Source organism: Falco cherrug, chromosome Z, assembly GCF_023634085.1.
Source record: "Falco cherrug isolate bFalChe1 chromosome Z, bFalChe1.pri, whole genome shotgun sequence".
Lineage (NCBI taxonomy): Eukaryota > Metazoa > Chordata > Aves > Falconiformes > Falconidae > Falco > Falco cherrug.
This window is the reverse complement of record NC_073720.1, coordinates 83,937,582-84,002,281: the sequence shown is the minus strand read 5'-3', so window position 1 is coordinate 84,002,281 and position 64,700 is coordinate 83,937,582. Positions and strand designations below refer to the sequence as shown.

The 64,700-nt window shown below is 42.6% G+C and overlaps 1 protein-coding gene across 2 annotated transcripts; it reads left to right on the top strand.

Annotated features, from left to right (window-relative positions):
• Nucleotides 1-3,963: 3,963 nt before the first annotated feature.
• On the top strand, nucleotides 3,964-20,742 carry LOC102046852 (V-type proton ATPase subunit S1-like protein). 2 transcript variants are annotated; one of them, XM_027813088.2, is made up of 8 exons: nucleotides 3,964-4,359; nucleotides 4,445-4,521; nucleotides 10,881-10,921; nucleotides 11,744-11,805; nucleotides 13,612-13,853; nucleotides 17,864-17,914; nucleotides 18,620-18,863; nucleotides 20,070-20,742. In XM_027813088.2, exons 2-8 carry the CDS (start codon nucleotides 4,511-4,513, stop codon nucleotides 20,370-20,372), a joined length of 954 nt encoding a protein of 317 aa, XP_027668889.1. In that variant the 5' UTR covers nucleotides 3,964-4,359; nucleotides 4,445-4,510; the 3' UTR covers nucleotides 20,373-20,742. The 2 variants fall into 2 exon arrangements, with proteins under 2 accessions (XP_027668889.1, XP_014139915.3); XM_014284440.3 differs by lacking the exons at nucleotides 3,964-4,359; nucleotides 4,445-4,521 and adding an exon at nucleotides 4,534-4,818.
• Nucleotides 20,743-64,700: the final 43,958 nt, after the last annotated feature.

The following is a 64,700-nucleotide window of genomic DNA, read 5'->3' as shown; positions in this document are numbered from 1 at the left end:
CAAGCAAAACAGCTGTCATCTTGGGGTGTCCATCAATGTGTATGCAATCATCTCGTGTCACAGGGGGTCTGCTGGACTGTGGTGACACATTTGAGGATGTGTGGGATGCCAGAAATACTGACAGGCTAGCCTGTCAGCTTGATTGTTTGCTTCAGAAACCTCAGAAAACTGTGAATCCTTGAGCTGAATATAATTGCCAGCTGCTTTTTTAACTACCTTTTCTGCAAGGTAGATCCAAAAAAAAGAGAAGTGTTTAAAGTACAGTAAGATCTGTGCCTCCTCCCTGGTGATGAAAATGTCTGAACTGCCACTGTACTAAGTAAAAAACTAAGTGATAGCCGCTTTATCATCAAAGGATGAATCTTGCATTAATCACGTGCAAAAACTTATTGCCAGAGGGTGGGGGAAAGATGATAAATAGCATTCTAGTCCTCTTGTTTGGAATATTGGCCACTTTCAGACTACCGTAGCTCATCTTGTAGGACATGAACAGAACTGTTGACTTCCCATTGACTTTGCCCTGCAGGAGGTTCACTGGGTGCCTTTGTGGAGCTGAATGTAACCTCCTGTGTTCGACAAAACAGTGTGGGGGCTTTGCTTATGATCCTCTCTTCACCCTTTTTCCACTGTGTATGTATGTAGTTGAAGCATGTGGCCGAGCAAGCTTTGTTTAGCTGATTGCAGTGAAAAACAGGGAAATGTACAACAGCGATTCATCAATGGAGTCACAAAAGCACATCTAATCAATCCCTTGTCAGGACTACTGCATGTAAGGCTCCATTCAAGTTTTTGTTTTGAACTTAGTAATGTGGAGGTGGTTTTGTCATCATTCTTCGCCAGAATGAACTAAGTGCTTAGGGTGATTCTTTGCTTTCAACACATCTAATTTCTTTTTAGATACTGTGTGAGTCTGCTTATGCTTGAACCTCTTAAAAAGCAACGTATTTGAGAACAAATACGTATCTCAACATACTTAAGAACTGTATATTGCATAGAGAATATTTAATACTATTATTGCTGTTATTAGTATTACTATTATTAGCAAGTGTCTGTCACAAACAAGTGGTTTATGTTAAGTCATCTAAAGAATTGCCATCAAAGGTATGAGTGAAACAGTTCTTGTAGGAATTTGTGGGAGTGTGACTTCACAGAGTTTGGTAGTAAGGTTCACTCTGTCATCTATTACACAAATAAATCAAATCACACAAAGAAGAATCAAAATTAAAATTAAGTTGGAATGATTTACATAGCAACTAAAAACTCAGAAGGGTAAGGGAGACCGTCCTGCTGAGTCACGAGGTTCAGAGTGGACTCTCTTGCTTTCTAAACTCTTAATAGAGTTTAGGTGCAGCTAGATCCGATCCTAGTCTCAGAGATAAGTCAATGCTTTATGTCTCAAGGATCTCTTAAGGTTTTTTTGGAGTTTAGAGGTAGTTCGTAGGATTTTAGCAGCGCTTAATCATTGACTCATTTATCATTTACAAAGTGCATCAAATGGGTTTAATTTAAATTATAAAAGCAGCTTACCTGTGGATGCAAAAAAGATGATACATATACTTAATATGAGGTACCTAAATCAATTCACACAACACACACACAGAGACACAAAGGAACAGATGTTCAGAGACACATGTACAAAGCTATACCTGTTAAAAATTCCCCTTGAGAGCAGTGAAATACTCACGTCAAATGCCTTTGCATTTCTCAACAGACAAAGGGTGGAGCCTCATGAAGCGGGAAGATCAGCCCAGGCACCATCATCAGCTTTTGGGCTTGGTCACCTTAATATTGCAGACTTGGGAGTTCACAAGTTCTGAGAGATGTCCCACACAGAAGGAGATGCTGGCTGCAGCTTGCTGCAGTCCAGGACAGCTCAAAGTGCCTCACTTAGGACTGCTTTTTATGGGGTTGGGGATGATTGGCTTTCATTATCAGTAATGTTCTGTCCTGGCTGCAATCTGAGTTGGTAATTAATGCATTTTAAAAAAAAATTCCATTGATGGTGGTATCATGCCACTTGGAGTCGTAATCAAGACTGTTCCCAGGCTTGTTATAGGATGTTATGGTCCAGATAAGGAATGTTCCAAGGCTAGCAGGTGGTGTTGGTGTTGAGATAAGGGATGTTTCTGGTACAGCCAGTGCAGTTTGCCAACTCAGCCATGCAAGAGCTGCTGGTACGGTCAAGGGACACTTAACTGCCTAACTCATTACACGGAGTCCAAGGCCCAACAGGGATTCCTGTGATTATAGAGCTCAGGGGAGGGGGTGAGGTGCACCACCATGGTGTCAAGAGGTAAGGGAAGATTTTTCTTCATGCTCTTTACTTCTAGCATTATTTCAGATGATGACTGCTGGTGAGTGAATTGCTATCAGCACCCATAGGACTAGTGTATAGTGAGAAGGTCAGTACACTGGTTTAACGTCTGTTTACAGTTTGATGTTACATGTTTTCTTGGTTTTCTGCCTTTGTTTCTGAGCAAATTGACATGTACTTTTCCCCTCTTTGACTATCTGAAACAGTGGTCTAAGAAGGCAGGTTCCCTCTAGAAATTGATAGCACCGTGGAAACACACAGGCTGGAAGTACAAATAAAGATACATTCTGTTGTCACACAATGGACTACAAGACATTATCTTGGATTAAGCGGGTACTGACTTTAGCTGTTGCCTGCCACGTGTTGTTTACACTACTTTCTCTCACTTTCTCTGCCCTCAAAGGACACATTATTTGTTCATTTGTGCCATACTGGTTTGTATTTCAACGTTTTTATTTCTTAGCTTTTGCTCCCATGCTGTTGAATAACACTTAGAAAATAGCAGTGTGTGAATGAAATCTCAAGGCATCATCAAAAAGCCTCTCTGTGCCTTTTCCTCCCCACTTATTTAGGAGGGCCTATGGGTCAGGAGTACTGAAATGTTTAACAGGATAGTGACATTAGTGGCTTCACAGTTTTTAGAAGAGTGTGTGACGGTTCTGCCTGTTCCCAGGGCCGCTTAAAATTTTCAGCTGAGCCACATCTCTGTACTGGTGTAATTATTCTAAATTTAGCATCATACATTTCTGGTGCATCACGTAAAATTTAGACATTATTTTCAACTGGTACTTGTTTATCACTGCGTTCCCTTATCTCATTTTTCAAGCTGGGATTCTCACTTAAGTATCTGGACTCCTCCTTAAATTGGAAAGAAGCAGTACTACTGAGGACAAGCTGTTGATAGATTTCTAAGTAGCGAATACTCTGTGTACCACTGGAGGAGAAATTAATTAAGATGGTAAATCCTTTTTAGTAATTACAATGCTAAAGCCCCTATCTTTATCTTATATCTGGAATGCAACAGACAGGAGATCTTAATCAGTGAAGTAGGGCTTACCATGTGGTCACATCAGCAGATAGCTGACATTAGCTGCTGAGTGAGAAAGCAGCGGTTGTGTGTGAAGTATGTATGTACATAGACAGATATATACATACATGAATACATATAGCTGTTAGCAGGAGCAGGTTGTGACTATGTCCTGTCTGATATTTAAGTGGAGAAGGGTGCAGTGTGACAAAATGTCAGGTAAGCAGTGGTCCGAGCTTCCTTTTGAGAGTGAGCTGCCCATGCTGAAGGCGGGTACTAAGAACCGTTTCTGCCTGGACCCCAGAGTTCCCACAGATCCCACATATCCATGACCGTGTTCGTGAAGGTGGCCAGACTGCACATCAGCATGCTGCAGAGCGCTGTCATTGCACCCAGTCCACAAGTAAGAAACCTGATTTCAGCTTACCTGGTCCTGTGTAGACACTTTGAATGCAAGTGAGCAATGTGTGGAGAATGCACGTGGGTCATAGGGTTTGAGATGTCAGCTCAGGTGTCTTGCCGTCTTCTTTGCCATGACGAGCACAGCTGATGTATATTTTCAGAAGGCCGTTGAAGACAGAGGGTCTGCAGAAGAGGCACTGGTGCCTGCGACCCATGTATCTTTTGAGAACGACCCATCCCAGAACCAGCCTGCTGTATTCACAGTGTTGTATATGCACCTTGATGTCTTGGTCTGACAGTCCGGAAACAGAAGCACTGTAATTCTGTGGGCATTCAACAACTGTGTTCTGTCTTAGAGTTATTTGTTAGTATAAAAATGATTGAACCAGAAAGCTGGACATGCACAAACTGAATTAGGGCTGAAGAAAGGAAACTGCTTCCAAATATTTGACTTCTAAGCTTGCTATGTCTGCTTTCACATTTGTAGAATGGGGATAATACTAGTACTCTGAAGGTATTGTAAGACTTCAAAATACATGTAATTCCTTGTTTGGTTATCGTACTGAAGGAGAAATTTCAGAACTGTTTGGAAACAGCACCTTCAGCTTTCTTTAAGGTTAGTTGGGTACAGGTAAGAAGGGCTCTTTGGTGTGATTTCAGAGGCTGGAGAGACCGTCTGATTTTATTTCTCTTTTCCTTAGCAAACTGCTCACATCCTGATACTATTTCCCCAGAATGTGTAATCTTTGATTCACAAGGAAGCTGGAATGTGGCAACGGTAGGTGGCTGCTGTCAGAACAGATCTGAGCAGATGAAGGATTCCTCCTCTGGGTGCCAGTGCAGTGATGGAGTGGTGGATCCCACCCACGATTGGCTGGACCTGCTGCCCATCACAGTGCCAGGCAGAGTGCAGGCAGCTGGCTGCCCGCTGGACCAGAGGAGCAGATGTGCTGGGTGTGGAGGGACTGGCTGTCTTCTCAATGGAAAGAAACGCTGCCGTTAGATTATTACTGTTTTTTTTGTATGTGGGATTTACAGTGTCTGTGGAGCAAATGATTGCGACAGCGGATGGCAGGTCAGTAATCGAGTGTGTATCAACAAACTGGTGGAATTGAGTGCATCTTTTAAATGTTGTAATTGGTCATTTTTGCTGTGTGGAAGCAGATTTCATTGCAGTTTAAAATGTCAGGACGTGGTTTTAATTTTCTTTTTAGGTTTGGAAATGCTTGGGTCCAATATAGAAATGAATTATTTTGAAGTGTACAGTGCATTAAAAATGTAACTTTAAAACAATTTTATAAACAATACTAGAAATGGTATTAAAATAAGTATTTTCTGGGCATCTGTCATATGTAATTACATTTTAATGACTCTCAGACTGTCTTTCCCTGGTCTGTGTGGGAACAGATTTCTAAATAGGGTAATAGCAAGGGTGTGAAAACTGCTCCAAGAAGCATAGGTGTTAAAATATTCTACTTGTGTAGAATGGATATTTGAAGCATGAATTCAATATTGCTAAGAAGTATTAAACTTAGAAGATTACTGGACATTTGGATTTATCATTGTTCATAGTGCTATTTCATTCTCTAATGACATATAAATAGGAAGCCCAAATCACAGCAGGGGGAGGAGGGGACTTTCTAGAGCCAAGCATTACAAAAGTGAAAACAGCCTAAACTGTATTACTTGAATCATGCCCCAAAGTCACTAATAACAAACAGATCAAATATGCTGATGAAGGTCACAACTGGCAATAAAATCTGTGCATTTAAGGCAAGAAGGACATGTGGTGATTTGTTTAAGCTTGTATTAAGAGATCTGGTAGTCAGTTACCGATAAATACTACAATACGTTTTCATTTAAATAGCTTACTTGCTCTTCTCCTCTGCCAGTTTTTGGGTTTGCCAGTGTCTTCTTAGTAAAATTGCACTTTTTTGCAATCAGATCAAAATCTGAGAGAGAGCAAGCAGTGGAGCATTACAGGAACTTTAGTACAATAAATATTAACAAATGTATTTGTGATCCTGACGCCAATGAATTGAATGGATGTTTCGTCTTTGCATTCAGTGGACGTGGGATCATACCTGCACAGTGTTAATCTGCTAGAAGTTCTATGAGCTGGTTTTTTTTTTTTTTTTATATATATATTAAAAAGGAAAGCTTGAGTATCTTGTTGTTCTGATCCAGTTCTTACTGAACTTCCACTGAAGTGCGAATCAAACCCCCGTACTCAATGCATTGTAAAATAATTGCATAAATCTGTCTCTGTGCCAAATCACATGTAAGGCTACCAAAACATAACACGGAAGACTTAAAATTTAAAAATATAAGAGTCATGGGCTTGTAGATGTATCTTAATGATAGAACTTAAAATTTAACATTTAAACATTTAAAATTTAGTAAGATTTTTTTGTTAGGGTGTTTCTTAGAAGGAACTAGCTTTTGCCCTGAATCTGGACTACCAGGCTTACACGTTTATAATTTTAATAACTTCTTTGAAATTACTTATGACCAATGTCCCTAGGACTACAACCAGTTCATTGCTACCAGGTGCTCAGCAAGCATTCATCCACCACCTTTAATCATAGCTTATTTTTTTAGTGTGGTTGAAGGTACACATGTTATTTTCCAATTATTTCCAAATATTTGGAAATCCAGTGCTTCATAAATTAACTGAAACTAGTTCAGCAGCCAATGAGGGAGTCTGCAGCTGGGCAACATTAGTATTAGAGGGATAATTCTGAAGTAGTCGCCATACTGCAGTAGAGTACATTTTGCCATCTGATGCGCTTAGTCAGAGCAGCAATATGAAGAATAAAAGACAGTTTTACCTTTTTCTTTTTTCCCTTTAACCTGATGGAGTGGAAACTGTTTATGGGCTCCTCGCTCAGTCACTGTTGAGTGCCAGGCTTATTCATGCAGCTTGTTTGTGTGTACAAAAGACTGCTCATGTGAATGTCTTCAAACTGCAGTCTATATAAACTTTTCCAGACAAATAAGCCAGACTTGGTTATCTTATGTAGATGGATAATGTCATCTGATAAGAGGGAATTTACACTTCTTTATACTTATAATCTTATTTAATTGGGTCTTACATAGTGATCAGTCATCCCAGTGCTTTGTATTAGGGCTAATCCAATTTCATGTGAGTTCCTGACGTACTTGGTATGGTAAATTTGACATACAACTTACATGTCTGGGTGTATCTGAGCTGGTTATTTATGAATTGGTAAGGAAAAATACTAGTTATCAAAAGATATACTACATGTGCAAGTGAATTTGAAGTTTTAGGGTAGAGTGGCTGAAAAAAAAATAATTTAAAAGGCTAGTCTCTAATTAAGTGTGCTAAAATGATTTGTTGTCACTGAGTTGCAGGTCTAGCCACTGTTTGCTGATAGTCTTTCAGGCAGTGGAGAAGAAAGCTCTAGTGCTAGCTAGTGTCCTGTTTCTGACATGTAATTAACATCTTTATAGACAAAAGGGAATATATATTTGTAATGTGGTGGTGTTGTCCCATTTTTCCTTTCAATGCTTTTGTTCTATGAAACGTAGTCCAGCTGAGGGCAAAAGGGCTTCACTGCCAGGGACCACCTGTGAATTCCCCAGCTTGCCTCTTATCGGAAAGGTTGCTGATTTGACAGCAGGATGGCTACTGAAGGCCACCCATTCCTGTCACAGATCACACACCTTTGTGACACCTCTCAGGGTTATGGGTGTCAAAGGCAGCTGAAAGACCCAACGACATCAACATCAGCTTGTCCTTGCTCAGAAGCAGGAGGCCAGCCTTCCTTTACACCACTGATAGAATTTGCCATCGTGATCTGGCTTTAGTGAGACAAAGCGAAGACTGCAAGCCTTGCCGTAACGGATTTCCCTCATCTTTCTCTCTTGGGGCTGTATACCTTCTGCAGGAGGAAAGGAAGCAACCAGCATTGCTAATAAACAGATAACGAACAGGAGTGCCTAGGTGGAGTTTATTCCCTTGCATGCCTCCACCTGCCTCCCGAGGGTACCTGCCGTGTGGCTAGTCATACTTGTTGTACTTGTGGTACTTAGCAGTTGTTCCCAGGTCACTCTCTCCACTGCATTCATCATGAAAGCATGACTATTTTATTAGCTGTGCACTCATTTATATTTGAGTATCTTCATCCTGAAAGCAGAAACTTGACATTTCTTCTGGAGTGGCATGGCTGCGCGTTGCTATGGCAGAGGAGTCAAACTGCATTGTCGTGAGCTCCCACCCTGTGCCGGCAGGCTCTGTGAAGGTCGGTTATAACTGTTCCCAGGGTGTAACCCTACAGGGGTGTTTGCAATGAGCTATGCCTCATATATTCATTGTACACTCTTCTCAAGACTTGATGTTGCCTATCAGTTAGCATTCCTTAAGGTGATGTAATTGACCATGATATTAGCCTTATCCCAGGTGGGAAACTAAGTGATGATTATTTTTTTTTAAACTGATAATCATGAAAAAAAAATAACCCTTTCTTTTCCCAGACCGGCATAAAAACCTTTCAAGTCCAGTGAGGAGATGAAATGTATTACACAGTTTTACATCAGTCTGGTGTCTTCTTAATGTTTTAGTCTGCACACTACAGCATGGTGATTTCCAAGCTGGAGTAGTGGGCTGTAAGCTTTTAATTATGTATATAGGGAGGAGCTAAACATATAACTAAGTGTAAGTAAATAGATATATAGGTACAACTAAATATGACTAAAGTTAGTTCAACTAAATGATTTACATGAGTTTGCTTTTGGTGTGCCTTATTATTGTAGCTATTATCATGGAAAAATACCCCAAAATTGCCTTTTCTAGCCAATCTGTCATGCAGGAACACTAGAAAAGAAAAATAAGGCTGCATCAAATCACAAAAATATTGTTCCTAATAGTTACACAACGTAAGAGAGAATTTTGTCTGAGCAAGAAAACAAGGTTTGGTCCATTTTAGCCATGTCTTTTGTTACCTATCTATCAAAAGCTGGTTTTTTCCATCCATCTCAAGGCTGCTTACTGTAGGTGCGAGACCTTTGAACAGCTCGGTGACCTCAGCCCAGCACAAACCTTGGCACCCAAACCCCCAAAACCCACTTGCTGCTGTCCTAAACCTTGGCCAGTGTGAGAAAGTGGGACCCAGCCTGCAAGTGTACAGCCTCTTTGAAGTCACTGGGATTTAACAGCTGCAGCTGAGGAGAAAATCAGTCTCACTATATGTGAATAAAACTACCAGATTGATTTTGAACAGTGTCATCTACATTAAACTTTTTTGAACCTAAGATTGTCTTAAGGTTCTTTCAGCTCGGATCACAGTCACTGCTGCGGTGCTGCAGACCCTAACTGTCTTTCTGGTTGCTGAAGGGACTGAGCAGCTTTCCTGATGGTCTGGAGCAAAGTTGCTCATCAGACCTGGTGTCTGGTGGCAAAGTGACAAGCTGGTATATGGACTCTGCTTCACTTTTGTCTGTTTTGCCTTCTGGGTTTGAGGCATTTGCAAGGGGACAGAAGAGATTATTTGTGGCAGCCGAGAGTATGCCTGCAAAAGGACATTCTCACTGATCAGAAGAGCCTGCTGCTGTCCTAAACCTTGAGCATAAACAAGACATTGCACATGAAATCTGGGCTTTGCTGAAGCGATAACGTTGCCATGGGTTTCAGGCAAGCTGCATTCAGTGTGATCAAACTCCCTGACTGCCACATCCACAAGGGCATGGCAGCAAGCAGGGCAGGCTGTAAACCATCCCTCGATTCTTCTTTGATGGCGTTACGTTGTTTAGACTCATATTTATCTGCCATTAAGGATACTGTGATGGAAAGTAGGTTGGGATCACTCCTGCAGTACATGCTAGTGGGTAACACAGATCCCCCTACCCAGGGCGTCCACTGGAGACTGGGTTCACCCAACAGCTGGAGAGCTCCCCAGTGAGGTCAAGGCTTGACTCCGCAATTGAAATGCCAAATACCAAATCTACACACAAACAGTGAAAACTGCTTTTATTCCTAGTCCTTACATGCTGTTCTTTGTGTAATCTTTTCAAGTATTTTGCTTCTGTGATGGGTGGGAAAGGCAGAAAGAAACAAGGCAAGAGAAGAAAATGGAAGTGTATTTCCATGTGAAGTGGCGGTGAGGGAGGTCTGGCCCCACCATCATTTAAGGCCTGGAAGGCAGTGCGCGGGCAGAAGTAGGGCAGGCTGTGCAGTGTCTCTGTGGAACGATACTCAGCTCTGAGTGCGGGAGTGCTGGCGTGTTCACTCGCTAGGGAACACTGGTGGCAGACTTTAAGATGTGGGTATGTGTCATCAGGTGAATCCACTGTAGGGGGCTGCAGGTCCCAAAGAAGCTGCTGTGGTGTGGAGGGGGCAGAAAGGAGTTCCTGTGACTCAAGGAGTGGAGTCTGGTCCTAAGGGAGAGACTGGTTTCTTGGACTTTGGTCATGTAGGTCTTTTGGGGATGTTTGTGAATCTACTGGCTTGATTCTCTGGTTCAGGAAAGCAGATCATACTTAAAACACCTGAAGACTTATCCCTAAATTATACCAAAGAAGAAAATCAAAGGCTGAAAATATCATGAGCCTGGATGTTGTCACCTGAGATGTGCTTTGCTTGCACCCTACCTTGCAGCTGACTTCCATGGGGTTTGGGATTGCTTGGAATCACTGAGGAGCTCTCTTTAGGTGGCTATAAATCTGGGCATAATGCGTGCTAGCCCAGTGCATTTGGCCTGTCCTGGAGAAATTCAGCATGTTGCTTCTGATTATTTCTGGGCGCTGAGGATGGTGCAGTGCTATCCTTGTCTTCCCCTGCTTGTGGGCTGGAACTGGTTCAGTCTGTAATCCAAAACTGTTGTCCCATGGAAAGGGACAAGAGGGGTAATGAAGCCTTTAGTAAATATGGTAAGGATATGGGAATGCCTGGCAGGGCTGATCCACCTGAGGGATCTCTGAAAATGTATGCATTGTTGCCCTGGGTACACTAGCTTTGGGATTAATTTGCCCTGTTCCTGTGACATTAACTAGCCAAGGATATGAGTTACGTTTTGAATGTTTTATTGAATGAACAGGAACAGGAGCTCTCCCCAGTCAACTTGTTGCAGACTTTAAATCCAGATGCTGTACAGTAAATATTTTTCTCCTCTCTTCTAGTTCACATGCATTCTCAGATCAAGATTCTCTGCAAAGAAATGGTAAGGCTTTCTGTGAGCTGAATGCCTGAATACCGGTTCTCTTAGAGCAGCCATAAAAGATCTTCATTCCCAGATGTTGCTTCTGCTGGCATTAGCGACTTCTGTTAAATGTTTTGTTAAAGCATATCTCTCTTTAAAAGACACCATTTAAAGGGCTTGTCTGGTTAAAATAATGATTTACCAACTGACTGAGATGCAGTGAGAATGTGGAAGAAAGAAGTGTTTTGTCTTTTTTGTGTTTTCGTTGTGGTTTTTTTTTTAAACTAAATGAAAACAGAGTTGTATGTTTGAAGGATGGAGCTGTGAGAGTGTCCATGAAATGATCTGTGAAAAGTCACTCTCCTGGCAAGCAGTCAGACAGTCAGGTTATTTGTCACAGCTTCCCATTGCTCACCAATGCAGAGAAAGAAATTCCCACCCATAGTTAACATGTTTTCGCCATGCACTTGTACACACACCCTTTGACAATAGAGTTTGCTGTATGAAGAAAGAAGAAGCTTTTGTTAAGTGTGTTCGGGATGAATAAAGGCTGAATCTTGTAATTTTGGGGCATTAGGAGTTCTTCCCAGTAAGAGTGGCAAGATGTTCAATGGAAAGAAGCGGAACCTTGTTGTATGAGTAAGGTAAAGTAAACCAGAAAATACATGTATTGAAAGCAGTATTTGCACCAAGCCAAATTACTTTCCAAAAAAAATATCAGGTATTCTGAAATACAAATTTTATGCAGGGTTAGTTGTTGTTTGCATAGGAACGTGCAAGAGCATGCTTTTATAAATGATTGGATGTTTTCTTTGTAGGCTAACAACACACTTTCTTCTGCAGGTCGACGTTATGATGGTGGTGTGAAGCCAAAATTTAATGTAAATCAAGTAGCAATTACGCAGGTAATGTTTGAAGGACTGGATCTGTAAAGATTTTTCATAGCACATCTAGATCTCTTCATTTACATTATTGAATTAAATAATACATTGTTTACAAGAAATAGCCAACAAAACTGTCTAAATCATTGTGGTATGATACTGATCCACTACGTGCTGTACAAGATACCTTCTGCTTTTCTGAGAAGTGAGGTGAGGCTTCAGTTGCCATCGCTGGTGCTGACAGGCAGTGAGTTGGGGCACAGGGTCTTACTGAAAGAACCAAATCCTATCATCCGTATTCTGTACAGTGTAATTTGACTGCTGCGGCCAGTATTTTGCTTGTATCATTTGGTACTAAAAGAATAGCCGAAGCAAAACTGCAAGACTGGTTAAATTTAGTGGGAGTTTTCCTGAGGTCAGTCATTAGGTCTTGTAAAAAAGTGAGCATAAAAGGCTTCTGTACCAAAACCCCTGCAAATGATGCAATCTAATGTAAATCATCTGTTGATTAAATATCTCTCATCTGTGCTTCTGGGAAGACAGCCTTAGAATTTATGCAGGTGACAGTCATAGTCAGTGTTTCTCGCTGGCTGTTGCATCACGTTTTCTGACCACGTTCTTACCTTACTTTCAGCTTGTTGCTGTGAGTACTTTAATCCTAAAGCAGTCTTGGGCCATACGTAAGGTCAAGTATCAAAAGGGGTGTTTCAGGGTCTGAGCTGGGAGACGTGATTTGCTAATCTGAAGAGCAAAAAAAAAAAAAAAAAAAAAAATATCTCTCTTTAAGCCAAGACAAAGCTTTGGAGCTTAACTGCATCCCTTCTGGAACCTGGTAAGATGCTGTTTGTGACTGGGACTCACTTCTCTTGTTTGTACAGGATTTGAGCTTGCTTAATCATATGACATCTAAAACAGCCATGCAGACATTGTGTACATTATCATAGTCATACCTGTAGATGGAAAAGAGCTGGTGTCTGGAAATTTTAGTCTGAAACATGGAAATGACAGCTAAATTTTGAGGTCCTTTCTGAGCTCTGACTCACTGTCTCAAATTATTTTGCCCAACTGCCCAATTGCCCTCCTTTTGCTATGAAATTTAGCTTAGAAGGGATAGCATTTTTCTGATGTCTACAGATGACATGAAGCTGCAGTCCCCAGGTTTTCATCTTGCCAATGACTCATTTTGTAAAGGCAGGGGTCCATACTTGAGCCATCCTGTTCCGCAGCAAGCATTTTTCTGCTTTTAAAGCCATCAGGAGCCAAACTGTCTGCAGGTAGATGTAGACTTGGACATTTTTTTCACCTGGACAGCTACCTAGTGTGCTTTCAGCATGGTGGGCTGTGTCCTTGGCCCAGGCTGAGCCCTCTTTAGTGTGTTGAAGTAATTCGTGCAAGTGTCCTAGATAGTCTTCTGCTGTGATCAGCACCTTGTGATTCTGACTTTGCTTTAATGTTTTGTTGGCAGCTCTGCAGTGTGCTGGGGTGAGACCGGGAGCATGCTAAGAATGCAGTTTGACCCAGTGCTACAACCCTAGTAGAATAAATATAACTTATATTGGCACTCTGGCCAGCTGTGCTGGAGCTAGAGGTCTGTGTGGTGCCATTCCCGTGATGGGAAGGGGTTAGTCAGAGATTTCTCTGCTTCAGAAATCTTCAGAAATCTGATTCAGAATCAGAAGTACTGAAATCAGTCTGGATTTCAGTACTGCTGTGGCTGAGAACTGGCTCCACAGATGCTCTCAAAGTGCTGGCCTAATTTATTCTGGTAGGATGGAGAGTCACTCCTGAAATACACATCTTCTGATGCCGTTTTTTTGTGTGGTCCATCAGGTTGTCAGCTACAACTTGAGCAGGAAAGGACAGTGGGAAAGAGCATCCTGGAGGCCATTCACCCACAGCCACTACAGCCCTCTCAATGTTACAGTGAATGGCATCCCCTGCATTCTCTTCTGGGCCAAGAGGATCATGATTAAGTTTGAAAACCACACACAGCTGGATTTGACGGAGAAGACGTTTGGTGTCCATGCAACAGTGGATGTTGGAGATTCAAACTGCAGCGAAGACAGTGCAATGTAAGGTGGCATTCTACTCTGCCAAAGGACAGATAACAAGTCTAGTAAATACATACTGAAGGAAACCAGACCTTGTGTATCATCATGTGGTGTAGAGCTCCAGGGGCAGGCTCCTTCCTAGAATGTCCTGGCATTGCAGGCAGCAGGGCAGCATGCGTTATATGCTTTCAGACCAGTCTTTCACAGGGCACGTAGATATACCTAGCTGTCTTCATCTCTTGCAGTGGCGCAGTTAATCCCTGTGGCCAGCCAGTTTTGCTCTTGGTGCCTATGAGGCTGAAGCTGTCGATCTCTTTAGTCTCCAGCTGTTTTACGTAGCTGCTGGGGAGACTGGATAGAGGATCTTACACTGAGTATGGAGTCTTAGGGGCTGGCTGTGCATGGCTACTTATCCCTTCACAGGATGTGTGGCAGCAGTAACATAAACCATTGCTACAAGATGCTGATGTGTGTTTAGGAGCAGTTTGGTAGCCCCAAGTACCAGGATGCGATAAGTGAGTTACAGAAGCCAGAGAGTGAATTCACTGTAGGTTTGCATGTGATCTGAAGAGTCTCCAAAACCCTGATCTCTACGTCCCAGTCTGCCGTGAATTTCTTCAGCATGAACAGTATTTAGCAGGTTTGCTTTTGCTAAACCTGAGTGAGAGCTATGTATTAACCTAACTGAACCCAAAGGCCTCCAGTCCCATGGCTATACTAGAAAGGCATGTAGATTTTTTTTAATTTCCTTTGTCATGTACCTGACTAATTCTCTCCCTCCATGTGGTATGCTGACTGGCTTCATGTTTAATACCAGGTCATTGATTCCATTCTGGTAGGCAAGAGTCTAGAAGTTAGGAAGTGGATACTTAACTGGGCATGTGCTGAATGTGAGCGTTGAGTGATAAATGGTGTTTGAATCTGTGATGACACAAACCAATAAAAATAACATGACCAAACCCTGCAGTTTCATGTAGCTCCTATACAACATTTCACCTGTACATCTAAAGACATTTTCACAGAAAGTAGGTGTTACTTCTTTCTGATTATACACCTGTGAAGAATAACCCAAGGTGCACAGAAATTCTAGTGAGGTTACAAGAAAACTAAAAGTGTAATTGGAAAAGAAGCCAGATTTTCTGCCTGTGGTACCATAGTGTTCATCAAGGTAGTCTGAATTTTACATCATCAACACGTGAACTAATCTGGCACTATGTTTTGACAGGCAGAGGTAGAGAACGGAATAATATTATTTTAAAAATAAAAAGTAATAACTTAACCAGGATTCATTCTTCTCTTCTGGTCTGCAATTCAGAAATAGTTTAGTCTTATTAGTAACGAGTGTAACCTCACAGAAAATATACTGATGCAAAAGTAAGGATTTCAAAGCAAGAAGTATAGTTTTATAGTTGTTCATAAGGCTTGAAAAATCAGGAGTGCAGTGGCAGAGCTCCTGTTTAGAGACTTAGATTTCAGCAGGCTACTCTGTCTACTTACCTGTCACAGGTACCTCGTACTCTGGTTACAGTAGTGGATGCTTCAGTCTGTAAATACTGAGTTCTAAGAGATTAAGAATTGTCCTAGTTCTGGCTGGAACGGAGGTATTTCTCTTGTGTTTTGTGTCTGTGACTAAAACTATTCATAACACACCAGTGCTTTGGCTCTTGCTGAGCCAGTGTCCAGGCTTTCTCTGCTTGTTGTGCTGCCCCACCAGTGAGTAGGCTGAGGTTGGCAAGAGGCTGGGAGTGGACAATGCCTGGACAGCTGTCCCATGTTGACCAGAGTTATATTCCCTACCATATAACTATCATGCTCAGCAATAAAAACTGGGGTAGAGGGAGCAGGGGATAGCGGTTGTGTTTTCTAGGGTAGCCATTGCTCAGAGATTCGCTGGGCATCAGTCTGCTTGTGGGAGACAGTCAGCGATTGCCTTTGCAAAACTGTGGTCATTTCCCCCCCTGTTTCCTTCGCTTACTAAACTCTTATCTTGACCCATGAATTCCCTCCTTTGCTCTTCCTTTTATTCCCCCTGTCCTGCTGTGGAGCGGGGTGCAAGCAGAGCGAGTGAGTGTCTGCATGGGTCTTAGCTGCTGGCTGGAGTCAGTCCACCACAGGGATGCATATTCTGCTTGATGCATTATGTTGAAAGATATTTGGGGATTTATAGAATACATTATTCATTAAAAAAGGAAGAGTCAGGAACCAGAACTACTCTACAGCATACCCTTGACATGCCTTTTCTCAGTGTTTCACCAAGTTTAATTTCAAGCTCTGTACTGTCCAGAGCCATCTTACCTGCCATGTCTTTTGATCTTTCTCTTTGTTTCTCTCATAGTTTTCTGATTAGCCTTGAGCTAGGGGTGTGCTGCTAAAGGCAGGCAGGACCTTGTTGCTTAGTTTGAAGCTGAGGCTGGCATGTTTTTCTAGTCAAGAGACATACTGTGACTACTGAGCATTTTGTCCTCTTTTCTGTGGAGAGAGAGAGGAAAATGCTACCCATCCCCAATGGTTTTGCTTTCTTGCACGTTCTATACTTTGCTTATTTGGGGTACATTAAGAAATACTACTCCCACTGACTCCTGCCCTTTGAATGTGCTCCAGAATCCTAATCAAGAAAGGGCTTCCTTATTCTGAGCTCTCTCTAGGAGGGGTTTGTCAGGACATTTGACAGTTTGCACGAACAGATCTGTGGCATCTCTGCTAGTTTCCATTTATCAAGTGATTAAAAACTGTATGTTTCAAGTATCCATTCATTCGTTGCCACTGATGACATCAAAGTACTGGTTGAGGTCCCTATATGTAGAAATCATGCTCTGTGGTTAGGAAAATAGATAATCTGGGCTCATGAGTCAAGATTAGACTCAGGTGTAATTATCAAATAAGAGTCTTGAGTAGATTTTTAGTCAACCTGCATTTGACTGTAGCAGAGAAGAAAAGGAAACACTGTCTTGAACGTTACCTGTAGTCTCATGTTTAAGGGCTGACCTAAGTTATACCAGTTGATGGCTGAGTGCTCACAGGATGTATTGCTCTGTTTTTCTCACCCCAGAAAAGTCCTTTAAGCTTCTCCCTTCTCCAGCTTTCTTTGACTCTGTTGTGGCTTTATGCCAGCTTTCAGGGTGGTTTACACTGCCTGATCAACGCAAAGTAGCTGGAGTCAGGAAAAAATATTTGACACCGAGCACATATGCATTTGCTATACAAATATAATAATCCAACCGGCAGGTTTTTTTATGCACCAACTTCTGGATCAGGCCACTGAGTTGAATGCCGTATTTGCCTGTGTCCAGTCCTCAGCTGTCTGTGATATCCCTTTGTAGCAAAGCAAGGGGTAGTCTAGATTCAATGTCCTGGTTTATTGTACCAGTGTTAGTCAAGGTCAAGAAGTCCAGATCTTCTCTGAAATCATAGGGCTAGCTGTTTTTTTAAAAAAATATTCTTCAGCTTCAAGTTTGGAAGTCTTTCCAATGCTGCATGTTTTCACTATGTTTTATCTCTACTTAGTCTGAAAAGGTTATGTCAACAACGAGAATCTATTATGCAGGTTTTAAGAGGCAAAACATTACTGTTAAGCTAAAAAAACATGCCATTTAATCATGCAGTGCTACAATGCATTAATTCCAGAGATGGTAGAAGTGTGGTATTTAAAAAGACAGGAATAATGTGGCTGTTTACACTTTCTAATGACATAGAGGTGATGCATGACAGAATTGTCATGGCATGAGAAGAACACCGATCAAATGGACCTAATTGTCAGCTGACGTTGAAAGAAGTGAAACTGAATTGTGTGGAAAGTTAAACACGCAGTTCTGTTCTTTCTGGACGGTCTAGGCCTCACTCAAATTAACAGGTGAACTACTGGATTTCACTGGAGGAAGTTTTAATCCTTTCAGTTTTTTTCTCACTGACTTTGAAGGTATACTGAGCAAAAGGTTTCATGTATAACTGTGCTTGATCTTTTGTGATGCTTTTTTCTCTTAAGATTTGTGAAGTTTTTTATCTAGCCTGATGTTACTTGGTTTTTGGCCTAGGCTTTCTCTGAAGTTTGGTGACATTGGCAATCTAAAGGGACTTGTTATTAGGTAAGTTTATATGATAATGTAAATATTTGATAATCACATGTTAATATGCATTGTTATGCAGTTGCTTGTGGAATTTGTTTTAGGAGAATTTGTCTAAACGGAAATAATGTGATAAAAGCTGTTGATTATATAATAGGCACACCTGCATTTAATAGGTTTAACATTTGCCTGCCTTGTTTTATTAAGGCATTTCTTCTATGTTGACTTTTCTGTTAATGAGAAAAGTTTGGGTCATCTCTTTTAAATAGATTCTTCCCGTGTCTGAAATTTTTGCTAAACTTTGCTAATTAGCTACATCTTTGTCTGGAAATTTTGCCACAAGAACTGATAGTGTGGGCTGCTCAGGCATCAGACTATGACCTACTTTATGTTTGTTTCTTGTCAACAGAACAAAACAACATTTCTTGAAAAATAATTTTCTGTATCTTTTATGGAAGTGCAATACCAATGTTGCATACAGATTTTTCGAAGTCATTTAGTAAAAACCCCTCAGTGTGTGGGATGGCAGCAAACTCCTTCAGCTGCAGCAGTGAAGAACCTCAGATCACTTTCCAGACTCAGTAGAAGTGGCTAGAGCTCCCACTGGTATAAATGGGTGAAACTCTGGTAATACCAGTGTGTCTTCTAAGATTGTTCAACATTTGAATTTAATAGTTGTAACTCTTAGGTAGACTTACTCACCTTTCTTCCCATACGTATTTTCAGATTCTTGTTAACAGCCAGCTATTACCAGCTGTCTGTTCAGAACTGGTTTAGTTTACACAGACTGCAGCTTCTTTACAACCACTCCATACAGGCAACGTTCAATGCAACCAGAATATATGCACCAGCAAGTTACTCCTACCACTGTGAACACGTGAGCAGCTTGCAGAGATACGATGCACTGCTTGTACCCAGCTCTGCAAATGATCTTTCAAAGCTTTGGGAAGTCACTTTTATTGATTTCCAGGTAATGTGATGGAATTAAGCCAAATGGATTCCATAGGTAGACTGATGGGAAATTTTGCACTTCACTGCCAAGAAAGTATATGACCTTCCATGTACAGTTTACAGGATGTCCATGGAAACTTGAAATAGAAATGAAGACTTAAATTATTATGCTCACCTTCCTGTCCAAGGAAATGAAGGGCTATATACATTTTCTGTAGTCTCTTGTGTGGGTTTCCCATTAGTGTGCGGAATGAATTTAAATGTTAGTGTTAACATCTCTCTGAGCTGGGCTCTTCAACCTGGCATCAACAACATCAGTCACCAAGTATGGGATTCATCTCACTTAACTTTTGATGCCTAGTAATTTTAACCTTGTGCCCTGATTATAGTCACCCCAGCCTGCCTCTAAAGCCAGTGGATAATTCCTGTGACTCATCTTCAGTCCTTATTTTAGGATGAGATTAATCATCTTCTGAAAGTGCCTATTTTTCTGCATTTGACAATAAGGGAGCCTAAGATGACTGGATGAGGATGTCTTGGTTTTAGATACCTAAGTCATAGGGCCTGAAGAGCTGAAAAGGGGGACTGAGGGGGAGAGCTGATCCCCTTTTCTCACCACGTGATAGATGCCCACAGGCTGCTTTAGTGGAGCGGACAGTCAATTCCCCGAATGCTAGTGTGGTAAACCATGTTAGAATCAAAGGCACAGGTAAAACTTACTGGTAGTTTGGTAGTTTTGGCCATAGCTGAATGCAACTTCATGTAGTTTAGCCATATACCGTGCACATGGATCAGGTGAGAAAAACTGAATATTAGCATAGGCAATTGAGTGTATTTCTTTGTTTGTCATGTTGAAGTTTATGCATTGTGAAACAGAGGCTGTCAACAAACAGTACTGGAAACGTACTGTTAACCTGAAAGGTACCACGATTACGATTAAGTGTTACTGGGGTCTGATGAGTAGTCATAGAAGATTTTGTTTGAAACACAACTGCAAATCCCTTGGGCAGCAGAGTGAAGTGGATTAGAATAACTGGTGGTCTCTAGAAGACTGACATGGGTAAACTCTGAGCATTAACTCCAGCTAGCACTGATAGGTACAATTTTGCAGTATGCAGGTATTAAATGAAAAATTCTGCCTGCCACCAGGAGCAAATTCATGAAGCTGTATGTAACTGAGACACAAGTACTTTATTTAATACAAGCCCTTTTGTTCTCTTTGTAGATTCAAGGTTTTAACATTCAAGAAGGACATTTTGCCTATGCAAAAGACTGTGCATCCATTTTCTCTCCAGCGATACTTATGGGACTGGTTATGTCACTGATTCTGCTGTTGGTTCTTGCCTACGCTCTTCATATGTTGATCCACCTGAAATCTCTTGACAGGCACTATGAATGCAAAGCTTCGCCTGCCTATTTTACGCAGATGAAAGACAATGACATGGGAGATGAGAAAGAGCCACTGAGAAGCAGTGGAAACGAGTCCTATGAACTTAGAAACCAACAGTTCAGTAAAATCTATATTTAGCAGTATGCATCTGTCTCAGTGAAACAAGTGGTATTTTCTTCCTCTGGCACTGTTGTATGTAGGTTGTGCAGGATTTTCACCAACTGATGAAAGGAAAAGTAGGTAACAGACTGTTTAACCAGTTACTGTCTGTTATTTACTGATAACCTCAAAGATGACTTGGGAAACAAGATGAGAGGAAAAAAAATGCCATTGTAAGAGATTTCATGTTGTGGGAGTTTATTCCTGTAGTACAAAACCAAGATGCATGTATTTTCATCCAGTTTATCAAGTCTTGAAGAGAGAATCAGTAATGGACACTTTGAAATTAAATACAGATAGAAAAAGTTGTAAAATAAAATATCTCTTTGCTTATTCTTTCAGAAGGCAAGATTTTCCCTGCTTTTGTATTTACTTCATCCGCCCTGCGCTGTCTCCTGACAAAATAGCATCCATTCCTTTCTCAGTGTATGTCTTCCTTTTATTTTCCAAATTACATCCACTCCTCTTTGTCTTCATAAACTCCTTTTCTTCCTTTGGAGACTTCAGAACCGTATAAGCTGGTATTATCTACTACACTGATGAAATAGTGATGGCTCCAGCACAGCAGCATCTTGGTTCTTTTCTCTGTCTAAGCTGGAGGCTTACTGTAAGGATCTAGTGGGAGAACGGTAGACATCTGGTCAAAGGCTTACCCTTAGTTCCCCGGATCAACTCCCCGCCAGAAGATGGATTATGAGCATTATACCCTGTAATTCTAGGTTAATTTCTTTTCTATCAAATCCCATCAGTCTCCTTTGGGAATTTTACCTGAATGGAGATAGCCAGTGCTATAACTGAAAATATAAACAAACAAAGTGGTGGAGGTTCCCTAGCAGTGAAGAGGATACCGTGATACAGTTTTCTCTCCTCCTCCTGAGTGTTTAATATATGGTCTTCCCACTCATCCTTTCTTCTGTTAGAGTCAGGATTTGGCAACTCCAAATTAGCCTGTAATTTGGCCCTGACTTCTAGCAAGGAAGAATGCAGCAATGTACTAATTGTACTGCTTTTAGGTCACAAGTAATACAAAACCTAGCATGTTAGAAAATGTTCTGCAAAACCAGATTCAGTAAACAAATGCCCTTTTTATTTTAGATAATAGATCTAATTAGTTGGTTTTGGTCTCTGTAAACTATACTGCAGTGATCTCTAAACACCTTGAGAGACATCCAAGAGTCTCCTGTTTATTAGCACAGATGACACACAGACTAGATGTGGAGTCCAAAGCAGTTAGCTGATTTAGGAAGGCACTTCAGAGGAAAAGAAAAAAAATCTTTGAAGTATAACCAGACATGAGACAAGCTTCTGGGGACTTGGCAAGGCTGTCTGTGGGCAGTTACTGCCAAGCCTCAGCTGTTTTATAAAGGCAGCAAACAAAACCATGAATCTCTGAGAACCTGAATGAGGTTAAAATGAGAAGGTGCAAATAAAACCCACACTTTTCTATGTGGAGTGGCAAAACACTCGTGGGATTGGTCTCTGCTTACACACAGCAATGACAGGATACAGGCTGATAGTGTTAGAAGGATGCCAGTGCTAAATCAGTGATGTTCCTCAGAGTCTGGAGAACAGTGCTGTTGGGCCTGGGGTTTGCTTGCCTGTCAGGCAGTGAAAATCTGACACTAATCAGTGGTAGTCTGACTGTCAAAATTAATGTCATTCACTGATGTAAAATACCCACGCTGCAGAGCTGTGCAGGGTGGCTTTGGGCAGGGCAGTGTTCTGTAAACCTCGTGTTCTCTGAGACACAAGTGTGCTAGCTCCTCCCACAGAGCTCATTTAACCTTCTGGTTAGCATCTGATTATGCTGTCAGTATTATTCGTACTGTCACTTTATTGCATGTTTGAAACAGGCAATGTTGCTGTAAGAGGTTCCTATGAGACTGATAAATCAGGAATAGAACAAAGGAGCTTCCCTCTAATCACGTCCCTCATCCTCATGTCCTTCTAAACCTCCTTCCCTAGCTATTTTCCAGCCCACCTATGTTCTCTTCATCTTATCCTAGTTTTGAGGGTGAGGTGATACCTGCTGGCTTTCTGCTTGAGAGCAGCACTGCAAATCTCCAACATGTGTCAGTGCAGAATGAAAGGATGAGTGGTGTCCTTTCAGCAGGAATGCACTTGAACAGGAGAAATTAACTTATGCCCACTATTTACACCAGAAAAGGAGAATGCAGATAAACATTTAAAAAAGTGTTGAGAAAAAGAAAATAAATTTTATCAGCTTTTTCTAAACCACGACAGAACTGGTATTACGCGCAGGATCTCTTGGGTGGAGAAGTACAGTGAGTAGTTACCTCCTCTCTGCTGGGACTTTTTATGTTGCAGTCCTGTCTGGCAGTGGCAGGCGATTCTGCTCTGCCAGGTATGCTCAGTGTCATCACATCTCTACACAGGTGCCTGCAAGAGTTAGAAAGGATAAATATACTTACTAATTGAGTTAGACAGGAAATACAACATTCAGCCATAGGTCTGGAATTATGACCCATATATGTGTAAAGAGTTAATGATGCTTTAGTAGAAAAAGCACCAGAAGAAAAAATCATTATTATTGCAGTTTCTGTCTCCTCGTGCCACATATAAAAACAAGCACCGATGGTTGGAAAAGGTAAAATGTGGATATTTGCATTCCTGGTAAGCTGCGTTTTCTGTGAGCCAATCGATTCTTGTTAAGGGCACATTTTGAAACAACAGATGCGTTCCATTCCTCTGGCCCTGAAACAAGAAAATTCAAGTTAAAATTATTTGCTTGCTCCATAAATAAGCTAGATTATCAGTAACAGAATCATTAATAAAATACAAGCTTTTTTACATGGTCCATATTCTGCATAATTTCATTGCTGCATGAGATCACAGCAGCCTTTTCAACATATATACATTCATACAAACAGAAGCCTTATAGCATCTTTTCAAAACTGATTCACTTTCAAATTCAGGGCCCCATCTCCTCTCACTCAAACAGGATAAATTTCACAGACTATGCAGCTCTCACTGTGTGATGATAACACTGAATTGAACAAATAAATGCATGTTTCTCATACATTTCAGCTGCTGTACTTAAAATTTTAGATAATTGCCCCTCACCCCGATGTTATGCAACGTCTGCAGAAGACTCTGTTTCCAGGCAGTACATAAAAGTAGTGTTGTTAAAACTAAAGTGGTGGCAAGACTGCAGGCATAGTATTATTTACAAATGCACAAGGAATAGCCAAAGCCAAGGTCGCTGTGAAGAAAGAGAGAAAAACCATGAGTCTGCTAGCTGGTAAGTAACGCTGAATTCCACCAAGCCAGAAGAAAGAGATTTATTTTTTCCCTTCAGGTTTTTAAAACAGTGGTGTTGCCCTCCCCTCCTTTAAACATTGATTCTTGCTGTAGCAGCAACTGATTCTGTCAGGTTTGTTTGGTTGGTTGGTTTTGGTTTTTTTAATGGAGGTTTTCCAAAAGGCTGGATGCAACCTTCAGTTTCAGAACTGTCCCCAGCAGCACAGAAAGAAGGCGTGTTTGGGAAAACGGTAGCCTAGTACACAAGGGGAAAAATAACCACTTCAATCCTGAAAAGCTGAATCTAACCATGACTATCAAAGAACCTTAGCCTTCACTGCTGTTGCTTCTTTCTTAGATGCACAGAAAACGAGAGTTGGTGGAAGAACAATTCCCATGGGAGGATCTTTTCTCAGCATCATCCTAAAAAGATCTTCCAATACGCAACACCAGGGCTTTGGGCTAACGGTCAGGTTACCGTTACTGGTAGTCTGTCACATGTCTTCTTTTAGTAACTCATATAGTAGCAAATCAGTCTTCAGTTCTCTCTATGACTTCCATAGTTCAACTTACCCTCTGGTGACTGCATTTTTCAGGGTGAGTCTGTTCTTCACGATTACTTGAAGAGCTGTTAAGGCTTTCTCCGTTTCCAGAAGCCTTGTGACCTGGCATTTAACTCATGTATGGTAGATCTCAAACCTAAATCAGTGGTTCCTAGCTCACCCCTTAATTTATTTGCTGTAACATTACAGGCCATATCTGATGTTACAGAACAAATATTTGGAACTACCTTCAGAGCTGCACAAACTCTGTTAACAGCCAGTCATTTGAGTCATATTCACTGTAAGAAACTTCTCATTTGAATTCAAAATTAGCCCCAGCTGAAGAAGCACATCAAGAGCTACAACTTGTGTGTAGCCACCCTGGTTGAGATGCCATGCTGTGTGGTCTTCTAAGCATGGTTTGCTTGCAGTAATAGAGTCAAGAGAAGTGAACACAGACTGAACAGCCAGTTTGGGATTCATCATGAAGTCAGCAGGTGCGCTATCCAAGAGGACTGTGTTCTGGTTCCCTGGACCACTGCTGCTCTCTGTCTGTCTGTGCAGGTAAAGCCTCATCGTGGAGCCATTCTGAAATTAGCACGAAGCATTTTATTAAGGAAGAATTTGCATCGCCTGAAGGAGATTAAACCCGCCTCAGTAACCCACCTAAGGGATGTCAAACTTTACAGAACAGTACATGCTGCCAATAATTCCAACAAATGTGATTTTTTGTGTGTGTAGCATTTCCAGGGGTAATACAGATGTATTTGGAGCTGTTTCTGAACAGGAAAGCATCAGTAGAGAGACATGAGAGCAGCTATGCCAGTATTCAGCTTTTCTGGAAAGACAGCTGTCAACACAGATTCAGGGTCTGCTGAAAAGTGTTTTTCATGACAATTGGTTCTTGGCCTTCATGGGAACTTAAAATGAAAGCTAAGAAGTGATGTCCCCCTGGCAGAATTTTAGATACAGGATTAACCTCGGAGGAACACTCCGTTAATATCAAGCCATTCATGAGACAGGAAACCAGAAGAAAGTGCTAAACCTTGTGTACACATTTTTGCACTTTCATCCCTTCAGCTCATAGCTCATAATTTATTGGAAAATGTAACTTGTTTCTTCCAAGTCAGTGGTGTAAATTTGCTTGTGAGTCATTTTACTCTTGAAGCCTAATAACAAGATTCAGTTCCTGCAAATTTCAGAACAAGCCTTCCTGAACATTCTGCACCTGCCTGATTCTGAATGCTTTTTCTGTATAAGTTTTATAATTTCAGTATATCAGCATGCCTGTTGCTAGCTACTTAAAGTTTTGAATCAGTTATTGCAAATAATTTCCCAGCCTGTTTGTAGGGAAACACTGCTGCTTGGGAACATAAAGGAATATTGATTTAGGATGGAAACGCACACTGACTTCTGAATGCAGCTTTATTCTCTACTCATTTCTCTGCTTTATAACCCTCTCCTCTTACATATGACAGATTTTTTTTCATCTTAATACCATGATTGGCTGATCCATTTTCTGAACTCAGTTATCAGCGTTCATAATCAAAGTGCATTATTCTATTTATTTCATTAAATCCTGCTGGATGAGGCAGAGCCAGAGTTTTCTGTCTTGCAGTCAGAGAGCACCCTTGGAGCTGTAAGCTCTGCCATTTCTCCAGGCTGGGAGAAAGACAACCAGGCTGTGAGCAAGCACCATCCACTTGCCTGAGGTGTCCCCAGCAATGGGGCTCTGCTGCCTCCGGCTCTACACCCCAGTGTGATGAGTGAACTGACGGGTGATGAAACCACCTCTAGCAACTGCTCTGAGGCAAACTCCTGCACTTCCAGCATGTAGGCGCCCTTTTGTAAAAGTAAGTTTTCCAAATAAAGGATTTTTTTTTTTTTTCGGTGCATCCTAGTAAGCTTTTTTGCATGTACAGAGCGCTTTATTGACACCAGCTACTTGGACCATTGCAGCCTTTCACCTTCCTCTCCTGGGGAAGGGCAGTCTCCTGCCTTCAGCTTGGAGGTTAGGTGGATTGATCAGGGCCGCAGGAAGAGCAGCAACACCTTTTTTTTGGTCCCATGCTGTCTCATAGGCTACTGAGTTGCCTCTCAGACATCCAAGAGCCAAGCTGGCTGGGCAGAGAGGCAGCAAGTTTAGCTGCAGGTCTCCAGAAGGAATCTGAATGGGCCATCACTGTGAGCTGGATGCTTTCCTTTCTTCCGCATGCCTGCAAGTACCATCACATGGTCAAGCATCCTCTTGAGAAAAACAATTTTTTTGCCATTCCTGCATGTCTGCAGTAGAAGGCATTTATTATCTGTCTTCTCTGAATGAAGAAATGAGTAAGTTTTCCAACATGATTTCTCATTGTTTTCTTCCAGCTAAAGCCGGTCTTCCCAGTGAAAAGGGCACAGAAAAGGGCCCACAATGAAGGTGCCCAGCTCCACCTTAGCAGGAGCAGCACCGCTGCAAATGCTTTTATTTAAAAAGCATCTTCAGGAGCATGATGGTTTAGAGACATTCAGTCCCCAGTAGATGAGGCAGGGGCAGCTTTCTCTGCCTTAGGTGCAAGCGGCACGGAACAGCTGGATTTTTGTCAGGCTCTGAAGGGATGCTCTGGGTGTCTGCAGTGTGGTTTGGAGGTGATCCGGGTTGCCCGGAGGAGGTGTAGTGTGATGGGCCATGAGAGGACAGTGGGATGGGGATGAGAGGTGGGAACTTGGGGTAGGATGAGGGACTGTGGGGATGATCAGTGAGTGCATCAGCCATTTCTGCTGCTTTGCAAGAGCTTGCCTCTCTGTTTTGCAGGGCAGGGCATGCTGCCTACTTGCTCCAGTCAGTGGCTCTCCACAGTCTGAAACTCACCAAGCACTGAAGTTGCAGCGTTTTTTTCTTATCAACAATGAGCAGGTTTTTCACACCCAGTTGCAGTTTTCCGTCACAAGATATTAATCAAGCCTCTTCAAGTAAACCGAAAAGCTTTGTTCCAGTTGCAACTGTAAATTCAAAAATATGAAGCCTAGGGGAAAGGGATGATTCTAGCCTCAGTCCTTGAGAATCCCACATTCAACCAGTCTAAACCCACAGCCTGTGAAATGAGGTGTGGAGTCATTACAAACCCTGCCCCTAATCAGCAAGCTGTGGAGCAGAGGTTCATTGCTCTAAGTCTGAGCACTAAACAAAAATAGCTGTTGTCCAAGGGCCCAAATCCCTGCTGGCAAAGTGCTGTCTTTGTGAAATATGGGAACAATGTGCTGTCCTTGTATTTTACCTTGCATGGAAGCATTCCTCCAGCAGTAGAGCTGCTTTTCAGAGTAAAGAAACTGATATTAAAGAAGACAAACATTGAGGCCCAAGGGAGCAGATGGAAGAAAAAGTGGAGATGATGGAGAAGCTGAATTCAAAACCACCGTGCAGTTATCCTCCAATGTAGTCATGTGTTGCTTTGCAGTTATCCCTAAAAATGCCTTGTGCTGGTTAGGTTTGTCATGTAGAGAATGGTATGTCCCTGGAAAAATCCTTTCAGGTCTTTCTTTCCTTTTTCGGTATTCATGGAAATCCTTAAAGCTCTTGCCAAACAAGCATACCCCTCAGTATTAATGTTCTTCCATTTCAAATGTGCTTCTGTTTCGTTTGGCTTGAGGTGACTTGGCTCTGTGCACAACACAAGAAAGAATTTTAAATCTAGCTGTTCATCTTGTGGATCCCTTTTGTTATTGTGGCTGTTGCCTGTAGTATCAGCTGGGAATTTTTAAGGGTTGAAGTGGTTTATATAAACACTTACAGTAAAAATAATTCTCTGCCAAAATTCCTTGAGAACTTTTTCCCTGGGATATGCCATGCATCCTCGTAAATTTTGCAAGAACTCCATGCTGAAAATGAAAAAGATACAAAATTAGATGTATAATCTTCATGTGGCATTGAGAAGATTAATGGACCATAAGGGAAGTGATGGCATAAACCTTTCTGAAGGCAGATCTTGTATGATATTAAAGTGATTAGGAAAAATTCAGTTCCCCTGAAAATCTGCTTAGTGATTTACATAAAACCGTTGTAGGGATTTGTGTGGAAGTGGCTGGAGCATCATATTCAGTGTCCGAATACGTATCTGGCTAGGTTTCTGCGGCTAACCGCTAGAGAGATGTTTCTATGCATAGAGTTATATAGATTATAATGCACTTCTCCATTGTTTGCTGTGCAAAGGGGTGACTTTGTGCTGTGGGGGATGGCAGGAGCAGGGCTGTGCCACCTTGGTGGCTGGGTTGGCCTGGTCAGAGCAGGGCAGCCTCCCGGTGAGCGCATCCCACCACTGCAGCTCCCCAGCCAGAGAGGTTCAGTGCAGATGGAGAAACAGAAACAGGGTAATTCCCCCGTGGTTTTCTTCTTGGGTGTGCAGGCCAAGCCACAGTCACCCTGTCACAGGGCATTGGTCGTTTTATCAACACATTACAGAAACACATATGACCTCTAGTTAAGGGACTTTGTTTTCCAGCCACTGCAAGAGCCCATCCAGACACATGAACTGCACCTGAACACAAGCTGTAGGAGAGATATAAAAGCATGTACAGGAGTGAACTGCTGACACCAGCCTGGGTCTTGCAAGCCATTCCAGGCACTGGCGGTCTGTCATCTCCAGAAACCCCACTAAAATCAGAACGTTACAGTTCCACGATGCTGCAAGTCATTTGTGCAAACAGAATGACAACAAACCAGAGAATACTGCTGGGCCACCAGCTTCAGTGGTACCTGAGGGCTCGGCAGGAACCCTCACGTTACGTGCAAGGTGTGCAGGATCTGGGCTTGGTCCTGGGGTCTCACTGTTTTTTCTTTTCTGCTTCCAGATTCAGAAGGGATTGTTGCAATTATTAGTGAATGTTTTGTGGTCCATTAGGAGGCCTAATGTCCCAGTTGTTTGGAACAATAAAATGTCATTGCTTCCAGGACAGACTACAACTAGCAGCTGGGAATTTCAAAGGGAACACAGGTAATGTTTCTCAGCTGCGTTACGGAGAATGAAAATCCTCGCGTACTGCTGTTGGAGAAGTGTCGTCCAGCTGTGCCTGGTGTGTGGCGTCATGGGGCAGGAGAGCATCTACAGTGCCGAAGGACAGGTGGCATTACACCACCGAGACCAGTGTCTATGTCCAAGGACCCCTCCTACCTAATTGTGCCAATCTCATTGCATAATCTCGTATCTCCCCCCCAGCAGGAGACTTGAGACCTCTTACAGGCTCCTGCCACGTGGAACCAGGTGCCACCTCCACTAACAGCAAATGGTAAGGGCTCTGTGTGGAGACCCAGCTGAGTTTTTTAGCCTGACGTGAGCCAGGACAAGCAAAGTGCCATTGCCAAGGCACAGCAAGGACGACTCCCTAAGGGTCAGGGAAGTGTCCCACAGCCCCGAGCGTGGTAAGCAGGGACCATGGAGCTGGGCTGGGCTGAAGTGGGACCCTGGGACATGAGTGTGGCAGCGTGTGTCCCCCTCCATCCTGACCTGACAATGAACAACTGTGTCCGGCTCAAAGTGGAGCTGGGAGTGTGACGAACAGCGTGCTTATCTCACAGGACAGATGGTGGATGGTGTCTGACAAGCAAACCAACTGAGTGCTGCCTGGGGTGAGGCGGGGACCTCTCAGCCCGGTGTTGCTTCAGTGATGGTCAGGTAAGACCCCGCAGATCTGTAACTGTAAATCTGTGTCTGTACCAAATGCTCCGGCTCTGCACCGTCGGACCTGACTGACCTTCCCGAACTGACACCTTGTTAAGGGCCATTCTCCACACAATAATAGGCTTAGTCCCACCTCACCAGGAGTATAAAATCTGGCATTTTGGAATCCAACTATGGGACAGGTCAACAAGCCTGGACTGTCCTCCACCCAAGCAGGGATGCCTCTTGGGCAAGATCTGCACCTCTGGTGGTGTTGGATGTTACCCAGGACAATATTACTAACAAAAGCTCTGTACGCTGAACTCACACTTGGTTTTTGCAGTAAGTGTATTTATCAATCACAACTCCAAAGTTATTATATCTGTTGCCTTAATAAATAATATGTTTTTTCAAGTTTGCGAAACTGTTTCAGTGAAAGTCCTTAACGGGGCTGTGACAGGCAAATGTTGACTCTGATGAGTCGCTGTACATATAATCCCTTAGAATTAAACCCACTGACCAAGCCTGAGACTAGGATTGGATCTAGTGGCAGCTAGACTCCTCTCTGAGAAGGAGTTCAGAAAGCGAGGGGGTCCTCTCCGAACCTCATGACTCCATGGGAGGGCTGTCCTGGAGCCCCCTACCCCTGCTGCTCATCAGACTCAATGAGTGTGTGTGTGTGGGGGGGGGGGGGGGGGCTGGGGGGGGGGCTGGGCAGGGGCAGGAGAGCGTGTTAACGCTCTCAAGGGCTCTGACAGATCCCTCTTATATCTCATGTTGTTTTCTGAAGAGTTCACTTTCTTCCTACCCTTCTCCCTGGAGGAAGCAACATCTTCAGTTCCCCATCCTTTATAAATGCACACAAAGATTGGGGCTAATTGATACTGGAGTCTGATTAGCCCTTTTTGATCTCCCTAAAATTCTCATGATGCGAGGCACCTTCACTGCTTCAGCTAAGTATTGGGGATTCTGGAGTTTTCTTTAGGTCATACAATTTATCAGACATCCTTGGATTTCCAATAAATTAAATAAAAATTCATGAGACATCACTGAATTGCTAGACTAGCCCTAGCTTTGTAGGACCCGCTTTGTAAAAGCAATTATAGAACAATCTGAAATTAATTCTTGTAGTTGAAGCTCAAATAAATTTTGTTGCTGTTGACCCTCTACATCCAATGCCCTGCAAAAGTGGCCTCCCTCTCTTGTATTAAAATTCTACAAACAAAACAGCTTCTTTAGGTCAATTGGTTTGCATACATACATTAACAAAAAAATCTTCACTGTTGGGCAGGAAAAATTCAGCTGAAAAATCAATCCCAAATTCAAGGAATTCAAGGCATTAGTACCAAATTAATGTTTTTTATGGACTGCTTCTCTGACATGGGTTTATCTAAACTTCATCTAGATTTATTTCTCTGTTCTTAGCTAGGGGCATTTTTTGTTCTTCTGAACCAGCTTGCCATACACCATCTATTACCAGCAAAACTTGCATAAATTCATAGAATTGAGACTTACAGAGCATCTGAGGTTACAAATCAACAGGATAATTCCAAAAGATTTAATGTACACAGGGCGACGACCTTTCAAGAGCAGCAACACTCCACTCCATGCAGCCCATGAGATGTTCTGGTGCTTTCAAAACCCTCTCAGTTGTGAAGCCCACCCCGGTGCTCGGTGGCTGTGCAAGGGACTGAGGTGCGTTCTTGGTGGTGCACTGTGAAGAACAATAGCACCACCATTACCATTACAACCACAGTGATTTTCTAGACAGCATTTCTTCTCAATAACCTGAGAAAATACCCCTTGTGAAACCACTAATCTAGTGGAGCCAACAACTAGGCAAACTCCCAGCTGCTGTATGATGCTTGCCTGGGAGGGTGTGATGTTGGTGAATGTCCTTTAATTACGGTTAAAGACAATTATGTTGTCTCCTTGACTGGCACATGTAGATTAAGAGAAGTGTTGGATAGCTGGCAAATTCTTAGCACCTGTCACAGCTTCTTTGGTCTTTAGGAAAGCTCAGTTTCAAGTATCAGGGAAATGCAGAATGATGTTGCTGAAGCTGTAGTATTAATAGGCTCCTCACTCTTTGTGCTCGTATGCAGGAACAAATTAAAATAGATGCACTAGACAAGAAGAAATTTCGCTGGAACTATTAATCTAGATAAGAGATGTTCCTTACATAAGTTTAAAGTGCAATGTTCTTCCATAGTAAAGTCTGGGAAGAGTTTGTAAAATCCTTCAGTTTTATGTTGTAGCAGTCTCTAGAGTCCACAGTGCCCCTATTTGCTTAAACTTGTCTTGTAATCAGTTTGGTCACTGAGGGAGGGAAATTGCCACTTCAGACAAAAATTTCTAGGGCTTCTCCTCACAGTGCTGTGCTTAATATATATCTTTTTTAATGGCTCAACATAATCCAGTCAAAGCTTATTTTCTATCATGTACTTAAAATCTTATTTCCTCAACTGATAGGTACATAAAAGTTTTATGCATGTTTCACAGAACAGCAGAAGTCATAAAAAAGTTCTGCTAGGTGCTAATTTTGTCTTCCAAGTCACTTATTCTAATAAATTTTCTTTTTGATATTTGACAAGTGGACCTTAGCAGAAAACTATCTTGTCTGGGGTCAGCGTATAATCATGCCAAAACTGTGATGAATGATACTTAAAATTGACAGGTATGTTTTTACCTCCTCATTCTGGAGATAGGTAATTATTTACACATTTGCTATATCCAAATTCAGTAGGCATTATATAATATGAAAAGGATCCTAAAAACATAAAAAGGATGAAAAAATAACGTGGGTTTTTTTGTCTGTTTGGTTTTTGTTTGTTTGTTTGTTTGTTTTTTTCCCCTCCCCCCCTTTCAGGCACTTTGCCTCATTCTAATGGGTATTTCTTAGCAACACTGGCGGCGTCATCATGTCACTTGGGTGAAGGTGGTGTTTGTAGGTAGACAGTCACCTTTCTGTGGAGGACAGATGTACCTCTGATAACTCCTTAAAGGTGGTTTTAAATCAATAAACATCTCCATAGGCTTGCCTTGGTCAAGACTGAAAACACAAGGCTTAATATACCTGTGGCACTTTCAGTGGTGAACCTGTTGTCTCTGGAGCCGGCAGGAGATATTTCTTTCCTCAAAAGGCACCTTGATTTCAATACCTTTTCCACAGCCTCTGCCTGAAGCCACTCTTACTTGTGATCTGATACCGGGGAAGGCAAAACCATCAAGAAAAAAGGCAGTATCAGTACCCTTCACCCCACACATTGAGACGTTACAGTCTTTTATAGGGAACAAGAGAAGAGCAAGAGCTGGCCGAGTATCTCCTATGCTCTTCATCAAGCTTTATAAATTTTTATTTATTTTCTGCTTTTTAGCAGTTACAGGGAGACTGAAATCCCTTGTCAGGTTGTATTTTGTTGAACCTTCAGTCTTGTAAAAACCTGCTCAGCTGTTCTCCTTTCATCCCAGGATAACAGGACTCTTCAGTTCTGAGGGTATGAAGTCTGGCTCAGGTATATGCAGTAGGTTCTTTAGTATGAACGGCTCTTCAAAGGGTCCAAGAAGCAAACTATAGTGATAAGCTTTTAATGATTTCTTTTAAACCAGGTGATTTCCTTGCAAAGCCTATTTCCTTCTTTTAGACAGGGAAATAAATAAATAATGGCAAACCTATTTGTATTTATTTTGCTTAGCAACTGTTTTTATGTTGCCTATCCTAGGTCCTTGCATTGTTTTTCTATTGCACAAAAGTGCATGCAAGGTTCGTGTTTCAGCAGAAGTCATCAGGATGTCCCAAAATGCAGGTTTTTTTGCTGTCTAGATTGGAGATGTGTGGTGAGGTAACTGCCTTCTCCTCAGAGAAAACTGTATAAGAGGGTGCTGAGACAGGGTTGGAAACTTCTGGAAAATTTCTGTAACACAAGAAAATATCGGCTAGGCTCTCCTTATCCCCAAAGACTTTATTGTGAACATAATTCTCTGTTTCTTCTTACCACCTTTGCTGTTATCACCAAGGTCTTCAATGTGAACATATTGTCTTTGTGTCTTTCAGTCTGTATTTCAGATTCAGCACATCAGGATTAATTGGTGAGGAAAATACTTGACCTTCATTAGCTGTGGACTCAGCCTTGCTGCTGTGAACAATTCCCTATTGACTTTTATGGGAGCAAACAACACACAGGAAAGCAAGAACATGGTGCAAAAAATCCCACATGCAAACAATTAGAAAAAAACTAACAGTAATTTAAACTTGGAAAAAAAAAGAATGTGCTGTAAGCTAGTATGCAAGAGTAGATTTGTTAGGGTGTCCTTCAAGGTTTCTAGAAAATTTGCATTCCTTGAGTAGAAGATGCATCTGGTAAGATACTACGTTCTCTGCCCACCATTACATTTTCTCTATAACGTTGCTCTGTAATTTTTTTGTAAGCTAATGAAACTGTTGCTGGTGCTAGCACTGGAAATTCAGACAGACCATCATATTCTCTGAAGACTGGCATTCATTTATTTGTAGGATATTTTCACTTTGTTTTTTCTTAGCTCTGAATGTAGAATCTTTTAAAGAGACAAACAAGCACTCTGCTGCAGAAATGAAATAGTTTCTTTCTTCTGACTAATCGAGCTGGAGACAGGGCAGGAACTGACCTTGTCTCTAATCTGTGTGAGAAGTGAGATAGGTTATGGATATTTATCTGTTGTATTCACCTGGAGTCCTCTAGAGATGCCATGCAGAATCAGGTCCCCATTGTGCTGTACATTGCAGCAACACCAACAGAAACATAATACATGTTGGTTAGTACGTCAGTCACTTTCTATAGCCTATGAGTCTCTCGTCCGTGTCCAGAAGTACTTCTATTGACCAATTTGTCCCCTTCTGTGTCTAAATTACTATCTTCAGGCAAGTTGTCCCATGCCTCAGAGAAGGAAACCTACCCAGAGTGCTAAAATTGCCTGCCACCCACCCTCCTTTGGGGCAGGATTGGAACCAGCTGGTGTGGCTTGTGGGGTAGACCAGAGGGGAGAAGTGGACAAGGCAACTGGGATCTGCAGAGCTTCAAGACATCTTCCAGTTAACCTCCAGAAGATGACCCATGAGCTGCCTTCCCCGGTAGAGCCACCGAGTAACGGATGAACACCTCCCCTAGCTCAAGGGTATTGAAATACATCCCTTTGTGAACTCTGAAAGGTTTAATCTGCCTGTTGTAAACAAAACACTTGAGAACATCCCCTGTCAGCCTCTGCTTGTGTGTTGAAATAAGACCTCTGGGGAAAAAGCGGGCAGCTTTAAAGTATTTCAACAGGAGACGGAGTTATTTCTAGTCTACGCTTTTCAATCCAGCACACTGAAAAAAGAATTTGTGAAGAAATTGGAGCGGTGCCGTGCTTTGAGCCTATCCTGTAGCTGCAGTGTTCTTACACCTTTGTTATGGCTGCTCACAGCCAACAGGATTTTGTTTAAAAGAGTTTGTTTTCACATATCAGCCTTGTCTGTTTCTATCTGATAGGTGTCCATCATCATCAAATGTCACCAGTCACTTTTAACTTGCCCAAAGGCACTCCGGTTAGGAATCAGTTTTATTCTGGAAAACCTGCATAGGAACCCAGGTTTATGCACCTTTCCTTTTATCAGGTGAGCAGCTGGAACATGTGCACTGAAGCCAAAAAGCACCAGGGCGAGCTGGGGGTACACACAGAAAGGTGTCAAGTTCCTGATCTGCACAAATGGGATGAGACCCTGCCTGGTACCCTGGTACCATTTTCTAGGTTCCCTGAGTCACCAGTTGGGAGACAGGGGAGAAATGAACTCAGAGGAGAAGTAAAAATGATTGTGAGTCTGAAGATGCCTTCATTCCCTGCCCAGGCAAAACCTGTTGCCACCCATTCCTGCCTTGCCTCATCTGCCCTAGGCTTTTCCTCCGCCACTGCAACTGTTCGGCTGCCCTTGTTGGATCTGCTTTTAGGAAAAACTAAAAAAAAAATTAAAAAAATATTGCCTTATAAAGAGGCTTTACCTGGCTGTTTGTAACTCTTCAGTCTGTTGAGTCAGGTTCTCAGCTGGCGTGTAATCAGTTTTGGACAATGTATGTGCTGCTTTGCCTTTTCTATTCTTACCACTTCTGGCCACATGCTCATTTTAAAATATAGGATTCTGACTGAAATACCAGAAAAATGAGTGAGGATCTCTCCAGGGATTTAGTGGGCTTTGGATTAGGCATGAGTGGGTCAGACCAGTGGTCTGTGTTTCCCCCTCTGTCAGCAGTGGATAACAAGGGAGTCTGAGACTAGATGAAGCCTGGGGTGATGCCAGCAGCCTGCGCTGTGCAGTACATCCAAGGCAAGTCCTGCCCGACCTCCTGCGCAGGCACACTCTGTGCCCCCGGCAGGAAGAGGAGCCTCTTGCTCCGTGTTTGCTAGGGAGCTTCATTTTCCTCTCTGCCTCTCTCTCTCTCTCTCTCTCTTTACTTGTTCAGCTTGGTTTCTCGTGATGTGATCTTCCCCTCCTGGCTGTCAGTCAAGAAGACTGACATCTGTCTTGTGCAGAATGGCTCCCTTAATTAGTCCCAGGAGCATCCTGCTTGTGGTCTTTTTCCCTCTTCTGCCTCCTGCCATGCAGATGGCTGGTGAGAGCCTTCCTTCTGTTGATTTTTGCCCGTGCCCTTGTCATATGATTCCTACCTGACCTTTTCCACAGCTGCTTACCAGTGACACTTGAGTAACCCAAAGCCCACCCTTTGGTGGAACACCTTACTAGACAACAGGGAATTTTCTCCTTTCTGCCTCCTGCTCTCTTCCCCCTCCTTCTTTTCCTCCCAGCATTTTTTGAACTCTGAGAGGTTTATACTTAACAAGCCTGAGCGCTGCTGCTGTCTGCCCTCCCGTAAATTCATTCCTTGGGGTCTCTTCTTCCCCTCTTCGTTCCTTGTGGTTGTCTGATGTGATTTCCCATGGTCCCTTGCAGAGGTGATGCAAAGCAGAGGAGCAATCACAAGCCTCAGGCATTTTCCTCTTCCAGAAGAAGGTCAGGTCAAGGCCGACTGTGATGAGCATTGCCAGTCTGATGAAGGCAATCTGTTTAATTAGGGGATGCAGATGCTTGGGGAGAAGGCAGCTCTTCCACACTCCCAACTTGATGCCACTAAAGATATGGAAAATCTTTTTCCTCCTCATATCCTGAAAACCTTTGATGACTGTGTCTCACTGGAGAAGAGATTAAAGGAGGGTATTGTCTGAGGCAAAAGGTCCAGAGTTTGGCAATTAAAAGTGCCCAGTGCATGGGGAGGAGTAATGACATGAGGAGAACTTAAAGACCGTAAATGTTTAGTATGAATAGGAGGAGGAAATATGATATCACAACATGTTTTATTGTAGGATGTGAAGACAGCCAAACAAGGGATATTTTCTCAAATAAACCCCTTGATCTAAGGACACGGGGTCACTTTGCAGCGTATGAAGGCAACATCTTTCTGACAAGTCAGTTGAATTTATTTGTGTCATGCATATGTGCGGTTCACAAGGACACAAGGAAATCCAGGAGCAGAGCATCAAGGAATATGACGGCTCTGACAGGCCTTGCTTGCAGAAAGCGAGATTCATGTAGCTGGCTCTGGTTTTGCATGTCCTCATGGATGGATCCATGCTGAGCACATGTGCAGCACAGGCTACAGTCCTCTCCTCCCTTCCCCTAGATGTGAGCTGGCTGTGTCAGGCACATGGGATGATGGAGCAGGAGGGGGGCTTTGCTACTCTGCAGATGGAAGTGCACGATCTGGAAGAGCTGTGTTGATCCCCTGCCTATGCCTGCACCTCCTCCTCTGTTGTGCATCCCCCTCTTGATGCTGGGGAAATATGTGCTTGAGAAACTGGAGTATGTCATGCACCCATAGTAGGCTGGAGGAGAAAGGACAATAGTCCTCGCTGTGTATACTCCGTAGCACTATGTGTGTGCATATGCCCGCGTCTGTATAGATCTATTATAATTCTTTTAGACACGACATACCATTTTATGGTTTTCTTTATGCTGGGAGGTGTGGGACCTCCCTTGAATTGTAGGCTGCTGTTAAAAGCAGCAATGTCAAACAGATTGACTTTCTGTGTATAGGTGTGGGGTACTGCTCTGTAGAAGGCAGATGCTGTTATTTGAAGAGATGTGATTAAAATGATCTGGAGACACATACAGTTTGCTTAAATGTAAGAACTGGAGATTTCCCCCATGCCAGTATCTGATGCAGATCTTTACTTAATTCTTAATGTTGACAGTGCGACTACAGTTACAAGAGGTTCATTCTCCTTACTTCTTTCTGTAACTTTCTTCACTGTAATAAGCGGATGCATGTGTCTGGCAGTGAAAGCTGTGCACATTGCTTTGTCACTCATGCGTGTGAGCTCGTCAAAGGCCTTTGTGCAGGGAAGTGTCATGGAAGAGGGGCAGGGCTGATGACACAGGATTTGATTTCCTTCCATCTGCCGCTCGCTGCAGCTCTCGTTCTGCTTACAAGGTTATTTTTCTACAACCTCAAAGGTCTGAATTAGATCCTGTGTCATAACCCAGGAGGCTTTCCAGTGCCTGAAAACCAAGGATCTCCATGGTGAAAGACCTCTCTGGCAGATAGATGGCAGCTACCCAAATTGTGATGCATACAGGCAGATGTCTGGGAAATAACTGACCACAAAGATTTTGAAGCTTGGGTCAAAACTGTCCAAAGCATCAGCTTAAGGATTGGGCAAGCACTGTAGAAACTGACCAGGCCAGGCTGCAAAGGTGAGCAGCAACCGGAGAGAAATGGCAGAGCAAAAGTTTGCTGGTGAGAAGGCAAATGGTCTGCAGACCTGGTAACCACCCAGGGCTGATGCCTGCTCTCCAGCCAGGTGTGTGGGTCTTGGCATGAAAAAGAAACACCTTGAGTGGTTGTCTTAGCTTGGAGACCTGCAGTCCTGCGCCTTTTCCTTCCGTTAACTGCTGTGCATCCACTTGGAAGCACATGGTACCTAACTCAGCCTGTCTGAAAAGCCACATTCCCCTCGATGGGAGCTGAGAAGCCTTAGGATCTGCAGAATCACATTCCTACAGGGGGAAACATGAGAAACTCATTATTTGTTAACAGAGTTTGATTCACAAACTGCTCTGAAAACAATCCCTTATGGGATTAAATTACCAGCAGTTTTACAACATATCAAAGGAAGCATCTGTAAACTCAGACAATGACTTACAGCTTATGACACCCATCTTTAAGTTCCAGACCTGCTAAATAGTTCAGAAGTCCTCAGTTCTGGAATACGGAGCCAGGCTGGACTATATCGTGTCGATTACACGGCGTGGTGTGGCAGAGGGCAGGGGCAGCGGGCGGTCGTGCATGGCTATGGAAAGCAGGTGAGGCTATAGGAAGACAGAGCCTGAGAAGTGTGAATGCAGATAATATTCCCAAAGAGTGATCGGGAAGATCCCAGGAGGTGTTGCTGCATTTTCGCTCTTAGAGAGGTTTGAAGACATGCCCTCCTTCAGGTCTGTGTCTAACTATCCACTGAGACTGTTTTGCAGTGTGTAATGGTTTCTGAATAGACCTGTAAACTGTGGGTCTGATTTCCCTCCTGCTGAAGTCCGTGGGAGACGTACAGTGTGTTTAGCAGGAGATGGATTGCCCCTGGCCTCATTAGTATCATTTTCTTTTACAGATGTGGACCAGCCTTGCTCTTGCTGTCACAGGGAGGTAAAAATTAAGATGTACTGCACCAGGGTGATCTGCCATACCTTGCATAAATTGCCCTCTCCTGTGTCTTTAGTATATTCCCCTGTGACTTTTGCAAGGACTCCGTGGAAGATTGAGGAGAAAAGAGTTTCTTAAGGTTTTCCTGACGGACTGCTGCCCCACTATGCTTTTTTGCAGCTTTACAGATTGAAGCCAATCCCTTCATATATAGCATATATCTCCCCCAGGGAATTTACACAGCCACATGAAGCCTTTGTGAGCATTAATCATAGCATCCCTTTTGAAAAAAGTATTTTGGTTTTGGTTTGTTTGTTTCTTTTTTTTTTGTTTTTGTTTTTGGGGTTTGTTTGTTTGTTTGTTTGTTTGGGGGTTTTTTTGTTTGTTTTTTTAGTTTGAGGGTGATTACTGTTTTCCTGTTAGAATGAATTTCCCAAGCCACTTGCCCCTTCTTAAAGGTTGTGCTTCATCTCACATGATCTGTGGATTGGCAAGTACTCTAAAGATGAAGGCATGTCTGAATCCATGCATCTCCAATTGTGTGTACTTCCTCAAAGTTTTCCAGAATGGATTTGTCGGTATTGGGTGATGGCTGGATGTATTTATGATCACTGTTTCAAAAATCAGACAAATGAGGGCTATAAGAATACAGTCTTGCTCTTCGCTGGGGAAGAAGCACTACCAAGGAGTGGAGGAAGGCTGATTTATGCAAGTCTTAAGCAGAATAAGTGCACAGGTCATAGGACCAGAGATGATGCACCCGAGGATGCTGAGGTTACCAGTGCACATCACTGAGAGGTTGTGTAATTTTGAAAGGTCTTGGTAATTAGTGGAGGCTTCTGGTGCCTGGAGAAAGGGAATTGTCACACTCATCTTCAAAATGGGCAAGAGGAATGATACAGAAAGTGATATGGTTGGTCTCCCCTCAGCTGCTTGTGATGTTTTGAAGCAAATCGTATTGGAAGGTGTAGCCAGGCACAAGAAATTAAAAGATACTTGGGAAAAGCCAGCAGGTGTTCCTCAAGGAAAAAAATTCTGCCTGATCAACCTAGTTGCCTTCTATGATGACTGGCACTGCAGGTGAGGGGAGAGCACTGAATGCAACGTGCCTTCATCATCTGTAGTGTCCTTCTGACAAATTGCGGAGATGTAGGTTGGGTGGTTGGAGTACAAGGTTAGTGAAACCTCAAAGTGTGATAGTGATGTGACGTTTAGCTGGCAGCACACTATGCCCTGCACGTGGCAGGGAGCAACCCCATGCAGCTCTACAGAGGTCTGTGTTGACAGAGTAGGAGGCATCTTTGCAAAAAATGGATCCTGGAGTCATGGTGGACAGCCAGCTGAACTTGATTCAGCAGCACTCCCTTCTGGTGACGAAGGCCAGCCCTCGCGAGACTGCATTGCCAAGTGTGGGGTCAGAGAGTCAAGGGAAGCAGTTATTCTCCTCTACCTGGAATTCATGTGACTGTATCTATGTCCGGTTTTGGTGACCCCCCTATGTGAAAGATAAGCCCAGCACAGGGCCACAAAGATGATTAGGGTGTACAACAGGAGGCCAGGGGAATGAGGTTTGTTCTGGCTGCAGAAGTTAAGGCTAAGGGGAGGAAATCTACTTGCTTTCTTCAACTACCTACCCGACGCTTGTAGGGACTCTTTTTTGAGGCGCGCGGTGAAAGCATCAGTGATGGTGGACACAGGAAGAAGCAAGGGAAATTCCAACAGGCTATAAAAATAAAGTTGTTCCATAGTGGGGTCGTTAAGCTTTGGAATCGGTTGCCCAACAAGTCTGTGGACTCTTCATCCCTGAAGATATTTGAAACTCAGCTGGACAAGGCCCTGGGGAGCTTGATGCCACTTTGAGGCAGGCCCTGTTTTGAGCAGGAGGTCGGACGAGAAGACCTTCAGAAGTCTCTTCCAACCTAAGTTATTCTATGACTGTAATGCTACAAAGTGATTTTCTTGGGTTTCTGCAGCACCGGACAGGCAGCTGGGGCGGGGGGTCCTTTCCCTTTTGCTTCTTTGCTTGCAGGAACAACAGTCTCATTTGCTATTTCTTCTCTTTCTGCTTCCCTCTTAGTTTCAAATCAATTAGCGGTTTCTTAAGGTGAGGTTAATTGATAGCTCACTGCTCCTAGAAAGAGGCGGTCTGATGCCGTGTATCACCTCTAACTCCTCCTTTACTCGAGGCATACTTTCAGTTGACTTTGGTTCTTGCTGATCTCAGGGTAGATGTAGAGACCAGAAAACTGACCTAGCAGATTTTCTAGTTACTTCATTTACTTTTTCTGACCCTAAATTAATAAATGTTAGTTTTCCAGTATGCACTTGTTTATATGAGCTTGATAGAACTGAAGTAACTACATTTCTGCAGTACTCCAAATGAAAGCTGTTTTGCTTCAAGAAAATGTTTAATTTTCAATTATTTGATTTTTTACCTAGCTAATTTAAGCTTGATCTAAATAAATCTGGTTTAAATAATCATATGCAGGGGCTGTGGAGCAGCAGCCTTTGTTTAAATGTGACAGCAGGGAAGTGAACAAACTCAGCTGCAGATGTAGTGATGTGAGTTCAAACCTTGTGCTCAAGGCCATTTTCAGTTAATCTGATTTCCTCCGTGCCACAAGCTGCTGCAGCTTTTACATTTTTACTAAGGGAGCATAATGGCCAGTGAGAGTCAGGTAGATCTTTGCCCTTTGAGTCAGCTTCTGTGTGTGGGCCAGGTCAAACTGAAGAGTGGCATAGACTTTATTTTTAACCAGTTCAAAGGTGTAAGAAGAGGAATGTTCTCCAACCAAAGAAAAATCCCAACAGCTGCACAATCAGATCATCTTAAACTAAAAATACCCTGATAATCCTTTTTTTTTTTATTATTATTATTTTTTTTTTTTTTAACAAGACCGCATATAAAAGGCATTTATCAGTGAGAAATAATGAAAGCTGCAAGCTTATTTCCATAAGATATTGATAGATGGGAAGCAGATGCTCTTTTCTGCAAGACAGGATTTCCCTTGTATCCCATGCAGTGCAGTCTGATCAGCCTTCACTGCAGGGATGTGTAGCACCTGGATTCAGGGAATTTTTAATTAGGATCTATAGGACATGCGAGTTCAGTAAACTAAGTAGCTTGTTTAAAATATGTTCCAGCTGTTGCGTGATTAAACCCCTGTGATTGTAAGATTGTCCTTTGCTTCCACTTTTGCAAATGCTATTTGCAAATGCTGTATACTACTGGAGTGCCAGCAGGACATGTGATGTGCTTAAAATAAACACCAGAAATATCATTCCCTACTTAGACCCCCATATTTCTGCAAAAAAAAAAGCAGTGGGAGCCTCTCCCAGGGTATTCACATTACTTTCTCCTTTTGAAAACAGGTTTCCTTTGCAGAATACAAATTTTTCACATGGTCCATGCTGAAAACCCAGGTCAGTAGGCCCTGTGCTATGGCCAGTTATTTATTATTGGGCTTTGAATCATCTATAGGAAATCCGCAGGGTTGGTTTGTCACTAGGTACCATCTTTGCCCTCTTACACAGAGACTTTGTGGTAGAGTACGTCGAAGCGCAGAAAGAAGGGATCATTATTACTTACATGTTCTGATCTGCAAGAAGATGTAATTGATGGGGAAAAATAATTTTGGTTTTCTGAAGGTAAAGGCTAGCCTTTCAGTGTGACAGCATCTCTGCATACAGGTTTTTGCTGTATGCCTGGTGGTACTGTGGGAAAAGAGGGAGTCAAGCCAGGGACATTTATGCAAGGGAAGACACAGGATCAGGATGCAATATAGACAATGCTGTCTGATTAATTTGGAAAAGAGTAAGCAAACACATTAAACAACATTTAATTCTATGAATTCCATACTATAACTATAAATTGAAGTTTTTCAAGGACTATCATGAAAATACTTTTGACATTAGGGTCAGTTCTGGAAATAGGCAAATAACCAGCTGCCTTCATAAGCAGACTGCTAGCTTGGAAGAAGACAGAAGAATGGTTGTAACTCTGTAATGTCTCCTTTGCCCACACCAGAACACAGTCGTGCCTCAGGGGCTGCTGAGAGGGAGGTCTGGCCTAGGGAAGAAGGTCTGGATCCCTGCAGTGGCAATGTGTGGGAGGGTGGAGAGGGTGGAGAGTGGAACGTGAACCTCAGGTGGTGGTGATGATATGCATGACCTGGATAGGAGGGGATAGTAAACAGAAACCATCTTCTTAAGAAACAAGCTTATATTTAGGAAATGTGCCAGAGGGTGATGGAAGAGGCAGTGTGTTTGTTTGCCAGACAAAGGAAAATGCCATATGAGCTGGAAAGCTGGGACAGCATGCAAACTGAGCAGACTACACAATGCTCAAAAGTAATTAACTTTTAAAATATGACTATGACAGACTTATCTTGGGTCTAATATATTCTGTCTTACAGTAGATAGATCAGATCAGTAACAGACCAGTGCCAGTGAAAAGCTTGGGGATAGCAGACATCAGATCTTCCTGCAAGGAAGCACTGAGGGTGACACCACATGCTGGTTTGCTGTCAAGAAGATCTGAAGTTCCCTTTGAAGTCTGTAAACATATCCCAGAAGAGGAGGACTGATCTTGAGAGGGATGAGAGATGAGCTGACCTGCTGCCATATGGTGGTCATGGTGGCCTCCAGGGACAGGGCAGGACAGGGTGATTTCCAGACCAGGAAGAATGCTCTTGCAACACACAACTGAATCCCAGCAGGACTCATGCTAAGGAAGTATCAAAAGGTACTGAAAAATACAGAGAACAGCTTTATGGAGCTATACCCACCTCTTCCCCTCACCCCTTGTGTGTCTCTGGTTTATTGTGTGCAACAAGAGGCCGCTGGGATAGGCTTGTGGGAATTTTGGCATGACTGCTAGGACTTCCCTCAACTTTGTCCTGAAATAGAGCAAGTCTTTAACAACAGCCTCCATTTCTTAATTTGCAAATCGCCAGTGATGGAAAATGAGTTACAGTATGGACTAAATTGTTTTAATCTTTTTCTACTTTGAACTGTTTTGCTGCCACTTCCAGTTTCTGGCTGCTTGCTGCAGCTGTGCCTGCTCAGCTGAAAAACACTGTGGTAGATGTCTGTTCTCTGTGGAGGTGAGTAGGCTAAAGAGATGAGTATTCCCAAGCCTTCCTCTTTCCCTTAATCATAACTTTCCTATTCCTCAGTCAGTTATGCCAGTCTTCTCTATCAATATCCTATTTACCTGCTGATACTGGAAACTGGCAAAATTGTTGTAGCAATTGCCCCTGTGCTAAATGCAGAAGCATTTAGCATCCTTGCCCCTGTTCAACATTCCCTGTGTACACACCCTAAATTGCCATTATTACACTGGCTATACTTAGTGTTAGCAGATCATGATGCGGAGATTTTCCATCCTTGAGTCTTTTAAAATCATTGCTTCCCATGACAAAAATACTGTATCCTCTATGTATGCTCTATATTGTTTATTGTATGCATACGGTTTTCTGTCTGTTTGCATGGAGTAACGTGTACCATTGGTATGTGCCAAGGCTAATCCAGATTGTTCTCAGTGCCCTGTTCTCTCTTCGTTGTTTACTATTCTCCCAGTCTTACTGTCATGTGCCAAGTTCAACGCTGACAGTTGTATGTATTTCCCTTGGATCATCACAACATTATGCAGTATAGGGTCAATAACCAATTTGTGTAATTGCAGTAAAAGCACATCTACTTGGTTTTGGTTGTCTGCTTACAATTACCCTCAGAAATCTGCTATTTAATGTATGCCATGTGTGGGTTATTTTCATTTTAATTTTTTTTTTTAATTAGAGTGTTTTGTGGTATCAAATGAAAATGTCTTGTAAAAGAGTATTATTGCATCGGTTGCATTATTGGACTGACTGACTGATTTCGTATAAATATTTGAAAATTAAAATTTTCTGATGACCTGAAGATTTTGTGAATTAATGATTAATTCAACGAAGTGTTTAGGTTCAGGAAAATTTAAAAAGTCAAAAGGAATAACTAAGATTTTTTTATAGTAGAACATTTAAAATTTGTGTCAAACAACACTCTGGTACCAAGATGTGTTTTAAAAGAGGTTAAGAACTTCTTAAATCATAAAGGAACTTACTGTATTTTATTAAATGAGATATGATGCAAAATCATTAAATTTTTTACCTTGGTAAGAAGAGTACTGTCTCATGCACTTTTTCCTGGCAGAACTTGTTTATCAGTCTTTACAGTTTTATGTGGGGTGTAAGGCTGATGACTGACACTGGCAAAACCTGGAAAACGATGATAAAATGTCACATATTAACCGGGAGGAGACACATCAGGACTTAAGTGGAAAGAGTCCTGAATAAATGAAATGTAACAAAATAATATAACATGGGCAATAGGAGTCAATGGTAAGGTTAAAAAAGTAGAGGATATAATGGACTACATCATCAAGCTCAGACCATTATCGTGGTCTGTTCTGCTATATCATCACTGTGATTGGTTTGTCAAATGCCGATTTAAAACTTCCTAATTTTTGCCCTTCATTGCCTCTGTTGGAAGGAATCTTGGTGATCTGAAGTGTTAGCCATCAGGTCGGAGGTCCAATAGTATTCATAGATATTCTGTACACTTTTGGTACTGCGCCAATGCTGTCACTTAGCTCGGTCTGAGGTTCATCCACTGGTGTATTTTTAGAAATCAGTCCCACTCCCTCTTGATGCTGACTGTGATATGCTATGCAAGCCTTTCACATACCCTCTTCAACGGCGGCCGCCCCCTCCCCAGCAGTCCAGCCCTATATGTTCCAGTTTCGGCTCCCCTTTGAACGCAGGTGGCTCAGCTGTATAGCCTGTTCCAGATGAAGTTTCGTCCCTGTTCAATAAAATAGCATTAATGGCTTACCTGTCTGTTGGACACTCGCCTGATGTGGCAGAGGACTGCATTTGCCTTTTCCACCTGACTTTGATGATAAAGTGGGTCTAATCAATGATGTACTAATCAAAGTGATGTAATAATCAATGCAACAGGCATACACACTTGAGCACATGACTGTGGTCCTGTGTTTGCTTTGTTCCAGCCAAGCATCATCACTCAGATTTTACAGTTTTATTAAAATCCTTGAAGTGGAATGTACAATTTCATGTGGCAATTCTTCTGGTGTTCCAGCATGAAGTTATTTGGTCTCTCCTATACATAACATGCTATATATGTGGAGTTCTGTCTCTGCTGGTTGCTGATGGCAGGAGTATGGTGGAAGCCATGCCATGAGCCAAACTGGTAGCACCTTGGATGATAAATAAACACTAAAGAGACCTATGAGCTGAAAGTGCCATGTTAGAAGAGGAATGCTTGTATCTAACCAGGATAAGGAGAGCTGATAGCTGTAGAGGCTGGTGTATACAGATGAGGTTGCTCAAATCATTGTCTGGGGTTGTAGTTCAGGTCCTGTGGGATGTGGGACTGGCCATGACTGTCCTGACAAAACCAGATGTTTAAGAAGGGTTTGCAGTTTCAAGCTCTGGGAGCTGTAAGGCACTCGTAGATAGGGGGCTGATGCGGTGGAGAACCTGAATGGAGAAAATCCCTGGGGCTTTGAACCAAAGGTGCTGGCCTGTATGGAGCTCCCATCCCTAGCAAAGGGCAAGCCCTTGCAAGGAAAGCATTGAGGTCTGCTTGGGTGGATCATCCCTTCAAAAAGAAAGGGGAAGCATAGGTTAGTAAGGAAGATGATGAATCTCAGCACACCGGCAAAGGCAGGAGGAGGCAGGTTAAGGATGAGGATGTGAGGGTGGAGATTAGCATGTCTGAATGACACAAGGTTTGTGCTGAAATCTGAAACCCAAGAGGGTTTCTTCTTAACACTGAAAGGCTGTTGCTCTTGTCTTATTTTTCTCTAAAAGAGTTATTTTTCCTCATTCCTTTTTGCCCCTAATGAACAAAATACAAATCTTAAGTTTTCCTTTCTGTAGTGAGAGACAAAATCATGCCTTCGTCATTCAGTATCACATAGATGGGGTTTTCAGAAGGTCCTATAATTATGCTAATTGTTCCCACCGGTGTCTATGATGAAATACCTATAGATTTCAAAAGCAGCAAAATCAGGCCAGTGCTGAACAGTTTGGAAAGTCCCACCCTCTAAGTGAATAAACATGAGGATATAATTTAATTTTAATACAGGTAAAGGTCCTTTGCTGAGCATGAACAGAGGTTCCATACTAGAAAAGGTTGCTTCTGCATTTATTCACTTCATAATCTATGGGCTTGACATAAATTACTCTGCTTCTGTGATTGTATTTGCAGCATTGGTCTCTGACTTTGTGAGGCAATCAGTGTGGTCAGTCAGAATTATCTATTAAGTTGGTAATACAAGATTTCATTCTGTGGCACATGCCTTTACCTAGACATTTTCAAAACACTGTTCCTTGTTTTACTTATTCTACCTCAAACTAGACTAAATAAATACCATCGCTGTGTTGGGGTAGAACATGCTTTCCCCCTCCTTTTCTTTATTCATAATTTTGGTCATCAAAAATCCATGATGCATTATGATCACAGGAAGTGGCAATTCTACAACCTCTCAGTGATATCTCAGAATATGGATTACCTCATGGTTTGCACCAGATGCCTGCCTGTGTGACTCCATTTTTCCAGCAAGACTAATGGGGCCAGCTGGCTTTGATGTGTCTTTTGGGCCAATGCACCTCTTTGGTCAAGGTCCTCAGCCAAGCACTGCGTTAGAGGCTCAGTCCTCTGCATCTTCCTGCATCTTCCCTCCCTTCGGGCCAGCGGGTGGGTAACCCCTCACCTCCTCTTCCAACAAAAAGTGCGTCTGTGGTGGTGCCATCTGAAGTGCCCACCTGAAGAGGCCACCCCAGTGTGCTTTTCTGGTGGCCTTCTGCTTTTGTTCTTCTTTTTCTTTTAACTCTTTTCTTTTTCATCTCTTTGCCCTTTCCACTTCTTCCCCTCCTGCACTGTGCTAAAGAGCCCGCCAGACGGATCCCACCTGCATGCCACGGGGCTTGCAGACTTGCAGCGTTTGAGTGGCAATGAGCAGGGGCTGCTCCAGGTCAAGTCTCATCCATAACCCTGGGGGCAGTCTTCCTATTCCTTCTTTGTATTGATGGCTTACAAAGCAGCAGCTTCACTGTGTTAACCATCAAAAACTGGTTATTAAAAGCCGTAAAGTGAGTTTCCAAACAGTAATTTGGTCTTTTAACCAGATGACACCCATTGACTTCAGAAAGACTTTAGTGATCCTGCTCCCGTGGAGCTGCCCCTAGTGACTGACCTTAAACACCATCTCTTTTAATTATCCACCTTGCAATTGAAAAAGAAAGAGATTATTTCTCAGTATAAAGGAGTGGGTGTGGATGCACATCACATAACATAGAATAGCAGAGGGTGTAATTTCACATCCCGATTTTCTCAGCGGTAACTTACTTACATGCCCAAAGTCAGATATTTCAAAAGGGCTGATGTCATTTCATACAAATATAAGGTCAGAGTTTAAATCCTTCTAAACTGCCACCAATCGCACCACCAGTTTCAAAAGCTGGTTGCACCATTGCCCCAGTTAATTGTACCACCAATTTCAAAGCCTGAGGGCTCTATGTTAGGAGAGTATTTGGCAGAAATACACATAGTTCAACATGCAGATTCAGTATCAGATATGTTCAGTTTACTCCTGAATACCTTGAATGCTTTAGCTGCTTTCAGTCATAGGTGTGGTTTGCTTGGTTTCTTTGGTCTGCATTATTTGTGTGACTGATAAGGGAAAAACTCTGGGTACACTCACCATTTTTTTTCTAGCCGTGGCTCTGCGCTGATAAAAATGTAAATATTTCTCAGCTCCAAGTTCCAGTGCTACCATGTTGATAAAAGTATTGTCTTTGTTTTAGGTTCTGTTAGGGAAGAAGAGGTGATTGTGGTATATTTGAGCAAGTAAAAAAAAATTGATTTTTCTGAAAATGAAATGGCTGCCTAATGAAAATTGAAATGTGTAGATCAACTCTGTGCTGAATGCATGATTCTTTGAAAAAGATGGAGGTTTTTGTGAGCTGGGAGGCAGCACTGGAAAACAACTGGGATGATCATGGGTGGTGTGGGTCCTGGCATTGGGCAGACTTTGTAATGACAAAAAACCAAGGTGTCTGTATTTAAGCCTTCGGGATGACAGCTACTGAAAAAAAAGGCTGAACAAACTCTTCAGACTCCGATTTGTAGCTGTTCATGAAACTGCACAATTGGAAATGTAAAGATGTAGAATTTTGCTTGTACTATTTTTCTTTATCATATTCTGTCTGTATCTGCAATGTAACAGGTAAATGAGTTGCTCTGCACAACAGACCAGGTAATGCCCAGTCATGGTCTTAATATGACCGGATTTTACAAACGCTGGTCTGAATCAACATCTATCCAACAACTCATTGAAATACTTTATATGATTTTTTTTTTTTTTTCTTTTCAAGCAGTCTAAAGGAGAGTCCAAAACAGTCTTTGGTAAGAAGACACATTATACTATTATATCCCACTGTGGCAATTACACTGAGGACCTGTAGAGACTGAATTACGTATATTGCTCTGCTGCTGAGTTTTTTCACATACAACAGGTTCATGGGAGTTAGGACAACTCAGTACCTGGCTCGTGGTGAATGCCTCTATAGTGAAGAGGCTGACATCTTTGAATTAGAGTATGCAATAGTCTGCTTTTAGAGCCTTGGAAATTGCACCACCCACATACCAGGGTGATATGCAATGTTAATTCCACTTACATTTTTATATGCTTGCTATTTTCCAATACCTGTTACCCAACTTTGAAATAGTAGTTTGATTTTATTAAGGTTAGCATTTTTCTCAAACTAAGAACTCTGGACCGTATTTATTTAAAAGAAAAAAGGAAAAGATTCTAGGTAAAGCCTGATGACTGTCTTTATGAAAACCACTTTTCATGAGGGATAAGGTCTGACAAGTGAACCAGGCCAAGCAGCGCGCATTATCTCTTCAGAGTTCTCCTGAGTCATGCTTTTAGTTTACTAATAGCTCTATTTAAACCTCAGTTCTTGATTTTTTGATTAGGAATGTCTGATGACTGGTGAAAAAGTAGACATTACTTTGCAAAAAAAGGGCATAGGGTGGCTAAAAGTCCTCTTACCTCCTCCATGATGACAGTGAATGCGCAAACTTTTTGGCATTTGTAATTACAGACCTCTAATCTGAATGTCTGGCTTAGATGGAAAAAAAAAGATGGACAAGTTATATATAATTTGTGAAAAAGCCTGATTCAGGAGTTAGTGGGCAGGTGCAGACTCCCCCGTTCTTTCACTGGGAATTATACAAAGTAGAAACAGTGGGGGGAAAAACAGTAACGCAAGGACTTGGGGGTTTAAATTTGTCTGCACTAGACCGGGGTTTACACCCAAGTGCGAGCAACTAGTTGTTATAAATCAATTATGTAGGCCTGTTGTGTTAACACCAGCTCCATCCTGAGTCATTTTGGCCTTCTTGAAAGTCACTTAGAGTGTTTGATGTGAAATTCAGAGAAAACGAGTCTAGGTCACCGGCTCACAGTAAAGTACATTGTGAATATAACTCATTCACTCCGTGTAGTCCCTCTCCAGCTCTAAAAGCAAATGAAAAAGATAATTATCAGAAAGCTGTAAACTATGCTTGCTGGCTTAATTTTGGCATCGGATGGCTCAAGAATTTATAATTTTGCAATGAAACTTCCATTTCAGACTGCTTAAAAACTGAGGAAGGGAGAGGTGTGGAAATTGTAATTTCAAGTTCACCTGCACTCCCTTCTGACTGCAACCTCAACGCTGCCTGCATCTGGGTTGCAATTAGACAATATTCTTGGTCTAGACCTAACTAATGATTAAAACCAGACCTGACCTTCTTGTCTGAGGGAGAATTGAGTTAGCCTTTATTAGCTTGCAGTTATTAATTTCACAAGTTACAAAGGAATCATTGAAGCGAAAACTCTATTTTTAGATTTCAAACTGTACATGCTTTCCAAGAACAAGCTGTACGGGGAGCAAGGCAGTAAAAATAGCTGTTTCTTTACTGAGCATTTAATTAAGTGCCCACCTTCAAACAGAAATAACTACAGCCACCTAGGACTTGCCACACGAAGCTTTTAGCTCCAGCCACTTAATCCCAGCACTACTTGATTGCTTACTGCTCACAGTGCCCACAGCCATCCTTGGGGATGTGCTTTGGCCACCACACCGATGGCGCGTTTATGACTATGTTACAGACACCTCCTCTTCTCCTTTCTCCCCAAAATATGTTTCTGGTTGGCCCTGAGATAGAGGTCTACCAAAAAGCTTAGGTACTTAAGCTGAAATTCATCCAGCACTTGCTGGAGCCAGATTTTTTATTAGGTTAATATTATTAATATACATTCCAGTTTGGTCTGGAGATCTGAGTTATCTTTTTTTGGACTTAATCTGAAAGAAGCCATGGATAGAGTTGTCCCATGCTTTAAATACTGGTTACTAAGAGACTTCAATGGAAGTTCATTGTGCCCCTTTGGATTTGTAGATTGTGAGTGAGTCCCTGGTACCCCTACTCAGGAGCTGACGTCCCACAGGACAAAGGCTACAGCATTCCTCAGGGCACATTCCTCTATAGTCAGATGAACATGGGACTACATAGTTATAAAGAAAACCCAAACCAAACCCCAGAGAGAACAGCCATTTGACAAGACTTTTTTCTATGTAATTCATCACCTAGCTTTTTCCATATCTCAAAAAACATCAGTAAATCTGAAGTATTTAAATTTTCTAATCAGACAAGCATGACAGTTGCTTTCTTTTTGGAAAAAAGAAAAGGTAGGAAAGAAATCTAAAATGAGCATTTAATTGTTCATTACCCAAGTGAGATTCTCCATGGAAAATGCCTGCAGAGCCACTGTGCTTTGGGATAGCTTTTGTGTCAGAGGGCAGAGCCTAATTTGTGTCTGGGGTAAGGATGTCTGAGGTTCAGCTGGTGGGAGATTGCAGCCAGCTCTTGCAGTGACTGTCCCCACCAAAAAGGGTACAAAGGCACACAAGTGCCATGGTCACATCTCTCAGTATAGGAGGCTATGTTTGATGTTCCTCCACCAAATACTAGGCTGTGACCTCTGACAGGGTAACTGAATTTTGGCTGGAACAGGCAGCCAGTAATGCCAAAATTAATGGCCTTTAGTATTTAGGTATTTCCATAGTCCAAGTGCCTTTAAAGAGTAGCTTTGGTGCCCGTTTTCCAAGGATCGTTTTGAAAATCACAGCTAAAATCTCAGAGTAAAATGAAAGGTGCTATCTTAACTGACCGCTTCTAACATGATAGAAATAAACACTTCTTACATGGTCTTTTAAAAAGAAGCATATAAATAAATGCATAATGTTAATAAATTGCACACAAGCTTTTAGCTCTTACATATTAAAAAGTTATGGTGTTGCCCAGTAGTAGCTTATGCTAATGGAAAACGCTCAGAAGACTTCCCATCAATATTGTTTAACCTTAGAAACTTGTATGAGAGGACAAGTGTCAACACCTGCTTGAAGTCTCATTCTTCAGAGTTATTCTCAGTGGTGAGAAGAGGGTGCTTGACCAAAAAGCCTATCAGGCTTAATCTGGAAAACAGCTCCATGAGCACAGGGAAGGGGACAGCCTGCCAGTCACACAGTGCATCATGAACATGACTGTACCTAGCGTGTGGAAAGGGACTCTTGGTTACTCCAATTTCAGGGTGTCATGAAAACAAACAGAGGACACCAACTTCCCCAGCGTTTTTATAAATCTTCTGTTAGGCATTTTACCTTGTCCTTCACTGTCACTCCCTTTGTCTCAGTTACTTTTCCTCCACGGTCATGATTTCAGGATGCCAAATTGTCACTTTTTCTCTTAACACGTCTCTGAGTTTTGGGTACTTTCATTTTGCCCGTCAGGAGATGGGACACTGTCACTTTGCCTAAACTGCAAGACTGAAGAGAGCTTGCACACTCCCTCGGCTGAGTCTCCCTCCTGGCTGTGCTCCTGCTCGACAAGTCTTGTGGGTGCCTCCCTTCCTGCTTCATTTCTGTGGGAAGGGAACCTGTGCCTTCATCTAGGGCCCAAATTCCCAGATTTAAGTACCTTGATTCAGGCATCTGATCCTCCTTGCTATTGCAGACTGAGAGGCGATACATCTAAAACATGTGTGCTACGGAGCCGGTGATGAAGCAGTATCACACTGTCCTAATGGTGTCTTCTGCAGTAGCAAAGCAGGAAAGAGGCGATGGTGAAAACTGAAAGCATAATAGTAATGGAGCTAAGTTGCCATGTATAAAATGAGAGACAAACACAGACTAATGAGAAACAGAGTGGCCTGCGAGGAAGGGCAAAACAATGCTTGTACTATGGGGGGAAACATGAGAAAGGCAAGTAAGTTGCCAGCTGCATGACTTTATTGCAAGTAAAAAAAAAAAACAAAAACCAACAAAACCCAACCATTCTGCAAACAGTGACAGTCTGAAAGTATTTGCCAAGTGGAGAGCGACAGTGAGATCTCCTTGGATGATATTGTTTTCACTGCTTCCCACTGCGCTGGAGCCATGAGGAGTGAAGCAGCAAGTATGTTCATCCAGCTAAAACTTGGGGTTGCATCGAAATATGGGCTCAAGCGTGCAAGCTTCACACCCAGCAGCAGCTTGATGGCCAGCTTAATGGGGTTTAAAAATTACTGCAGAATTATACTGGACACCTCCTGCACATTGCAGGAGAGCAACTTCTGTATTCATCACTGTACGTGCTTTATATGGGTGCGTGGCTAAGGGCAGTCACTAGCTAGGTTTCAAAACCTCTTCTTAAACCGTTCCCTCTACCTTCAACAAACAGTTAGGATTAGGGAAACAGTTAGGATTTGTCATTTGCAGGTGGAGTGCTGACGCTTGCTGCAATTTGTAGTCCTGCTGATGGAGCCGCTCCTGACACAGACAGGAGAGGGAGTGCAGGGACGCAGGATGAGAGAGGGTGATCAAAGCAATTTCAGATGATGGACAGATGAATAAGTAGATACTGTGAAGATTAAGAGCTAGTGTGTATCTGTCAGAGTATGCAATTCCTATGCTCTGAAAGACAAAAACCTCCTCTTGTTGCCCTTTTTCCATATGGCCCCTTTCACCAGCTCTTAATATGTCTATCTTCTGATGTGAGTGGTCAAAAAGGAGTAGAAGGGGCAGATTGGATCAATTCTTTATTGCTGTCCATAATCTTACAAGATTTTTCTGGTTTCCTTATAAATCCACTTTTCATTTACCTGATTTTTTTTTCTCTTTAACTGCAAACTTGCTTATTACACTTGCACAGCACTACATGTGCCTGCTTCTCCCTCCTTCCCTCCCTCCCCGTCTGCTGCTCGGAGCCGTGTCGTGCAGTTTTCATGTCAGCCCTTGTCAGCTGCATTTCTTCAAGCATCTTTCTTTGTTCAAACGTAGTTGCCAGAAGTGTGCGGCGTCCGAGCTGTTACCATGACATGTGCTCAATGGATGTTGCTCTGAGCTGCTCTGGTCACTCTCTGCTTTCATCTTCTGTGCTGTCAAATGGTTTTCACCCGTGATGGCCCTTGTCTATCAAACATACTCTCCCTGTAAATACCCTCAGGCAGGAAACCCATTAGCAGATGGACTCCATGACCTTCTCCAGAAAGCATTGAATTTACAGCTGTGTGCAGTGTGCAGAAGTGAGAGAAGGTTTATTTATTCTGCTTTGTTTTAAGATCTTGTTTTCTTCTGTGAGAGCAGATTTCTTCATGCCTGGAGGGAGGAATCATCTCGCTAGGTTGCTTTCTCCACCTGGCTATAGCCTTTTAATTTAGTACTTGCTAACAAGAGGAAATTGATATTTCAGGGACCGAGCGCTGCCAGCGCTTCTTCAGGTGTCCTGTTTGAAGTGCTGCTAAAAGGTGGTGCTAGGACTGGAGTGAGATCTCACACCAAGAAGGTGGAGAGCCATCCTTTGTTCAGGGGAAAGAGAAAAAAGCCCTTGAAGCGAGCTCTTTTCCATTGCAGCTGATGGAAACAAGGGCACTGCCACATCTGACAAATGCAAGCCAGGTGTGGGGCTGGTTAGCAGCCTGTGCTCTGCAGCCAGGCTGCCTGCACCGAGGGCGAAATGCAAACACATGGACCTTGACATGGTCCTGCCAAGCTCTGTGTGTGTGTGTGTGTGTATGGTAGACGGCCAGAGGAGGCTGTGCACAGGCATCCTTACCTCAGGTCAGCCCTGCACCACCTTCGGCCACCCCTGGCTCCTCCTCGCTGACTGCCCATGTTTTCACCCCTGAAGGTCTGACGGCCAAGCTGCTTGTGTGCCTGCTGCTTAACTTGGTACAGGTGAAAACAAGTAGGTATAGCAAAGACCTATGTTTTTAAAGTGGTTAAGCCAACATTGCTGGCATGAGGTGAGAGAGGAGGATGTGAGCAGCTCTGTTGGCACCTTCTGATGGGCACCTATTTTTATTTAAAAGAGCTGTGCTGAGCCACCAGGAACAGGCTGCTTCTGGGGGACCATCCTCTGCTCCGACGGAGAAGCACTCAGAGCAGTGCAGATATGTGGGTGGAAAAGCCAGTGAGAAAGGCCACAGACAACCAAGGCCACATTTGCAATGTGTCCATACGGAAAAGGGTAAGCAGCAGTCTTCAGGAAGAGTCCTAGCTGGAAAACGTTTTGGAGTTTTGAACGGAAAAGTCTTGTCTCCTGCTGGTTGAACACAATGGGGGAAGGGAAATAGGGCTTTGTACATTCTCTGCAGAAATATAGGAGTGCATCAGAGAAATATCTAATTTCTTCATCAATTACTTCTCCTAATGGAAACAGTGTGTCTGTCCCCAAATCTTGGCTAACTGCTCAAGTTGAAATGGGTGACAATGCTACAGGGTTATCCCACAGAGCTAACTTCCCCCCATTGCTGCAGAGAGATGCTAACTTCGCGTTCTGTGCTGGCGAGGTTTGATTATCCACAGAGGAGAAGGAAATGTGGTTTGTTTTTTTTTTTAACTCTTGCCCCTGTTGCTGTCCTTTGAGGTCCAGGCAAGCTGACTTCTCTGAGTGAGGGGCCACTGGCTGCTGTGGTTTTCTTCCCACCATCAGAGCAGCGACCTGGCTCTCTCTTGCTCCATACGGTACCAGATTCACCTTCCCTGGGTGTGAGCGGGGATCCCTATGCTGTGTGCCAAGCACATATGCGTTATACAAGCATACACAAGCATGTGAGCAGTGGCTGCTGCCTCCCAGTGCAGATGTAGGTGAGCAAAGGGTTACTAACGGTGCACTGCACAGCACCAGTAAGAATTGTCATGATATACCCATCTATCACAGCAAACTTTCAAAAAATGCAATTATTCAAATGTACAATGTATAATCAGGGCGGCATGACAACCCAGACTGGTTTCTGTAAATGCTACTGGAACGACAGGATTTGATGACTGGTTTTTATATTATAATGCCCTTCTCTCCTTTTCCATGGTATTGTATAAATTGCTGAAATATTGACGGAGCTTGTTATCTTTAAAAAAGAAAAAAAAAGAAAAAAAAGAAAAAGAAAACTTACAATTTAAACTGGAGGGGAGAGCACTGTGATGAACAGTTTGTTCTGTTGCCTGGTAATAGATTTCTGAGTTGGAAAGTATTTTCAATAGCTTGTTGACAAGACACACATGTTTATTAGGAGCGAAAATGATACCTAGTAGCTTAATCTTGCTCTCTGCAGAAACAACAAAAAGCCTTCAAACCGACAGCAATGCAGCAGCAGAGGGCATCAGCAGCTTGCGTGTAAAGGCTGTAATGAGGGAGCATTTGCTAGCAGAGCTTAATAGGACAATGCTGTTTTAACTAGTGGATGGAAACCCTTAAAGCATCCTTGTAACCATGACAAGCCAGTGTGGTGAAGCATTTCATGTTGCTGTATTTTCAAAAATAAAATATAAATACGGCAAACAATGGCCTGGCACTGGAATACAGCGGGCAATATCTGATGGCGGCGATAAACTAGGCAGGTCACTTTGCTGTGACCGCCTCTCCAGCTGAAGTCGAGGGGTTCACTCTGGATTAAACAAAGCCATGTGCTATTTACAATGTGGTTTGAGTTTGTGCTCGCAGAGGTTTGCAGTACCCCTATGGAACAATAGCTCACTGAACAGGACAAATGTAGAACAGCTTATGAACAATGAACAAACAGTGAGAGGGAGCTGGTTTGTTTTAATTCTCATCCAAAATCCGAGGCAATTGGTTTCTTAACAGAAAATAAAAAGCTTATGAAGCTGCTGGTACATTTTCACCAGGCGAGCAACCATCCAGCATCCTGGAAATTAAATTCAGATTTTTGGGAAGCTTCTTGGACTAGTGGACGGAGCAACACTGGATGGTGCCAATCTTTCCTCACGCTGTGGCCTTTGCTGTTTCCTTTAAAGGGTTTTGTCAGAAATGGAGGGCTCTAAAATGGATGCAGCCCGAGATATTTAGCAGTCTGCCCCATGTACCTAGCTCTGAGTAGGGAATTCGGGGAAAAGGGAAACAGAGAGGACTGGTTCATTCTTGTGCCGTGAATGCTTTTTTTCTTGCATTTCATGTCCTCTAAGTTAGGATAAAGCTGGACGATTTCAGAATCCCACATTCTCCCAGGGAGAATCTCAGGCCTTCTGCAGCCCGAGGGCAGGCTTTGCCATCGCTACAGAGGGGAAGAACCTTGGCTTGTGTGTAAAAGGTAACGAAATTCTTCTTGAAAGTGGTGACCATGGCCTTTGTTGCGATAGATTTACAGTGCTCTTACAGAGGGGAGGCAGTTGCTGCTTTGCCTTTCTTTTTCCTGCATTTCAGTGAGCAGAGAAAGAAGGGGATTGCAAGAATATTGGCTCCAGTGTAAAAAGATACAGGTCTTAACAATTTTATTTTTTTTTAGGGGTGCTTGTATTTCCTCTGCTTGTAAAACTCCCAGAAACTGATAGTTTAACTGCAAGCATGATGCTTAGTGAGGAAAAGCAAATGAAGACAAAATCACAGATGCAAGTGAAATAAATGGTGCCTGAAATGCTAACTAAATATCTTCACAGTTCAAAGGAGCCTGCAGAGGCACATGCATTGCTCTTACATTTCCTGCCCCAGGATCTCATTTGTCACCGGCTTCGTTTCCAGCGAGCCTGAGGGCTGGCTTCTCAAGAGCCCTGGTGCCCGGGGAGGCGAGCGAAGGCAGCACGCTGTGGGAAGCTCAGCTAACCTTGCCTGCATGTACATCGGCTGCCGTGCTTTCTCACATGTGCTGGCAAACAGAACCATAGCTCCAGTAACATCCCCGTCGTGGAGCTAGTACAGAGGTTAGTGGTGACAGCTTGAGTCCATGCCAAGCAAGCCTTTCAGCCCAGGCTATACCGTTGCATTCCCAAAAGACCTCTTATGCCAAGTGGAGCTTAATTTCATGCGCTCTGGAAGTATCTTGCACCAAGGCTTCCACCAGACTAGCAGACACAGCTCTCTTCCAAGCCATAAACTGACCGTCAGCACCGTCTCCACTTGAATGAGCTTGTCCCACAAGTTTTGGGCTGCTGGGACCTGCTCCTGCTCTTTGGCAGCTTGACCCAGCCCCAGGCTACAGCTGTGAGAAGAGGGTCTGGGGCGCTTCACGCCTGCGATGGCCGGTGCACTGACACTCAGATAACACGCATGATTTCTGGGGTGTTTCACCAGGGAGAAATAAAGGCAGATGCATCAGCAGCAGCTGACAAAGCATGCCAAGAGTTGCTCCTAAATTCCAGTAGATCTTCCTTAGGCACAGATTTTCTTTACATCTTCAGGGCATGTGCGCACTTGATTACTCTCCAGATACAAAGAGACCTTCAGTTTTTTGAACACATGGGAAAGATTATGTCAGGGTGAAAATGTGGGCCTCACCGAAGCCGGGAAGGAAGTAGAGCCCAGCATATTTTCCAGAGGTGTGGATAAGCAAGAAGATTTCATGCAATTCATGTCAGTCATTACCTTTTATCTGTGCTGGAAAGCAAAGCGCTAGTAAAATGGATGTGCTAAGTTTAAACACTTTTCCAGAAAGCTGAATTTATCCAGAGGGGATTTTTTTTCCTGGAAGCAATGAGCAGTAATAACTTTTGGAGGAATTCTGCAGCTCCTATTACTGCAGCTGAGCCTTCTTCCTTCCTTTTGTCACTATCTTCTCCCAAAGACATTCTCTTTGAAGCCTCTCTTAAAAGGTTTTCCTAAATGGATCTTTTCAAAGGAGACTTCCCATAGATAAGTCTTGCTAGTTCACGAGTACATTTTTACAGTGGGTTCGTTAGTTGGGTTTGTTCCTTTAGTGCGAGTTAAGGTACTGAGTAGAAGTCAACGGGTTTTGGCCATGGTAATATAACAGACGTGAAGCAAGATCATGTCCTACATGATCCAGGTGCGTTTGACCACAGGGTCTAGCAGAGGAATTTAGGCAGTGGGGTATTTTATTGCAGCGGTCCTGAAGGGGGCTGCAGGTTGAGCTCCAGGAGACCGACGGTTCCTGTTTCTCCAGCAGCGCACAGGGAACAGCACTCAAGTTGAGTGTGCTGAAGCTCACAGCTGGGAAAGAAATCTTCGACAACTCATTTACATGTGGGTCCTCCTGCTAAGAAGGCCCACAGCATGTCCATGCAGAGGCATATCTGCATGATGCCGTTTCATGTCTTAATGTAACCAGCCCACCAGAAGAAAACAGGAGGGTATGGATACCTCCTAAACTTAAGTAGAAATAAATCTGTCTCCAGGACTTAAGCTCCAGAGCAATACTGGAAGGTGCAAGCAGTCTGTAATAGAGTAGAAAAGGGTAAACTGAATGAAGCTCACATCCATAACTCTGCCGAAGCTGCTCTCCTCCCAGAAGAAGGATAATGCCTTGTTTTTGAACTGTGGATAGTCTCTTTGCTTATTCTGACCTCCCACCTTGAGAAACAAATTGGTCTTATTTCTGAATTATCAAGACTGACACAGGGTGTGCCCTGGAATTTTTTTGACAACAACAACAAAAAACACTAACCAAAACCCCAAAAAACAAACAAACAAAAAAAAGAAAAGAAAAAAAAAGAAAAAAGGAAAAAAAAAGAAAAGAAGAGGAAAAATAGAAAGAAAAATAACTCAAAGTACCCTTTGCATTATGCTGGCCTACTATTTTTTTCTAGAAACAACATTGTGGGTACAAATGGATTAGCACATAATGTTGAAATATTGTGAATATGCTGACATCTCATTGTTTTGCTCAGGAAGTAGTCTGTCATTGTTAAAAAAATGTAACATGACTGTTTCAAAGTTAATTGAATATGTTGCAAGAATTTTTAAAATCTCAAGTGAACCCACTGGTCAACGAACAACTGTATCTCCTTGGATGGAAAGGGATTGCCATATGAGAGTGGGAAAACCTCCAAATAACCAGTAGGTATTTATTCAGGGTGCAAGATTAATGGCATGGTCATGCTTAAGAGAGCCAGCAAGAAGCCAGGGTAGTGAGAGATCAGCCTGAGCACTTTTTGCAAGGAAGGAAGCTGATGTAAATAAAAGTCTCTTTCCAGACCTCATTATCTCAGAGAGCAGTGCTGGATGGGGTTCAGGAGGCTGATTTCAGCGTTAAGGCAGTCACTGAATCTGAGCAAGAAGGACGTTTCAATGTGATGCCATCGTTTAAAGCCCCATGATCTCGTCATTGCGGCAGCGGGGGAACAGTCAGCCCCCACTCCAAGGAGTAGGTCCCTTTCCCGGGCAGTGGAAGAAGTGGTCCTCACTCTGGCTTAGGACATGCCTTAGCTGAGTGAGGCGACCACAGTGTTTTCTGTAGCTCTGAGAGCAAAGCCACGGGCCCCAAAGGCACAGAAAGACCTCTTCTGTGAACCTGCTACAGGCTCACAGGGGACAGGTGTAAACAATTGCGTGTTGTGAAAGCTGAGGATCTTGTACATGCCCAGGAAGCAAACCTTTAGAGAAGTTGGAATTTAAGGACTTGGACTTACATGGCAGCTTTGTGAATTCCAGCGACTTTCAACAATGGCAGTAACAGCCCAAAAACTCCTGGAGGCATCTGTATCTCTGCTGGGAATCTTGCCATGTGATTTTAAGTCACTGAAAAAAGAGGTGACTTGAAGTACCGGTTGATAGATTTATCCTTTGTAATGAAATTCTCGGATGAATGGATCTCTTCTTCTGGTTTGTGAACAGCTCAGAGCTGATCCTGTTTCCGCCTATGCAAGAGTTATTGGAAATATTGGCTGAAAAGGTTCAGTGTGTGTGGTTGCATTCATGGACTACCTTTCTGCATTTTCAAGCATCCAAATCTAGCCATGTTGAACCACAGGCATCCTTTAAAGTGTCAGTGGGATGCTACTTAATTCCGTAAACACCCCGGTTTCTATTACACATTTATGCAAGGGGAAGAAGCAGTCACTTTGAAACAAGATGCTTTAAGTGGGTTTTCTTCACTTTTTCACAGATATGGTGTAACTCTCTATCTATATTTAAAGCATGTTTAAAGCACCAAGGTGGAACCATGTGTCTGCTCCTGGAAAATCCCAATGCTTAGACATCCATATGAGTGACTAGGTTCTGGTCCCTTCTTTTCTTCATTTGCAGGGAGCATTTGAATGTGTTCCTGCATCCCTGGTGGATGCTTTAGTGGCTGGACTATTGGTTATTCAAAGTGGGTTTCTTTCATTTTCTTTTGGCAGAGATGGTCTGCTCTGCATAAAAATAAATAAATCCCATGACTGGGCATGTAAGCTTATGGCTATAACCCAGCACACTGGGGTTTTATGCAGAGTTCAACAGCTCCAACAGACAGAGAAAACAAAAGAAAAACAAAGCAAGAGACAGCTGGGTGCTCACCTGGGATATGCGTTCAAGATACATCTTTCCAGCACTGGCTCAATGTGCATCTCTCACATCACAAAAATTTGGATTGCTCTATCCCTGGATGCTTTGAGCCTTCATTTTCTGGGCTTTTCACAGGCAGCAGCCACCTCCAAAAGAGCTCTCTAGTTTCATGGGCCTGAAGAAAGCAAATGTCTTTCTGGCCAGAGAGACCGCAGGAGTTTCTCCTTGAATCTTCTTACTGTAGACTGTACAAAAAGTGAAGGTTATTTCTAGACAGGAGGCGGTCATCTCTGGAGAGGATCAAATGGAGGTCACCTCATCAACAGAGGTTTTCAAGATGTGTTTGAACAAGGTGCTAAATAATCCTGTTGAATTTCCCTTTCCCACAAAGGTTTGAACTGGACAGTCTTTTGAGGTCCCTTCCAACCTTACTGTTCTGTGATTCCATGACAAAGTGCATCCAAAGAGGTAGGAAATTCGCTCCTTGGAGCTTTCTTAAATTTTCCTGCACATAAATGTAGAGCTTGGGCATCTTAATTGAGTCTGCAGTTAATTTTACCATGCTAAAGAACTGCTGCTCTAACACCTTGTAAGGTGAAGCTCCTGAATGTACAAGCCGAACTAATTCGACTAACTCAGTTGGAATGTACTGATCTTAATTAAATTGCCTTTTGTGGACTGTCTTAAATTGGTTTACAGTTGCTGTCTTTTAGCACACATTAAATCAGAAATAAATGTTAAGTCAATAAACAGGCCTTTCCTCAACTGAAGTAATGTAGCTTTTAGGAGGAAGGTTGTTAAAATGCTTTTTCAGTGCCTAAGAAAACAGAGTTCTTATCTCTATTTAAGCAATAATTATAACCCAAAATTGTGTATTTGACCACATTTAGACAGTTGTTTCCAAGCTGATGTACACAGAACTCTACAGCTTTCCTGTATAGATAGATCCTGGATCACAGGGCACTGGTTCCTGCTTCAAACAACAGCATAAGGATAGCAAATGAAGGATAACATACGGTAAATGACGGACGCATGAGTTAATGAATTCCTTTACTTCGTGTAATTGTGTATAGCAGGGTGGTTATCAGCCAGTTTTTGTGAACAAAAGCCCATTTATGGATAACAATAAGCAAATAACAAGGATGTGTTGCAAAGAAATGGCTACTGAAATAGCAAGTGTTGAGGATCGTGGGTTTTGTCTTGTGACATGAGCTCTGCAGTTGTCCCATGTCTTTTGTTTTGTGCCAGTCTGAATAAATTAGATTGAATTTGGAAGTTTAAAGCAAAGTAAAATGATATCATTGAGCTGTAATAATAATACTTAGCACACTATTTTGGGTGAGTTTCTGCTCCTGTAGTAGATGACAGTAGCTTCCCTGACTCTGAACTCAAAAATTGTAACTGACAACAAAATCTGTTTTCATGTTCTGTTTCTATTCAAAATGTGTTAGAAATGTCAATGAATTCCTATCCTTATGATTAATAAGTAGCAACATTTCTATTTTACAGAAGCGAAATGGCTACAGGAGACATCAGCTTGAGGACTATCAGACCGTGGACTAAAAGTGGCTGTGTAAAGGTGGTGGAATAGCTGTACTGAAAATCTCTTCTGTCTGAGCGAGCTTGGTATTTTCCGTCTGCTCTTTAGTTCTGCTTTAAGAATAGTTGGACTGTGACAATAAGTTCTTCATTTAGAAATTTTCCTTCCAATCCTTTGAGCTTTTTCTAGTATCCTTCTTTGTGTTTCTGGATGAAATTCTTCATTGCTAAGTTATATTGTAAACAGTGCTGCAATGGAGTCACATGGATGAAAAACATACATGAAACCAGAATCAGGCATTTTGCTCTTCTCTGGTGGCTAGGAGTGGCGGTGAAAGTTGGGGGCAGTTTAGTTTCTGTAATAACATGTAAATGCTTTCTTCTGCAGTTGATTTTCATGCTAAAATAATAAAAAAAGAAATTAAGCAAAGAAGAGGACAGCAATCTTTCCCTAAGTGGAGTGTTATTTTGCTGATGAGGTAAACCTAACGGACATCAAGAATAGCTTAAGCCTGCCAACTACATGCTGATATTGGCTGGCTGTGCCTTTCCTTCAGCCGCTGCTATAACGGAGGTTGAAGTCATCTTCCATGCTTTCCACATTGCACATGGGGATTTAGGTAAGAGCAATAGGATGAAAAAAAGAAAGCGGAGGTCATTGCAGTGGTGGAATGGACCTGTAGAGAAATATTGGAATCCATGGCACGTGGGACATTTAAAAAGAGATGTTACATCGTAGTATAAGAACAATATACCACAACTGTCAGGAAGTAATGGAAACAATTGTCCCTATGTAGAGTTCCA

What these genes read in the sequence shown, in the direction of transcription:
- LOC102046852 (XM_014284440.3), top strand. Translation starts at nt 4,589, where the DNA reads ATGGAGTGGTGGATCCCACCCACGATTGGCTGGACCTGCTGCCCATCA. An exon ending in AGATTCTCTGCAAAGAAATG is followed by an intron (nt 10,922 to 11,743) that starts GTAAGGCTTTCT and finishes TTTCTTCTGCAG; the next exon opens with GTCGACGTTATGATGGTGGT. An exon ending in CTAAAGGGACTTGTTATTAG is followed by an intron (nt 17,915 to 18,619) that starts GTAAGTTTATAT and finishes ACGTATTTTCAG; the next exon opens with ATTCTTGTTAACAGCCAGCT.